This window comes from Perca flavescens, chromosome 19 (assembly GCF_004354835.1).
Source record: "Perca flavescens isolate YP-PL-M2 chromosome 19, PFLA_1.0, whole genome shotgun sequence".
Classification (NCBI taxonomy): Eukaryota; Metazoa; Chordata; class Actinopteri; order Perciformes; family Percidae; genus Perca; species Perca flavescens.
In genome coordinates, this window is record NC_041349.1 from 7543982 (window position 1) to 7615291 (window position 71310).

General features: G+C 39.5%; 6 protein-coding genes and 1 long non-coding RNA gene across 7 annotated transcripts in view; 3 read left to right on the top strand and 4 right to left on the bottom strand.

Annotated features, from left to right (window-relative positions):
- Positions 1–5450: 5450 nt before the first annotated feature.
- LOC114546093 (lectin-like) lies at positions 5451–8167 on the bottom strand (the record flags this gene model as incomplete). The annotated part of the gene is made up of 4 exons (XM_028564757.1): positions 5451–5926; positions 6738–6852; positions 7908–8042; positions 8135–8167. Coding segments are annotated over 4 exons (351 nt in total), but the record flags the coding sequence as incomplete, so codon positions are not given.
- An 11088-nt stretch (positions 8168–19255) lies between these two features.
- Positions 19256–26811, bottom strand: LOC114546179 (neurocan core protein). Its single transcript, XM_028564867.1, has 7 exons — positions 26807–26811; positions 25667–26007; positions 24952–25143; positions 23284–23372; positions 23057–23191; positions 20191–20305; positions 19256–19323 (listed from the first exon to the last, which is right to left on the bottom strand). Exons 1-7 carry the CDS (start codon positions 26809–26811, stop codon positions 19256–19258), a joined length of 945 nt encoding a protein of 314 aa, XP_028420668.1.
- A 2656-nt stretch (positions 26812–29467) lies between these two features.
- LOC114545526 (toll-like receptor 2 type-2) lies at positions 29468–41271 on the top strand. The gene is made up of 12 exons (XM_028563857.1): positions 29468–29553; positions 32462–32724; positions 33767–33923; positions 34012–34161; positions 34918–35124; positions 35527–35649; positions 36031–36181; positions 36346–36510; positions 36851–37030; positions 38787–38927; positions 39011–39519; positions 40279–41271. The coding sequence occupies exons 2-12, from the start codon at positions 32463–32465 to the stop codon at positions 40691–40693; spliced, it is 2460 nt and encodes an 819-aa protein (XP_028419658.1). The 5' UTR covers positions 29468–29553; position 32462; the 3' UTR covers positions 40694–41271.
- A 2575-nt stretch (positions 41272–43846) lies between these two features.
- On the bottom strand, positions 43847–49360 carry LOC114545565 (protein FAM111A-like). The gene is made up of 5 exons (XM_028563930.1): positions 49335–49360; positions 47444–47529; positions 47097–47258; positions 46626–46667; positions 43847–46528 (listed from the first exon to the last, which is right to left on the bottom strand). Exons 2-5 carry the CDS (start codon positions 47513–47515, stop codon positions 44807–44809), a joined length of 1998 nt encoding a protein of 665 aa, XP_028419731.1. The 5' UTR covers positions 47516–47529; positions 49335–49360; the 3' UTR covers positions 43847–44806.
- A 2046-nt stretch (positions 49361–51406) lies between these two features.
- Positions 51407–52157, top strand: LOC114545566 (uncharacterized). Its single transcript, XR_003690905.1, has 3 exons — positions 51407–51500; positions 51800–51921; positions 52002–52157. It is a non-coding gene; the product is annotated as an uncharacterized LOC114545566 (long non-coding RNA).
- A 17-nt stretch (positions 52158–52174) lies between these two features.
- On the top strand, positions 52175–54991 carry LOC114546180 (G2/M phase-specific E3 ubiquitin-protein ligase-like). Its single transcript, XM_028564868.1, has 10 exons — positions 52175–52311; positions 52414–52499; positions 52685–52756; positions 53043–53110; positions 53194–53289; positions 53401–53711; positions 53820–53998; positions 54148–54320; positions 54440–54654; positions 54756–54991. Exons 3-10 carry the CDS (start codon positions 52754–52756, stop codon positions 54989–54991), a joined length of 1281 nt encoding a protein of 426 aa, XP_028420669.1. The 5' UTR covers positions 52175–52311; positions 52414–52499; positions 52685–52753.
- A 12325-nt stretch (positions 54992–67316) lies between these two features.
- Positions 67317–71310, bottom strand: part of LOC114545564 (protein FAM111A) — a 5405-nt gene continuing 1411 nt past the window's right edge. The window contains exons 2-5 of the mRNA XM_028563929.1: positions 71171–71256; positions 70237–70386; positions 69642–69689; positions 67317–69547 (exon numbers count right to left, since the gene is read on the bottom strand). Coding sequence (XP_028419730.1) covers positions 67721–69547; positions 69642–69689; positions 70237–70386; positions 71171–71242 — 2097 coding nt within the window. The 5' untranslated portion in view covers positions 71243–71256 and the 3' untranslated portion in view covers positions 67317–67720. The remainder of the gene's footprint in view (positions 69548–69641; positions 69690–70236; positions 70387–71170; positions 71257–71310) is intronic.

Here is a 71310-nt window from a genome sequence, read left to right on the forward strand (position 1 = left end):
CTCAGTCCAGCAATAATGTGACCCCTATGCACAAGTCATCACTCACCACACTGAACAGGTGTGACACCCGGCGGTGTCTTAGTGTTCGGAATCTCTTTTCCCGTTATGACGTTGACGCACCAGCAGTATCCAGTGGACCCAGAGCACTGCTGCGGGAGGAAGTTCCCGTTACCATCACACTGTGGGACAAACTCTCCAATGCTGACAGCAGTTTGGCGTCTGGAGAAAGTGGCGTTATCGGTAACTGTGTCTGTTTGGCTTTGATTCCTCATTTGTTCGCAGAGGCCCCCAAGCTTAAAATTTGGGCTGTTGGGGTCGAACCAATAGGCATCGCTTAGGATCAGAAAGGTGCAGAGTGTCAGAGACACGCTGAACGCCTTCATGCTGATGATGAACTGAGACTGGAGCCTGTTGAAATAGGAGCAAAAAAATCTAAAACTGTCAACAACAGATTTCCAAAAAGCGAAATCCATCTGCATGTTTTTACATGAAAAATAAATCTGTGTTCAACATGTTTGATTAAGATAATCCAAAGTAGACTCACCTGGTTCAGGATCAGCTGGTGTGTTGAGCCGCCTCTGTTGCTTCTGTCTTTATATCCTGCGGATTGCTGACACCTCTGCTGTGTCATTGTTTTAATTTCCCACAAATTCACTGGAGCTTTGAGGTCAAATGTAACACAGCCGAGCTGCAGAGATGGATACTGTTTTGTCTTTTATCTCATCAGTGTTTTTTACTCAGACTATTGTAATCATTGTGAGTTTAAGGTAATCATTGGATATCATTTTTATATCGGCCTTTCATTGTTCATAGCCCTGGCTTCCCTGACTGTCTCGTCTGGTCTTAAGGTTACTTGTTCTTATCTTATCTATATCTGCTCTTATTTTCCTCATCTTGTATTGTGCAAATCTGGGTTACAGACCATTTTTGCAAGCAAACACTGACACGACTTGGCTGGATCATATGAAAATATTTTCTCCAACACTAAGATGAGACATAAAATCCAAAGAATCTAATATTTTGTTTCGTTGTCCAAGAATCACAAAGGTCAGCCTATTTTCCCACACTTTTACACATTACATATCATTACCAGTGAACAACTGATGCGACCTAATGTCAGAAAATGTGATCATGTGTATAGGTGGACAAAACATGACACATCCCTACTTCCTGTGCAGACAGAAATTTAAATACAAAACAACATAGTCTAATGCTGTGTTACAAACTGCATACTTTTTCTTTTTAATTTTAGTACTTTAGTACTGCAGCAGCCCTTTCTTTATGCAAACAATTGGGACAAACAACTTTGTTGTGACACTGCATCTTGAACTTGGACCCTCTTGCTCATATATCTGTCGGCAGGGGCGAAGTGGGCCATGTTTTCTGAAACTCCACTCACATTGTTTCCTCAAAAGCAAAGAATCTTTGAGGATTTTCATTTCCCCTCCGTCTCTCTGATGCTGTTTAGTCTATATTCCTACCCTACCTTCTGTACATTATTACATGTAACACGTTTGTCTCTTTTTAGGCGGCAGGAGTAAAAATCCTCAACATTTGTTGTGTTCAGTTGGAGAACAGTTAGATATGTACCGGCCCGTTTCAGCCCGACTCAAACCAGCTGCGACTCTGCAATTTATCTCGTTGCAAATCGTTGGTCTGAACTTGGCTTAAAACACCATGTTGGCTAACTATCATGTTTTTTTTTCCAAATGTGTCATTTTTTTAATTTTCCACGAATTCCCTGGAGCTTTGAGGTCAGATGTAACACAGCTGAGCTGCAGAGATGGATACTGCTTTGTCTTTATCTCATCAGTTTTTATTTCTCAGATTATTGTAATCATTGTGAGTTTAAGGTAATCACTGGGTATCATTTTTATATTGTTCAGAGCCCTGGCTTCCCAGACTGTCCAATTTTTTTTAGACATTTAATTCTGAAATTGCTAGAGAAATAGTGCACATAACTGCCATAAATAGGAAAAAATCTCCCCGGACCCTCCCAGCTGAGCCCCGAATGTTTACAATGTCCAGCTCCGCCCTGGCTGTCTGTGCTCTTTTGGCGGCTCACTTGATGTGACGTGTTATACGCTGCACAGAGGATTGTGGGTCAGATATAGAAAGCATGCTGGCTTGTATACTGTTAATGTGACCAGATGCAGTTGGACATCATGGTATAGACATACTGTAAATTTGACATGCTTTGTATTTGGACATACCACATAGTTTGAGCATTGGAAAGCAGCCAGAATCCTTGAAGCTGAAACACATCCATCACTCATTTGTCTGTTATTGAGATCAACTTTTTGTATTTTAGACACAGGCCGCATCAGTTACACACTGGAAACTGTAGAAATATTTTATCAACAAAATGTGTGTATGTGCTCGTTGCAAAAGAGCTATGTTAGTCATTGAGAAAGTGGTTAAAAGCAATCCGGGGGACCCCTGATGCACAGAAAGTTTAAGTCATATTAATAGTTTAGGCTTTTATGGAATAAAGTGCATTGTTTGAAGATTGCGAGAATGGAAGAGGAAGTTGCACCACACGGAGGCCCCGACCTTGGTGTGTGTGTGATGTGTGTGAAAGATAACAGTTTTTGCCTAGCAACAAGAAGAGAGTGGGATAAAAGCTGAAGAGAGAGAACAGATCCAAGTTCATAATTCAGAGGAGATATTGGTGGACCAGCTCTGACATGATGTCTGTTGCAACGGAAACTTAGATGCTGTTTGTGAACCCACAATTGTGTTATAACTCTTATGCTAGACTCAGTAAACTTTGCTTAAAGGTCTTATGGCATGCTGCTTATTGGATGCTTTTATATAGGCCTATGTAGCTGAACTTTTCATCTCAGATTGATCCTTTTCTTCTGGTTTTTTAGGTAATGTTTTTATAGTATTAACAGCAGGTTTTTACAGTTTCTTTCTCTGTACTTTTTTATATACTGTATATACACAGGTACTTTGCTGAACAATAATCGCTTATCTAATAATCTCTTATTATGCTCAATAATTATTTGCTTAGATTTTAATTTCAACTACAGTTGAGCAAATTTTAAATGGAGCTTGGTGACATCTGGTGGCAGATTTGAGGGTGGTGTAGAGTCTAGTGCACAGCATATTTCCATAATTACTGCAGAAAGTACAGAGGTAGTTCTCTTAATTATATACAGTCTATGCATATTTCATAGGGACTGTTTCAATTTTATTTTAAGAATAATTTGAAAGATGTCGAGAAAAAAAAAGTGTGAATATGAATTAAATGTTAACATAAAAGTGATATAAAAAACAATCCAATCTAAAATGTAATATTTACTAATACAAACATAAACAGGTTCTTGTATTTTTATACAGAACACAACAGAGCCAGAACAGCAGAGGCTGATATTGCCATCATGGTCCAGTGCATACAGCGGTTACAGTACATTATATAACAGAAACCACGTAGAAGATTATACAACATGTGGCTGCTTTACCTCAGCTTGTTTCTGGAGTCGTAAACAAAAGCGGAGTTGATCAAATTCAGCAAGACAGTTTTTCCAAATAGACATCGCATGTTAGCAAAACTCTAAACCTAGTTTGACTATATCTAAAAACCTTATGTGTCTAACAGGTCTAAAAAATTTCAAAAGACAAATTTACTGTGCCTCTTTAAACGTCGTCATGCACTGATACATTTTTACTGGCACAAACACAAGTTTCGTCCTGTAATTTTATATCCATGCTCACAACCTGAAGTGAACGTGAACACAGATTATGATTCGTTTGTCCCATAGTCACCAAAGTAAATATTGGATTCATTTTTTAGACGGACACATCAGGAAGAAATAAACTTTTTTTGAGACCAGTTTCTGTCTCATGAACAAACTCTCTCCAGATCCGACAACACAGATAAGCTAATGTTAGCGAATGCCATAGCAAAATAAATGTTTGTAATGCTATGTCTTTTAGCTGTGTAAATATAAACTTAGCACAAAAAGTTAGGAAATTTGTGTTTGGTAGATTATTTCTCTGTGGTAACAATGCTTTTTGGCAATAAATCTTATACCGTTGGAAAGACTGTTTAGTTCTCTTACAAATGGTGCCCAATTTCTAAGGAAAATGCATTTGTGGGATGAGCAGCAGCGCTGAGTATATGGGTTGCGGCCATGAAAAATCTTCTCTGCCAATGCCAAACAGCTTATTCTGCCATTGACTCGTTTGGTGTTTGGTGGATTGGATGATTGAAGTTTGAAGAAACAAGACATATTGGCAATTTAACAATTTATTAAATTTACAAACAGGAGCCTCAGTAGCGTGTGGAAGAACCATACACAGCCACAACAGCCTGGCACCTCCTCCTCATGCTGGTCACACACTGCTGTGGGATGGCATTCCATTCTTCAACCAGCATTTGTTGCAAGCCAGCAACGTGGTTGTGTTGGTCAGAGTTTAGTCCTGAGACAGAAACAGGTCTCAAACAAAGTAAATGTACTCCTGATGTGTCCGTTTGAAAAATGCCATTTTATTGTCAAAATGTTCTGGAGATATGTGGCTTGTGAGAAATGGGTCCAATATTTACTTTGATGACTACGAGGCAAAAGAATTGATCATCATCTGTGTTCACGTTCACTTCTCCCGTTGGAATCAATACACCCTGGAGACTGCCGCTAGTCTCCTAAAGAGGCTGGATAAAGCCACGTGACACAGAGACAGGAAACTACTCTGAGTTGGGGCGTCTCGGTTCTAAACCGTCTCTACTGACTCTGGTTCCAAAATTACAAGATGGCGGCGCCCGTGTCTGCAGTATATTGGCTTTATTTTTGTACAGTGGGAGGAAGTGGAGACGTGTCATCCCTCTTATTGACAGTCTATGGTTAAAACGCAAAAGGTCTGTTTATGAAACTGGAAGTCATTTACTTGCTGACTGCGTGAGACTCCAGAGCGGCCTCAGTACAGAAATGATCAGACGAGGTCTCCACAAAGACAACAGAGATCACAGAAGTGCACTTAAGGCAGATTTATTTGAAACAATTACATGTTTAAAAGTAAACCGAGCTGTCCCGGACAAATTCATTTTTTATACAGCATTTTGGCCGGTGTCAGTTGGACACATTTACACACACTCATATCATGTTTCCTACATCTAAAATTGGCTTTGAACCATTTCAATCCTTAATCCCCATCTTCACTCCCTTTCCTTAATTGTGCCTAGGTCTTTTTGACGATGATCTTTTATTGTTAGTTTCTTATATTCATGTCAAAGAAACAGGTGTTCAAAAGTCTTTGGTTTCCCAATGTGAACAGATTTCTTTTGGATTATATTACTTATTAATTATGTTGGCTTAATTGTTGCTTTGAAAAGTGGAAGACACTTTACATGTTACATTACTGTGTCATTGACCATATTATTTCAGAACGGAGCCAGGCCCAAGTGAGTTTTTTTAATGCATATCATTATCATTGATTAACATCCCTATCTCAGCTTTTTTCTTCAAGATGGACTCCTTTACTCACTGACAGGATACATTAGCTATTCTAGCTTCCCTGATTTGATCACTCATATCTCACTTCATCTTCGTTCAAACACAGAACAGATTTCCAAAACTGCACTTCCTGTCGTCTCCCTCACACCTCCGCCTCCTCTCCAAGTTAGCTGGGACTAATTTGTGCTCTAAACAAGATACATTAATCATCTTGAACACAATGTGTATTAAACAACCATCATGTTACAGGATTGATAGTGGATCGTGCTAAACTTGTCTAACTAGAAAGAAATCAGAGAGTTTGTGGGACCTGTAAATGGATCTGGATCCCACAGTGTGATTACATAGTGAGGTTACATTACTCTGAATGTTAGATCTGGCTTGTCGGCCTCCTCAGATATGTCAGATCTCCTTGGCACAAACAAAAGGGAGAGTGTCATTGCAGGAGGCGGCGTTCCACTTCTTGCGATCTGTAATGCGGAAGATAGACAGAAACATTTAACTTCAAGGATTTGTATTTCAAGCTGAACATATGAAGAAAATGCTGGCTGTCAGCAAAAACTGGATTTCTGGGAGTTGAAAGTCAATTTTGTGGAAGTTGTAGTGTGGTATGTAGCACATGTTAGTGATGTAGCAGGTATGGAAGGCCATTGGCAAAAATATCACTTCAGAGATTTTGTGTTCAGACGAATAAAATTTCTGTAAACGTGTAGAGTTTAGTCATGTTAACACGCTTTTTTATGAATTAACACAAACATTTACCAGTAAGTGTTGCATTTCCTAAGTATATATGTATTTATATATTTTTATCCATATTATCCAAGTTACGTTCCTTGTGTTGTGTGTTTGTGTCTTGTTTGTATTTTAGAGCCGGAGAGATAAATTGATAACATTTCAACTATTATATTGGCCAATTATTTTTATAATCGATTAATCGGTTTGAGTCATTTATTTCTAGTTTCTTCACTAGCTTCTCTTCTCCTGTCACAGGTTCTATTTTCTAAAGCCTGAAAATAGAGCCAAGATGAGGTGCAGAAATCTAGTTTCTCTCAGAACACTTAAATTGCAATATGCTGAAAGGTTATTAAGGGATTTCTTCCCAATGACACACACAAAAAACTGCCTACCTCATCTTTAACTAATTCTGGTCTCATTCTGATTGCTAACTGTTTGCTTTTTGCTGAGTCATTTTTGAATGTTCTCTCTTTCAGGTATTTTTAACAGGAAATAAACAGGTGAACAGAGCAGGGTTTAAATATGTGTGTTTGTGTAGTTTATTACATCCATAATTCATCTCCAGACAGTGCATTGTTCTTCCTTTGTCTCGCAAATTGCAGTCTTTGGACCAGTTTTCGTAGTTAAACATGGTGCCGTCACTCCACATCCAAAAACCGGACTATGGATAGAAAGACACAAACATTCCAACATGAATATATTGTAGGACTGACAATTAATTAGAAAACATAAGCTAATTAGAATGATTTAGCTAAGTTATTAAAGTTAATTACCTTCATACTTTACAGGTGCACTACACTTTATTGCACCCAACAATTAACGTTTCTGTTTTGTAGTTCATAACAATTTAAATTCCAGTGAAATTGATGGTTTTCTATGATCTTATATTTTCTATTACTGTCATCCCTGGTGGAAAAGTTTATTGGTCAGCTGTGAAATACCCTCCCTCAATAGGGACGTAATCCTACACTCAACTCATGATTGGAAACGATATAAGTTCACACTATGATTTTCTCCAGACTTTTTTAATAGAATGAGCAGCAGACAAATCACTGAAAAATATTCCTTTATGTATATAAACTGTGCAACTGTGTCCTCTTATCAAAAGGGACACTAAAACAGTATTTGTATCCTAAATAACAAACATTTACTAAGGAATTATTCATTATACGTTTAAAAACATAAAAAAACTCAAAATAACTAAACAGAAAAAGATTTCTTCAAATAAATGAACTAAGAAGGCGTAGTGACGTCTGAAGTCAAACAAGTGAAATCTGAAGTAGATAATGCCCTAGACCGTTAAAACATTGTATTGAGATTCATTTTTTTTTATCTCAACCGGTTGTCTGTTGTGTTTTAATCTTTACACATTTATATTCATTTTAACTGAGTTACCTCCCTATTCCTCAATGACTTTTCCAAAAAGTATGTAATATGTTTCATGTCAGTCAGGCTTTAGTTGACATTCAAATTTGGAGGAAAATTAAGTTTATTAAAAACTACAGTAACAGGGGGCGGCCTCTAGCTCCCCCAGTAAGAGTGTTCGCCCCATGCTGGCTGAGTCCTGCAGGTGCCCAGGTTCGAATTCGGCCTGTGGCCCTTTGCTGCAAGTCATCCCCCATCTCTCTCCCCCTTTCATGTCCATCCACTGTCACTATAATAAAGGGAAAAGCCCCAAAAAATAATCTTAAAAAAAAAGTGCGTAGGGTTACACACCTGAATGCAATCGTTGCCACCGATCCAGGTTAGGGGGAAATTGTGGGTGTCTCTTTTGGTCAAAATCTGGATGAAGTTATTCTCCTCATTACTGTGGACCGACGCCAGGTTGGCTCCTTCAAACAGGCAATAATCCTGGAGGCGACAAGAGAGGAAAGAGTATTCTCATGTTTGGTTCATTGCAACATGACTGGATGCATGAGCAGGTCCACTCCACCACTCCTCACCTCAGCTTCAGTCCAAGTCTTTGGGCTGTCGATGAAGATAAAACATTGTTTTCCAACGCGGGACCAATCCTTCGGGCAGGAGTTCTTGCCTACAAAAAATATATTTTAAATATTTTACTGACCTAAAATTTGGGCTGCAGACATGTTGTGTTGAAGAAAAGCTTGTCTAACTGTATTGCTTATGGTGATTTAAAGGTTTTTACATTTGAAGCAACTTGTATTTGTAGCCAGATTTGTACATTTGCAGTACCTTACAGTACATTACTTTTAGGAGGAAAACAATGAAACAATCTCTGTGACGTTGCTATTGTGCTTTGTATTGTTGTTTAAAATGTAATTCCAACGCCTTCTCATGAACGAGTTTGTACGATACGGTACAAAAATGTTTGCATAATAATCCGTAGCATGTGTTCAAGGAAGATACTATACGGCAGCAGCGGTAAGAATGTGGTTGCTCGTCATTAGATGCTAGTCGAAAAACTTCGGTTTTTCGAGTACGTTAACAAGTACGTTACCGCTGCCACTGCGCATTCACTGATTGACCGTGTTGGTGAGGAAAAAAATACGTGTGTGTACGTTCATAGTGGAACACAATTTGTCATTCACGATGGCCCTGGCACTGTGTAAAAAGCTATCATAAGACAAAATTGCATTGACAAATCTTTCTGTTTTCACAATAATTCATTGTAGGATCATATTATTGCAATATGTAAAGCTACATTGACTCTTAACTAAAATATTGTTGAAAGAAGTAAAAATTAATTCCAAACAAAACTTTTTTTTTTACTTTTGAAAAGTTATGACTTTTATATTGTGTAATGTAAGAAGAACTTTGTTGAACTTGATTGTTTTGCCAGTCAAATTCACTTTAATAAGTTCATATTGAAACATACTGTGACATTCTTCGACACTCCCAAGTTTCAGGCTCAGGATTTTTTTTCACTTTAAAGGGTAACTACAGTTTCTTTCGACCTGGAAACTATTTGCCTATGTTTTTGTGTCTATTTGACAGATGGGAACAACAATCGTTGACATTGGTAAAGTGTTAGAGCCAACACATGTTCACATGTAAATAGGTAAACTATGTGTTTATTTTAACCAAAACTAGAGTTGTAATGGTTGAAAAAGTGGAAAGACGACCCAAAACGGCTTTTCATAGTTTTATTTAGTTTCTGTCGACTTTGATTAATTGTATTTTACGATGCTAAAATTACTGTTTATTTACATGGAGTCTAGTGGGTACAGTGAACGCAATTTAAAAAAAGAATCTTACTCTTTCACAGAAAGGCTGACCTCCTTAGAAATCCTTTCCATGATGTTGTCAGACACTTAGAATATTAATCTGAGCCTTTCAGCGGCAAAACGAGCACTTTAGTGGATGCGAATACAAGCTGGACAATTGCCCTATTAACTTACATTGTAGCTTGTTTCGCCGCTGCCAACTGCAGCGATCTTGCTTAATACTGGACCAATGTCAAAGATTGTTTTTCCCATCAGTCACTTAGACACAAAAACATAGGAAAATAGGGTCCACATTGAAAAAAAATGGTACATACTCTTTAAGACCTGTACTTAGTAATACAGTAATTGAGGATAAGTACTTTCCAACACTTTCCAAGAACTTAGAACTTAGCCACACGTCATCACTCACTACACTGGTTGATGCCCGGCCGTGTCCTCGTGTTCGGTAAGTAAAAGTTCTTAGCTAGTTTCCAGAACTGCACAAGAACTCGGTCCAGCAAAAACAATAATGTGACACCCAAGCACATGTTATCACTCACCACACTGAACAGGTGTGACGCCCGGTGGTGTATTTGTGTTCGGTATCTCTTCCCCAGTGATAACATCGACGCACCAGCAGTATCCGGTGGACGCCCAGCACTGCTGGGGGAGGAAGTTCCCGTTTGCATCACACTGTGGGACAATTCTTCCAGGCACTCTGGGGCTATTCTTTCTCTCGTCCTTGCAGAGGCCTGAGTAAAGTAGTAGTGGATTATAAAGTAGCAGAACATGTAAACACTAGTACAAGTACCTCAACACTGTAGAGCTGCAAATATGAATTGATTAGCTGTCAACTATTAAATAAATCGGTAACTTTTTTGATAACCAATTAATCCGTTTGTTTTTTTTAAGTAAAAATTTAAGATTCCAGCTTGTTAAATGTGAATATTTTCTAGTTTCTTCTCTCCTCTGCAGGCCCGGCGATTGCTATAGGCGACCTAGGCGATGGCCTAGGGCGTCAAAAGTGTTGGGGGCGCCGTGTCGCCCTTAGGTCTACTTCCCATTAATAATAGAATTAGAACGACAAGCAAAATAAAACGTGTTTATTAAACATGATCATCCTAGGGCGCCCCCTCAGCCACACGTTTACTTGTCAACCTTTCATTATGCGACGTTTCCAGTCTACGGGTCAGACTCAAACACACGGAGCTCTGAGGCAGACACTCTCACTGTAGAAATAGAGACGAGCAGCGGCACAGACACGGAGCTGCTGCAAGCGCACCTTCCTTGGTCTGTGCAGCTTCAGGTTTATAATGGACGCGCTCTGCTGTGGGCACGCTGCGGCAGATGTGTCCCTATTTCTGTGTAGTTTTGTGTTTCCACCTCCGATGTAGAGCAGCGTTCAGCCACTTCCCTAAACTGTCTCATTCAGAGACCAGCGTCCCAAACGGGGCTCTGAGTCTGTCAGGAGGTCTGACATCTACCGTCTCAGCAGAGCAATCATGTAATGCACAGCAGACTATGGTGCAGGTGGATTATTTTCTGAAATATAGTGACTTTATTCTTGTAATAGTCTATTGTATTATCACTTTATTATTCTCACAATATCACAACTCCTCCAAACCTCAGAGAACACAGATGAGATATACTGTATTTTGAATGTGGATAAAGTTTTGAACATGAGCAGAAATCTTGCTCAAACACATCTGAAATATTACAGTCCAGGGGTTTATTAATTCATTAAAATGAATTCATGTATCATTCAGGTGAAAAATTTTAATATGCACATTTAAGGTGGTTACTTCCTCAACAAAAGAAGCAAAAGCGGGAAGAGTAAATGATGCCTAGGCTACATGTGTGCTGACTCAGATATAATTAGAAAAGTCGATCCAAAGGAGAATTAATAGATGAAAGCAATACAGAACGCCTGTGAGCCTTACTGCTAAATATTCCATTATGTTTTTATATTTAGATTGTAATCTCTGTTTCCCTTTAGATAAAGATATTTCCAGCATAAATTGATTCAGAAAAAGGTAAAAAAAAAAAAAAATAGTGCATAAAAATTCATCAGAATGCAGGAAATGAAGTATTTAATGCTCAAAATTTCCAGGGGGTGGACCCCCAGACCCCCGCATCATAAGTCACCATGCACACAAATCTGGAAACAAAAAACTGGCCTTTGGGTTGCCAGACCAGTTATGATTAGACCAAATGTTGGTGCCATCTAACTTACATGGAAGCTAGAAACTAAAATGAACATACATTACTACTCTATTGCTGACACAGCGCTGTGGAGATCTGGCAATGTGAGAATGGGGGGGACACAAAACTCAATCTCGCCTAGGGCAACCAAAGGGCTAGAACCGGCCCTGCTCCTCTGTGACAGTAAACTGAATAACTTTGAGTTGTGGACAAAACAAGACATTTGAGGACGTCATCTTGGGTTTTTGGGAAACATTGATCCACATTTTTCACCATCTTCTGACAAACAATTAATCCCTTAATCCGGGAAATATTCATCAGATCAATCGACTATGAAACTAATCGTTAGTTGCAGCCCTACAACATTGTACATAGTTACAGTACTTGAGTAAAAGTTCTTAGCTAGTTTCCAGAACTGCACAAGAACTCGGTCCAGCAAAAACAATAATGTGACACCCAAGCACATGTTATCACTCACCACACTGAACAGGTGTGACGCCCGGTTGTGTCTTCGTGTTCGGTATCTCTTCCCCAGTGATGACATTGACGCACCAGCAGTAACCGGTGGACGCCCAGCACTGCTGGGGGAGGAAGTTCCCGTTAGCATCACACTGTGGGACAAACTCTCCAATCAAGCCCTGGTTGTTATTCCTCTCTTGGTCACAGAGGCCCCCAAGCTTAAAAATAGGGCTTGTGTCGTCGATGGACCAGGCATCGCTTAGGATCAGAAAGGTGCAGAGTGTCAGAGACACGCTGAACGCCTTCATGCTGATGCTCATGCTGATGATGATGATGATGATGATGATGAACCGGGACTGTAGCCTGTTGAAATAGGAGCAACAAAATCTAAAACTGTCAACAACATAGAGTTCTAAAAAGCGAAATCCATCTGCATGTCTTTCCTTGCAAAATAAATCTGCGTTCAAAATGTTTGATTAAGATAATCCAAAGGAGACTCACCTGGTTCAGGATCAGCAGGTGTGTTGAGCCGCCTCTGTTGCTTCTGTCTTTATATCCTGCGGATTGCTGGCACTTCTGCTGTGTCATTGTTTTAATTTTCCACAAATTCACTGGAGCTCTGATGTCAAATGTAACACAGCCGAGCTGCAGAGATGGATACTGTTTTGTCTTTTGTCTCATCAGTTTTTTTTTACTCAGACTATTGTAATCATTGTGAGTTCAAGGTAATCATTGGATATCATTTTTATATCGGCCTTTCATTGTTCATAGCCCTGGCTTCCCTGACTGTCTCGTCTGGTCTTAGGGTTACTTGTTCTTATCTTATCTATATCTGCTCTTATTTTCCTCATCTTGTATTGTGCAAATCTGGGTTACAGCCCATTTTTGCAAGTAAACACTGACACCACTTGGCTGGGTCATATCGAATTATATTCTCCAACATTAAGATGAGACATAAAATCCAAAGAATCTAATATTTTATTGTTTCGTTGTTCAAGAATCACATTTAAAATCTAACAAGTAGCCTGTTTTCCCACACTTTTACACATTACATATAATTACCAGTGAACAACTGATGCGACCTAATGTCAGAAAATGTGATCATGTGTATAGGTGGACAAAACATGACACATCCCTACTTCCTGTGCAGACAGAAATTTAAAGACAAAACAACATAGTCTAATGCTGTGTTACAAACCACATACTTTTTCTTTTTTACTTTTAGTACTTTAGTACTGCAGCAGCCCTTTCTTTATGCAAACAATTGGGACAAACAACTTTGTCGTGACACCGCGTCTTGAACTTGGACCCTCTTGCTCATATATCTGTCGGCAGGGGCGAAGTGGGCCATGTCTTCTGAAACTCCACTCACATTGTTTCCTCAAAAGCAAAGAATCTTTGAGGATTTTACTATATGTTTAACTTTGTGTCAAATCCCCTCAGTCTCTCTGATGCTGTTTAGGCTAAATTTCTACCCTACCTTCTGTACATTATTAAATGTAGCATTTTCGTCTCTTTTTAGGCGCCAGGAGTAAAAATCCTCAACATTTGTTGTGTTTAGGTTTCAGAATGATGACGACAGTTGGAGAACAGTAACATATGAACCAACTCAAGCCAGCTGATGGTTTCGCTGCGACTCTGCAATTTATCTCGTCGCAAATCTTTGTTCTAAACTTGGCTTAAAACACCATGTTGGCTAACTATCATGTTTTTTTTTCCAAATGTGTCATTTTTTTAATTTCCTACGAATTCACTGGAGCTTTGAGGTCAAATGTAACCCAGCCGAGCTGGAGAGATGGATACTGCTTTGTCTTTATCTCATCAGTTTCTCTTTCTCAGACTATTGTAATCATTGTGAGCTTAAGGTAATCACTGGGTATCATTTTTATATCGGCATTCTATTGTTCAGAGCCCTGGCTTCCCAGACTATCTCATTCTTTTTAGACATTTCATTCTGAAATTGCTTGAGAAATAGTGCACATAACTGCCATAAATAGAAAAAAAATCTCCCCGGACCCCCCCTAACTGAGCCCCGAATGTTTACGTCTAGCTACGCCCTGGCTGTCTGTGCTCTTTTGGGGTCGCCCTTGATGTGACGTGTTATACGCTGCACAGAGGATTGTGGGTCAGATATAGAAAGCATGCTGGCTTGTATACTACAAAATGTGACCGGATGCAGTCAGACGTCATGGTATAGACATACTGTAATTTTGACATACTTTGTATTTGGCCATGACCAACGGCCACTTTGCATGTTTGCAAGCCATGATGTCTCTCTCTTTCTCATGGATGGGCCAAATTCTTTGGGCGGGCAAAGCAGAGAAAGGGGAAGTATTCTTGCTCCTTATGACCTCATAAGGAGAAGATTCCAGATCGGCCCATCTGAGCTTTCATTTTCTCAAAGGCAGAGCAGGATACCCAGGGCTCGGTTTACACCTATCACCATTTCTAGCAACTCGGGGACCATAGGCAGGCTCATATTATTAAAGTTAAAAAACTCATATTAAAGTTAAAAAAACCTCATAAAGTGAAATGTTCATGCCATGGGACTCTTAACTGAACTCTTCGTCACAGGCCTTAGGACCTCATTTGGAAAGAATTCCGCTACAAAATTAATAACCGATGGGCAGGGTGGGAGAGAGGCCACATGTAATAAAAGGCTGCTTTTCTTGGATGACACTTATTTGTAATGTAAAACCTTTTGTCATGTCATGTTTTTATTGTTTTAGCAGGTTTTTACAGTTTCTTTCTATGTATTTTTTTATATACTGTATATACACAGGTACTTTTCTGCACAATAATCGCTTATCTAATAATATCTTATTATGCTCAACAATTATTTGCTAAGATTTTAATTTCAACTACACTTGAGCAAATTTTAAATGGAGCTTGGTGACATACGGTGGCAGAGTTGAGTTCTAGTGCACAGCATATTTCCAATAATTACTGCAGAAAGTACAGAGGGAGTTCTCTTATTTTTATACAGTCTATGCATATTTCATAGGGACTGTTTCAATTTTATTTTAAGAATAATTTGAAAGATGATGATGATATAAATTAAATGTTAACATAAAAGTGATTAGAAAAGCAATCCAATATAAAATGTAATACATTAACGAATACAAACATAAACAGGTTCTTGTACTTTTATACAGAACACAACACAGCCAGAATAACAGAGACCGTCATTGTCCAGTGCATACAGCGGTTACAGTACATTATGTAACAGAAACCATGTACAAGATTATACAACATGTGGCTGCTTTACCTCAGCTTTTTTCTGGAGTCATAATCAAAAAAGGAGTTGATCAAATTCAGCAAGACAGTTTTTCCAAATAGACATCGCATTTTAGCAAAACCCTAAACCTAGTTTGACTATATCTAAAAACCTCATGTGTTTAACAGGTCTAAAAAATTTCAAAAGACAAATTCACTGTGCCTCTTTAAACGTCGTCATGCACTGATACATTTTTACTGGCACAAACACAAGTTTCATCCCATAATTTTATTTCCATGCTCACAACCTGAAGTGAACGTGAACACAGATTATGATTCGTTTGTCCCATAGTCACCAAAGTAAATATTGGATTCATTTTTTAGACGGACACATCAGGAAGAAGACCAGACCAGTTCCTGTCTCATGAACAAACTCTCTCCAGATCGGACAACACAGATGAGCTAATGTTAGCGAACGCCATAGCAAAATAAATGTTTGTAATGCTATGTCTTTTAGCTGTGTAAATATAAATTTAGCACAAAAGGTAAGGAAATTTGTGTTTGGTAGATTATTTCTCTGTGGTAACAATACTGTTTGGCAATAGATCTTATACCGTTGGAAAGCCTGTTTAGTTCTCTTTCAAATGTTGCCCAATTTCTAAGGAAAATGCATTGTGGGATGAGCAGCAGCGCTGAGTATGTGGGTTTTTGCCATGAAAAATCTTCTCTGCCAATGCCAAACAGCTTATTCTGCCATTGACTCCTTTGGTGTTTGGAGAATTGGATGATTGAAGTTTGAAGAAACAAGACATATTGGCAATTTAACAATTTATTCATTTCACAAACCGGAGCCTTGGTAGCATGTGGAAGAACCATGCACAGCCACAACAGCCTGGCACCTCCTCCTCATGCTGGTCACCAGCCTGGTCACACACTGCTGTGGGATGGCATCCCATTCTTCAACCAGCATTTGTTGCAAGTCAGCAACGTGGTTGTGTTGGTCACTCTGGCATGAACAGTAAGCCCAAACTGATCCCACAAGTGTTCAATGGGGTTGAGGTCAGGACTGCTGGCAGGCCATTCCATCCTCTCCACTCCCACATTCTGGAGGTGGTCTCTGATAAACCCCGCCCTGTGGGGGCGAGCGTTGTCATCTTGGAGGATAGAGTTTGGTCCCAGACTGTGGAGATATGGGATGGCCACTGGTTGCAGAATCTCATCTGTATATCTCTCTGCATTGAGATTGCCTCCAATGATGACATGCCTCAAAACAAGTGTCAATAGCAACAGCAAAATAACCTGTTTGGCAACGGCAGAGAAGATTTGGCAAATTATTTATGGGCGCAACCAACATATTCAGCGCTGCTGCTCATCCCACAAATGCATGTTCCTTACAAATGGGGCACCATTTGAAAGTGAACTAAACAGGCTTTCCAACGGCATATGCCAAAAATGCATTGTTACCACAGAGAAATAATCTACCAACCACAAATTTCCTTTCTTTTTGTGCTAAGTTTATAATGCAAAAGAAAATATCGTTAAATTATGCAAATATAACTTCTCATCCATCCACACAACGTTCACTACACGTTCAAATGAGGCGACGCCCCTTTAGGAGACAGGAAGTGTGTACCACTTCAAACCATTTGTTCAGCGTGTAATGCGTTATCTTTAGTATAGAGAAAATGTTTGCTACTGCACACAGAGATCCTCTTTACTAAAGTCTGTGCATTTCAAGTAGCGCCAATGATATGAGGCGTGGCCTCATTTGAACATGTAGTGAACGTCGTGTGGATGGATGAAAAGTTATATCTGAATAATTTATTATGTTCTTTGCTAACATTAGATATTTACACAGCTAAAAGACGTATTTAGCATCCTGGAGATTAGTTTTATAAGCGCATTCAAAAACGTTAGCTTACGTTATCTTCTCTTCGTTGCCAGATCTCGCGAGAGTTTGGTCCTGAGACAGAAACAGATCTCAAACAATAATTTACTCCTGATGTGTCCGTTTAAAAAATGCCATTTTATTGACAGAATGTTCTGGAGATATGGGTCCAATATTTACTTAGGTGACTACGAGGCGAAAGAATCGATAATAATCTGTGTTCCCGTTCACTTCTCCCGTTGGAATCAATGAAATCTGGAGAATGCCGCTAGTCTCCTAAAGAGGATGGAAAAACCCACATGACACAGAGACAGGAAACTACTCTGAGTTGGGGCGTCTCGGTTCTAAACCATCTCTGCTGCACAGACTCTGGTTCCAAAATTACAAGAAGGCAGCGCCTGTGTCCGCGGTATATTGGCTTCATTTTTGTACAGTGGGAGGAAGTGGAGACGTGTCATCCCTCTTTTTGACAGTCTATGGTTAAAGCGCAAAAGGCCTGTTTATGAAACTGGAAGTCATTTAGTTGCTGACTGCGTGAGACTCCAGTACAGAAATGATCAGACGAGGTCTCCACAAAGACACCACAGATTGCAGAAGTTCACTTAAGGCAGATTTATTTGAAACAATTGCATGTTTACAAGTAAACCGAGCTGTCCAAGACACATCAACAGACTACAGGCATAGACAGCTGAATGTCATTTGTTATACAGCATTTTGGCTGGTGTCAGTTGGACACATTTACACACACTTATATCATGTTTCCTACATCTAAAATTGGCTTTGAACCATTTCAATCCTTAATCCTCATCTTCACTCCCCTTCCTTAATTGTGCCTAGGTCTTTTTGACAATGATCTTTTATTGTTAGTGTTATGGAAGTTTCCTTTGCAGCAGGGGGGGAAATTTCCGAGTTTAGTAAATTGAAACAAATAAGACAGACTGAGACTAAAACCAAGTTGGGTTTTTGTATTTTATTAAAAAAGATATATTTGCAAATAGGATCAACATGATTTCACAAAAGGCCTCAGCCCAGTGTGGAGTCAGTTTCTCAAATGAGTGAACAGAAACACCAGGCTTTTATGCATCTTCAGAGTGACAGCACATACGCACTTGGCTTAGTATGACGCTACAATTTTGACAGGCAATCTGATACACATGAAGACAATCAGATGAATACAAGAGACATCTCGGAGTCATCTCACCTCCTCCTCCCTGTACGACTGTCACCCCCCCAGTTACAGCTAAACTGGCATGAGAAAACTAGAGATAGTTTTAGGGTGACCTTGTACCTTTATCGATTCAGGCTAACAGTGCTCACATAATGTTCCAGACTGCATGTCTCACAAAGTTAGAATCAAAATCTGCATGTGGGAATGAGATAGACTCTTTCAGCATTTGTGAGAGCAGTAAAGTAGAAATAAAACATAAAAATATAAGGAATTGTGCTTAAATGTAATTTTGCCATTACATTAGTTTCTTATATACATGTTAAAGAAACAGGTGTTCAAAAGTCTTTGGTTTCCCCATGTGAACAGATTTATTTCTGATTATATTACTTATTATTTATGTTGGCTTAGTACAGTACTTAATTGTTACTCTGACAAGTGGAAGATACTTTACATGTTACATTACTGTGTCATTGACCATATTATTTCAGAACGGAGCCAGGCCCAAGTGAGTTTTTTTAATGCATATCATTATCATTGATTAACATCCCTATCTCAGCTTTTTCTTAAAGAAAGGACTCCTCCACTCACTAACAGGATGCATTAGCTATTCTAACTTCCCTGATTTGCTCACTCACATCTCTCTTACTTCATCCTCGTTCAAACGCAGAACAGATTTCCAAAAGCACTTGCTGTCGTCTCCCTCACACAGACAGAAGAGCCTCCTCTCCAAGTTAGCTGGGACTAATTTGTGTGTTAAACAAGATACACTATCATCATGAACACAATGTGTATTAAACAACCATCATGGTACAGGATTGATAGTGGATCGTGCTAAACTTGTCTAACTAGAAAGAAATCAGAGAGTTTGTAAGACCTGTAAATGGAGCTGGATCCCACAGTGTGATTACATAGTGAGGTTACATTACTCCGAATGTTAGATCTGGCTCGTCGGACCTCCTCAGATGTGTCAGATCTCCTTGGCACAAACAAAAGGGAGAGTGTCATTGCAGGAGGCGGCGGTCCACTTCTTGCGATCTGTAATGCGGAAGATAGACAGAAACATTTAGCTTCAAGGATTTGTATTTCAAGCTGAACATACGAAGAAAATGCTGTCTGTCAGCAGAAACTGGATTTCTGGGAGTTGAAAGTCAATTTTGTGGAACTTGTAGTGTGGTATGTAGCACATGTTAGTGATGTAGCAGGTATGGAAAGCCATTGGCACAAATATCGCTTCAGAGATTTCGTGTTCAGACAAATAAAATGTGTGTAAACGCGTAGAGTTTAGTCATGTTAACACGCCTTTTTATGAATTAACACAAACATTTACCAGTAAGTGTTGCATTTCCTAAGTATGTATGTATTTATATCTTTTTATCTGTAATCTCCAACTTACAGATGTTGTGCCTTTGTGTTGTTTGTAGAGCCGCAGAGATAAATCGATAAGTTGTCAACTATTAAATTGGCCAACTATTTTGATAATCAGTTTGTGTCATTTTTATGAAAAGCCTCTGAATCCAGCTTTTTAAATGTGAATATTTTCAAGTTTCTTCACTAGCTTGTGTGTGAAATGATCTGTGATTGGCCAAAATCTCACGTCACAGTTTCCATTTTCTAAAGCCTGAAAACAGAGCCAAGAGGACATGCAGAAATCTATTTTCTCTCAGAACACTTAGATTGCAATATTATGAAAGGTTATTAAGGGATTTCTGCCCAATGACACACACAAAAAACTGCCTACCCCATCTTTAACTAATTCTGGTCCCATTATGATTGCTAACTGTTTGCTTTCCTACGTTTGCTGTTGAGTCATTTTTGAATGTTCTCTCTTTCAGGTATTTTTAACAGGAAATAAAGAGGTGAACAGAGCAGGGTTTAAATATGTGTGTTTGTGTAGTTTATTACATCCATAATTCATCTCCAGACAGTTCATTGCTCTCTCTTTGTCTCGCAAGTTGTAGTCCTTGGACCAGTTTTCGTAGTTAAACATGGTGCCGTCACTCCACATCCAAAAACCGGACTATGGATAGAAAGACACAAACATTCCAACATAAATACATTGTAGGACTGACAATTAATTTGAAAACATAAGCTAATTAGATTAAAGTTAAATACATTCATACTTTACAGGTGCATTACACTTTATTGCACCAAACTATTAACATTTCTGTTTAGTAGTCTTGAAGTTCATAACAATTTAAATTCCAGTGAAATTGACGGTTTTCTATGATCTTATATTTTCTATTACTGTCATCCCTGGTGGAAAAATGTATTGGTCAGCTGTGAAACAAAGATGGGGACTCAAGTCTGAGATTTGGACTTGGGTCGCACAAACAGCTGACTTCAGACTTGACTCAGACTCGACCTAAAAGACTTCAGACTTGCGACTCACCCCAAAAGACTTCAGACTCGAGCTTCAAGACTCGTCAACAACATTTTTTCATGGAATTATTGCTTTTAAAATCTCAATTTATTCATGTATTTCTATTTTCTTCTATTGGCTCATTTTGGGGAAATGTATGACGAGCTGTATGTCCCCTGCCCTTTGCCATAATGTGCAGCGTAACGCATGCGTTATGCCTTGTGTGTGCGCACTCACATATAAAAAAAATACATTGTCGATGGCGACACCAAGTCCTCCCGGAGTTGTGCCTTTTGTTATTAGTTTTGCTTTCAATAACTTTGTAAATAGTGGCAGTAAGCGAACAGCTACATGCAAGGTGTGTGGCACCGGATCAACAATGTCGAACTTCATCAGGCATCTTAAAACGCACCCAGATAGGTCAGTCACTCACACACTAATGTGAAAGAGACGTTACATTTAGCATATATCGTCACAGGAAACAAGCTAACCATTGCAAAGTGTTGTGCTAATGCTGGGAACAGGCACATTGTATCTTTATAGTTGTATCCATATGATGTGACAGACTTAGGTTAATATTTCACCAGGTCTGAGGGCTAGATGGATGTGTTAAGTAGACCCAATAAAGTTATCCTACAACTGATTTCGATACTGTACTGTATGGATGGTAGCTACAGGAAATGCTTTGAATTCATAAGATTTAACAATACAGTGTTAGGGACAGATCAGATGGCCAAAGACTTGAGACTTGACTTGGACTCATGGCAAAAGACTTGAGACTTGACTTGGACTTGAGCTCAAAGACTTGAGACTCGACTTGGACTTGCAAAAAATGACTTGTGAACATCTCTGCTGTGAAATACCCTTCCTCAGTAGCACTGATGGGAATAATGGCGTTATGAATAATGGCGTTATGAATAATGGCGTTATGAATAATGGCGTTATGAATAATGGCGTTATGAATAATGGCGTTATAAATAATGGCATTATAAATAACAGCGTTACTAATGGCGTTCCTTTTTTTCAGTAACGAGTAATCTAATTGATTACTCTTCCCATCTTAATAACGCTGTTACCGTTACTGCCAAAAAATGTGGTGCGTTACTATAATTGAAGCTGTTTTTTTTTATCAGACCAACTAGATCTCTGAGCCGAGAGGCAAAGACTTTTTTTTACTGTTCTTCCTTGGTTAGTGGGCAGCACACGACACAAGCGCATAAATGCTGACGATTGGCTGAGGTTGAGTGAAATGTCATGGTAAGCCAATCAGAGGTAGAGTTGGGCGGGTGTTCTAAAGCACGGATAGTCAGACACACAACGAACAACACAAGCAAGTCAGTCAATGAGAGAGAGACAGGTATGGCGTTATGAAATCAAGGAGAGGGTTAACTTTCCTGCTACATATTTTCCACCTTGGTCAGAAAACACAGGGGAGACACTTGTTTCTCTCACTTGAAAGTAACGCAATAATTACTTTCTGAAGTAATTAGTTACTTTCATAATTTGTAACCGAGTAACTAATTTAATTTAAGAAGTAACTAGTAACTGTAACTAATTACTTTTTAAAAGTAACTTGCCCAACACTGCTCAGTAGATATGTAATCCTACACTCAACTAATGATTGGATACGATATAAGTTCAGGATATGATTTTCTCCGGATTTTTTTAATAGAATGAGCTTCAGACAAATCACTGAAAAATATTCCTTTATTTATATAAACTGTGCAACTGTGTCCTCTTATCAAAAGCGACACTAAAACTGTATTTTTATCCTAAATAACACTGACCATTACGCAAGCAATAATTTAGGTAAGGTCTAATTTATCTTAGACCTTACCTGATGAAGGTCTAAGAACAAAACATATTTTTCTAAATAAATTATTGCTTGCGTAATAGTCAGTGTGCCAGACTTTCTCTAAGCTTCGGATCTGCTACTTTTGATCATATCCTACGCACCTGCCCAACAAAAGGGGTGTGCAAAAAATATTTCCTACGTTACCGTCAATAACAAATATTTAAGGAATTATTTATTATATGTTTAAAAACAAAAATAATTCAAAATAACTAACTAAATAGAAAAAAATCTGTTCAAAAAAATTAACTAAGAAGACGTAGTGACGTCTGAAGTCAAACAAGTGAAATCTGAAGTAGATAACGTCCTAGGCCATTTCAAAATTGTATTCCGATTAATTTTCTTTTATCTTCACTGGTTGTAATCGTTACAAATGTATATCCATTTTAACCGAGTTGCCATGCATCGTTATATCCGTATTCCTCACTGACTTTTCCAAAAAGCATGTAATATGTTTCAGGTCAGTCAGGCTTTAGTTGACATTCAAATGTGGAGGAAAATTAAGTTTATTAAAAACTACAGTAACAGAATCTAGAAGTGCGTATAGGGTTACACACCTTAATGCAATCGATGCCACCGATCCAGGTTAGGGGGAATTCGTTGGTGTCTCCTCTGGTCAAAATCTGGATGAAGATATTCTCCTCCTTACTGTGGACCGATGCCAGGTTGGCTCCTTCAATCAGGCAATAATCCTGGAGGCAACAAGAGAGGAAAGAGTATTCTCATGTTCAGTTCGTTGTAACATGACTAAATGCATGAGCAGCTCCACTCCACCATTCCTCACCTTGGCTTCAGTCCAAGTCTTCGGGCTGTCGATGAAGCTGAAACATCGTTTTCCAACGTGCGACCAATCCTTCGGGCAGGAGTTGTTGACTACAAAAATATATTTTAAATATTTTACTGACCTACAAGTCGGGTTGCACAATTAGTCATTTAATAACTGCATCACCCACTTGATTTCAATTCAATTATGTGCAGTCACGTTGTGTTTAAGAAAAGCCTAACTTTATTGGTTATGGTGATTTAAAGGTTTGTACGTTTGAAGCAACTTGTACTTGTAGCTGGATTTATGCGTTTTGCACTATCTGCTACATTATTTTTAGGAGGAAAACAATGAAACAATCTCTGTGACGTTGCTATTTTGCTTTGTATAGTTTTTGTAAATGTCATTCAAATGCATTCTCATGAACGAGTTCATACAATACCGTACAAAAACGTTTGCACAACAATCCGTAGCGTATGTTCGAGGAAGATACTGTGCGGCAGCAGTGGTAAGAAAGTGCTTATTCGTCGAGTACGTTACCGCTGCCACTGCGCATTCACTGACTGACCGTGTTCGTGAGGAAAAAAATACGTGTGCACGTTCATAGCGGAACACGATTTGTCATTCACGATGGCCCTGGCACTGTGTAAAAAGCTATGATAAGCCAAAATTGCCTTGACAAAGCTGTCTGTTTTGAATCTGTTTCTGTAGGATCTTATTATTGCAATATGTAAATCTACATAGACTCTTAACTAAAATATGGTTGAAAGAAGTAAAAATGAATTCCAAAACAAAACTTTTTCGTACTTTTGAAAAGTTATGACTTTTATATCGTGTAATGTAAGAAAAACTTTGATTGTTTTGCAAGTCAAATTCAATTTAATGAGTTCATATTGAAACATACTGTGACATTCTTCGACACTCCCCCAAGTTTCAGGCTCAGGATTTTTTTTCTTCACTTTAAAGGGTAACTACAGTTTCTTTCAACCTGGACCCTATTTTCCTATGTTTTTGTGTCTAATTGACAGATGGGAACAACATTGGTAGAGTGTTGGAGCCAACACATGTTCACATGTAAATCCGTAAACTATGTGTTTATTTCAGCCGAAACTAGAGTTGTGATGGTTGGAAAAGTGGAAAGACGGTCGTCTTAACACTAAAACGGCTTTCCATAGTTTTATTTTGTTTCTGTCGACTTTGTTTAAATTGTATTTTACAATGTTTATTTACATGGAGTCTAGTGCGTACAGAGAACGCGATTTAAAAAAAAGTATCTTACTCTTTAACAGAAAGGCCGACCTCCTTAGAAATCCTTTCCATAATGTTGTCAGATACTTGGAATGTTAATCTGAGCCTTTCAGCGGCAAAACAAGCACTTTAGTGGACGTAAATACAAGCTGGACAATTGCCCTATTAACTTACATTGTAGCTTGTTTAGCTGCTGAAGACTGCAGCGATCTCGCTTAATACTGGACCAATGTCAGGGATTGTCGTTCCCATCAGTCACTTAGACACAAAAACATAGGAAAATAGGTCCAGGTTGAAAAAACTGCTAGATACCCTTTAAGCCCTGTACGTAGGTACAGTAGTTGAGGAAAATTACTTTTTTACTTTCCAGCACTGTCCAAGAACTTAGTCCAGCAAAAATAAAGCTTCACAATAAAGCAAAAGCCACACAACATCACTCACCACACTGAAGAGGTTTGACGCCCGGCCGTGTCCTCGTGTTCGGTATCTCTGCCCCAGTGGAAACATTGACGCACCAGCAGTACCCGGTGGACCTAGAACACTGCTGGGGGAGGAAGTTCCCGTTTGCGTCACACTGCGGGATAAAATTTCCAGGCACTCTGGGGCTATTCTTTCTCTGGTCCTGGCAGAGGGCTGAGTAAAGTAGTAGTGGAGTATAAAGAAGCAGAACATGTAAACACTCAAATACAAGTACCTCAACATTGTAGAATTGCAAAGATCAATTGATTAGCTGTCAACTATTAAATTAATCACTAACTTTTTTGATAACCAATTAATCGGTTTGAGTCATTTTTATGTCAAAATGTAAGATTCCAGCTTGTTAAATGTGAATATATTCTAGTTTCTTCTCTCCTCTGTGACAGTAAACTGAATATCTTTGAGTTGTGGACAAAACAAGCCATTTGAGGATGTCATTTTGGGCTTTGGTAAACACTGATCCACATTTTTCACCATCTTCTGACAAACAACTAATCCCTTAATCCAGGAAATATTCATCAGCTCAATTGACTGTGACACTAATAGTTAATTGCAGCCCTACAACATTGTACATAGGTACAGTACTTGAGTAAAAGAACTTAGCTAGTTTCCAGAACTGTCCAAGAACTCAATCCAGCCAAAACAATAATGTGACACCCAAGCACATGTTATCACTCACCACACTGAACAGGTGTGACGCCCGGTGGTGTCTTCGTGTTTGGTATCTCTTCCCCAGTGATGACGTTGACGCACCAGCAGTAACCGGTGGACACCCAGCATTGCTGCGGGAGGAAGTTCCCGTTAGCATCACACTGTGGGACAAACTCTCCAATGACGCTATTCTTCAGTTGTTCACAGAGGCCCCCTTGCTGAAAAGTGGGGCTGGTGGGGTCGATGGACCAGGCATCGCTTAGGGTCAAAAAGGTGCAGACAGTCAGAGACACGCTGAACGCCTTCATGCTGATGCTCATGCTGATGATGATGATGATGATGATGATGATGATGAACCGGGAGTGTAGCCTGTGGAAATAGAAGCAACAAAATGTAAAACTATCAACAACATAGAGTTCTAAAAAGTGAAATCCATCTCCTTGTCTTTCCTTGCAAAATAAATCTGTGTTCAACATGTTTGATTAAGATAATCCAACATAGACTCACCTGGTTCAGGATCAGCTGGTGTATTGAGCCACCTCTGCTGCTTCTGTCTTTATATCCTGCGGATTGCTGGCACTTCTGCTGTGTCATTGTTTCAATTTCCCACAAATTCACTGGAGCTTTGAGGTCATATGTAACAGCTGAGCTGCAGAGATGGATACTGTTTTGTCTTTTATTTCATCAGTTTCTCTTTCTCAGACTATTGTAATCATTGTAAGTTTAAAGTAATCATTGGGTATCATTTTTATATCGGCCTTTCATTATTCATAGCCCCGGCTTGCCAGACTTGTCTGGTGTTAGGGTTACTTGTTGTTATCTATATCTGCTCTTATTTTCCCGATCTTGTATTGTGCAAATCTGGGTTACAGACCATTTTTGCAAGTAAACACCGATACCACTTGGCTGGGTCATATGAAATTATATTCTCCAGCACTAACATGAGACATAAAATCCAAAGAATCTAATATTTTATTGTTTCGTTGTCCAAGAATCACATTTAAAACCTAACTATGCAGCCTGTTTTCTCACACTTTTACACATTGCATATCATTACCAGTGAAAATCTGATCATGTCTATAGGTGGACAAAACATGACACATCCCTACTTCCTGTGCAGACAGAAATTTAAAGACAAAACAACATAGTCTAATGCTGTGTTACAAACCGCATACTTTTTCTTTTTACTTTTGATACTTTAGTACTTCAGCAGCCCTTCCTTTATGCAAACAACTGGGACAAACAACTTTGTGGTGAAACTGCGTCTTGAACTTGGACCCTCTTGCTCATATATCTGTCGGCAGGGGCGAAGCGGGCCATGTCTTCTGAAACTCCAGCCACATTGTTTCCTCAAAAGCCCAGATTTTAATATATGTTTAACGTTGTGTCATTTCCCCTCAGTCTCTCTGATGCTGTTTAGGCAAAATTCCTACCCGACCTTCTGTACATTATTAAATGTAACATTTTTGTCTCAACTTGTCTCGTCGCAAATCTTTGGTCAAAACTGGGCTTAAAACAGCATGTCGGCTGACTATCATTTTTTTCTTCTCCAAATGTGTCATTATTTGAATTTCCCATTAATTCACTGAAGCTTTGAGGTCAAATGTAACACAGCCGAGCTGCAGAGATGGATACTGCTCTATCTCATCAGTTTCTCTTTCTCAGACTATTGTAATCATTGTGAGTTTAAGGTAATCATCGGGTATCATTTTTATATCGGGCTTCCATTGTTCATAGCCCCGGCTTCCCAGAATGTCTCGTCTTTTATAGACATTTCATTCTGAAACTGCTTGAGAAATAGTGCACCTAGCTGCCATGAATAGGAAAAAAATCTCCCTGGATCCGCCTAGCTGGGCCCCGAATGTTTGCAACGTCTAGCTCCGCCTCGGCTGTCTGTGCTCTTTTGGCTGCTCACTTGATGTGACGTGTTATCCGCTGCACAGAGGATTGTAGGTCAGATATAGAATGCCTGCTAGCTTGTATACTGCAAAATGTGACCGGATTTAGTCGGACATCATGGTATAGACATAAATTTGACATGCTTTGTATTGGGACATACCAAATAGTTTCAGTATTGGAAAGCAGCCAGAATCCTCGTAGCTGAAACACATTCCTCACTCATTTGTCTGTTATTCAGATCTGAGTGTCTTTTTGAATGTTAGATAGAAGGCCGCATCAGTTACACACTGGAAACTATTAACCGATGGGCAGGGTGGGAGAGAGGCCACATGTAATAAAAGGCTGCTGTTCTTGGATGACTCTGCATATTTGTAATGTAAAATCTTTTGTCATGTCATGTTTTTATTGCATTAACAGCAGGTCTTTATAGTTTCTTTCTCTATTTTTTTATATATATATATATATATATATATATATATATACACACACACACACACACACTTTGCTGCACAATAATCACTTATCTAATAATCTCTCATTAAGCTCAACAATTATTTGCTAAGATTTTAATTTCAACTACACTTGAGCAAATTTCGGTGCCATCCGTCGAGTCGAGGGTGGTGTAGATTCTAGTCCACAGCATATTTCCAATTGTTACGTCCTGTAGTGCTAGGGGTATCAGGACATAAACGTAAACCAGATGTAATTGGTATTTGAAAGGATAGTTATTTAGAATAAGGCAAAAAGAACTTACAACCGGAAAAAAATTGGCAGATGGGTGCTGTGAAAATCAAAAACAGAACATAACAAAAAGAGATCCTCAAAAGGAAGACTACTACTACTACAACTATACGAAACAAAAGGATAAACAAAAATGCTCTAACTAAAATACTTAGTAAAAAAAAAAAAAAAAAAACACAATACTCACAGCACCCCTGCACCTAATGTCACTATACAAAACAAACCTGGTAGATGCAAGAAGGATATCAGTTTTTAAAGCTCAACCCTGGCCCACTTCCTCACACACTCGTACATCGAGATAAACAAATCTGGTCTGGCAGATGTCCTCAGCTGCCCTCAGCTGTCATCAATCAGGCTATTTAAGTCGTTGAAGCTTCTCAATTGGGGCGGAGGTAGCATGCCACACCAATCGGCGTCCCCGTCTCAGGGAACCCCAGGAACTGGGCGGGACTTCCCTTATCCACCTAATCTGCAGCACGAGGTGGCACAGCCTGCGTTGCACCTCAGATAAAGCACAATCCGTTAAATACCACACACAAGGGTGCCGGCGGCAGCCGTAACACAATAATTACGAATGTTTCAATTTTATTTTAAGAATAATTTGAAAGATGTTGAGAAAAATAACATTTGTTTTTGTGAATATGAATTAAATGTTAATATAAAAGTGATTACAAAAGCAATAAAATATAAAAAAAGAATATATATTATTAATGAATACAAACATAAATAGGTTATTGTGTTTTTATACAGAACACAACAGAGCCAGAACAGCAGAGACTGAGCGGAAGCCATTGCCGTCACGGTCCAGTGCATACAGCGGTTACAGTATATTATGTAACAGAAACCACAAACAAGATTATACATGCGGCGGCTGTATCTCAGCTTGTTTCCGGAGTCATAAACAAAAGAGGAGATGATCAAATTCTGCAAGACCGTTTTTCCAAATAGACATCAAATTTTTTCAAAACCCTAACCCTAGTTCAACTAACTTATGTGTCTAACAGGTCTAAAAAAGTGCAAAAAGACAAATTCCCTGTGCCTCTTTAAACATCGTCATGCACTGATACATTTTCACAGGCACACACTCACACAGGTTTCCTCCCGTCGGTTAATTTTCATGCTCACAACCTCTTTTCACACTTCAGTTCCAGTTTCCAGTTTTTACTTCCTCTTTACAGTTATACAAATCTGTATCTCATTTTCTTGTGTTTCCCAATGTCAACCATTGTAGAGTTTTATCCTCATTATTAGGAATCAACTCTGCAAGAAAATCAGGTAAGGCAACACATACTTACGATAGAATTCTACAACAAAACATGTTTTTATTTTTCTCTTCAAATTATGTATTGTTTAATAAGTGTAGGAATACCAATATGCCTTTTCTTGCCGTTTCCTTTGCATGTCCTTTTTTATTTAATCTCTCCTAAATGTATCATTGTTGTTGTTTTAAACATGTGCTAAATAAATTAAATATTGAATTTTTCTGTATTACAACATCAGTTATCCGGTTGTATCACAGATGAACAGATAAATTATAGAATAACGGAAGCACTTGAGAAAATGAGGGCTTTTGAACTGTATAAATGCAGTTTGGCTTCCCCAAATAAGAGTGAACGTGCCATGAGGGGGTTTCCAGTGAAAGTCAAATACTTAGAAGATTGACACAAAGCAGCGTTGGTTTTACTGTTGTCATCTGCTGATCAGAAATCTTATAAACACGCTTACAGATTTATAATGCTTTTGCTTTGCAGTTAATGATACTGGCAGGGTTTGTACTGCTGAGGTTGTGCATCTGAATTACATTTTTCAAGAGTCATAGCTCCTCAAAATGTCAGATCTTGAACATATAGATGGCAGAAATAATCATCACAACTCAGGCAGAAAACAGCTTGTTGTTTTTGTTTTTGTCTGTGTCACAAAGTAAAAATCTGTAAGCTGCCAAGGTGTTGACTGCATATACATTATGCCATATTTATGGACAAAAGTATGTAGAGAAGAGTTGGTCTGGGTTTTTCCTGGTTTGCACCCAATAGTACCATTGAAGGGATATCTTAATGCTAAGCATATCATTCTATTTGATTTGATTTAGCAGCTGTTCTTCCTGGAGTCTTTGATGTTTGAATTCTATGATGGACAACACTGTACCTCCAACTTTATGGAAAAAATTCCAACTTCAAGAATACATTGAGCGCCATTCATAGTGCTTTTAGGTTGACTCCGAAGTTCTCTGCTTTGGAAAAACAAAAACATAATTATAACAGATAAGTGCCTTCTTTAACATCTTCTATATTGCATATATTGATATCATAATAACTGCACAGAGCTTTCCAGCCAGAGAGCAGAGTTCGCATCCAGGGGAACTCAAAAGACTTCCAGGAAATGTGTGTTTGTGTCCTGGGAGTTCTACTTAAGGGGACCATTGTTTTAATCCAAAACACAATCATTTTTCTAATCTTAACTAGTTGTTTTGGTGCCTAAATTCTGTTGCCGCCACATGACGATCACCTTTTGTCAGCTAAATTTGACTGTGAATACCACTAAACATAAATGTAATGTGACTGATCGTCACAAATTGTTGCGCATGCGTTTTTTTTGTACGATATCATACTAACCTGTTCACGAGAATGCCTTGACCAATGTGAAAGAACTTGACTCTTCTGCACAGAGCCCACCTCATCCAACGTATTTGGGATGAACTGGAATGCCGACTGATATGGAGCTAGATTTGTGTCTTTATTACATGAGAGAAAGTAAATGATCTGAGAGAAAAAAAAAAACTACTGGAGCTCGATTTGTGTCTTTATTACATGAGAGAAAGTAAATGATCTGAGAGAAAAAAAAACTACTGATAGCAAAATAGCATTTTATGAGAGAAAAACAAAAAACACTGAGAGCCAGCCCTGATTAACCAACATCAGTGTTGGACCCAGAGATGGCAACAGTACTCACTTCCCGTACTCAAGTAGAAGTACAGATACTTGTGAAAAAATACTCTGGTAAAAATAGAAGTACTGATTTAACTTCTTTACTCAAGTAAAAGTAACAAAGTACAGGCTTGGAAATTTACTTAAAGTATAAAAGTAAAACTAGCCTTGCGAATGACATTTTTCATGCAAAGCTACCTGGACCACACAAATGTTACTAGAGTGCAAGCTGAGAAACTTCAGTGGACATGGAAAAAAGGCTCTTTATATGCCATTGCCTACATTTTAAATGGATGTCAGCCAATAGGCATAAAACATCACATATATGATTATTGTGACACAGACTGGGACTCCAGGTAAATAAGATTCTGACTGAGTAGCAAGATATGAATTCAGTTGTGATTATGTGAGAATTCACAGATCGAGTTTTGTCTTTTTTTAGTCTTCCCCTTAACATTTAAAGGAATCTACATGTATGTGTGTGTGCGCTCAAATATGGCTTCTGGAAAAAAAATAAAGGATAAAATATGAATGACTAAACAGACATTAATTAAGAAGTTCCCCATACTTTCAGAGTTACGCAGTACATTCGCCAGGAGTCATTCTTGACGCCTACTATCTCAAACATCTCTCTCAATGATTTTCCGCAAATGAATGCCGTTGAATCTGTCGAGTTGTCTTGTAGTGGTGCGTCAAGTGCAACGTACAGTATGTTCCCAATTAGTTCTAATTCGGTATTGATGACGCGAAAAATAATAACGGTAACTCCAGTGAAATTGTCTGAAACTAAAGTAACCAGCCAATTTTGTAAAACGTAAGGAGTAGAAAGTACCGATATTCGTGTTGAAATGTAAGGAGTAAAAGGAAAAAGTCGCCACAAAAATAAATAGTAAAGTAAAAATATCTGAAAAATCTACTTGAGTACAGTAACAGTACAGGACAGTACAGGACCACACTAAAGGAATTAAAAAAGTAATGACAGCATTTCTAATTGAAATCTGCGTTTAAATAAGTGCCACAAGCAGTAAAGTCACCTTTATAGACAAAGAAATTCCCATGATGTCTTTTAACTTTGGTGAATGTTGATATATGAATTTGTAATGTTGACTATGCTGATCTTTTGGGGGAACTGACAGCCGGAAAGGCCAACACAGAGGAAGATATCTTAGATTGTTGTCTCACTATCTGATTCATTCATCCACTCAATTACTCTTTTTTTCCTTTCTTCCTTCCTTCCTTCCTTCCTTCCTTCCGTACAGTATGGGACAGAAGACCATCCTTTACTTCACCCTCCTCTTCATCTACCTGTGCTGCGGTCAGAGATCAAACCCAGATGGCGAAAGGTCATCCTGCGATAAGTGTGACCAGCGGCTCACCTGTAACTGCTCCTACGGAGGATTTACCCATGTTCCCATGGTGACAGACCGCGCCCTGACTCTTGATCTCTCCTTCAACGACATCACCGGGGTGACCAGTGACGATCTGACAGGACACAGGAGACTGAGGGCTCTGAGTCTCCATGGTAACGTTGATCAGATTTTATTGGCTTTAGAGCAAGCGTTGTCTGTAAAACAAAAACAAAAAAGATATATTAATTAATGTGCACCATGCAGATTAAGTAAGAGTTGTTCACCATAAGTGATTCATTAAGGAGTCATGCCATGTGATTTCCTGTCCATATTGTGTTTAAGTGTATATACTTTATTAGACATCATTTCTTTCTAGAGCAAATAAGAAATCTCTCATAAAGTTTTGACAGTGTGCCAATTGCAAAGACTAATGTTGTAGTACTCGAGACCGGTCTTGGTCTTTAGACCACTTTTTGAAGGTCTCGGTCTAATCTCAGAATCAACCGCATTTTTAGTCATCGTGTCTTGGTCTCAGATAAAAAAGGGGCTCTGGATTTTATTTCAAGATGGTCAAGACCACAACTGCAGTGATATCACCTAATTGCCTGTGCATTGTCTGACTTAAGTGTTACCATCATTACTCCCATTGGATGTAGAACTTCCTGCTTCAAATGCAACAAATATCTTGATTTATTTGTAATTGTTTGCCAGATCATTTTCATGCAATAGATTAATTCATTAATTTGTAAATTAATGTTAAAATTAAAAGGGTAAAACTAAAATTCATAAAAGTATCTCACCTACAAGCTCCATTTAGTAGCTTTTCAGGAGATTTTCTTTTTTTCATTATCCGAGTTTGCCCAGTTTTAGTGGAAATGAAAATGTGCAAATATCCACATTTTCCAATGCCTAAGGTCCAGAACGGACTTTGAACCTATGCTTTAATCCAATGTGGATTAGATGCCGCAAATTGCTCAGAAAAAGGTTTTCTTATCAGGCAGTTTATTGTGGCAAACAGAGCCAAAGTTCTCCGTGTGTCTAACATGCTGAATGACAATACCATTTAATTTAATTTAAATGAACAATAAAGACAACCACAATATAGCAATACGTTATTATAATCCATGGTCCCAGGATTGATCCTTGTGGACCCCCTAATTACATTTTTGTTAGAATGTTGATTTTTTTTAATATGTAGATATTATCGTCTTGCAGGTAACAGAGTAGCTACGATCCATCCGTCAGCATTTGACTCTCTGTGGAGTCTGGAGGAGCTCGATCTGTCCGACAACCAGTTGACTGCTCTCAACCACAAATGGTTCAGAAATCTAGAAGCTCTGCAGAAGCTCAACCTGCTCAACAACCCATATAGGTAAACAGCTAAAGTTACAGTTGTAAAAACCTTTATCGTATATGATGTTCACTTGTCCCCATACTTTTGTATGTCTTGCGTCCTCCAGCTGCCTTGGTTCGCGTCCAGTGTTTCAGAGGTTGGTCAGGCTGCGGTGGCTGGGGTTTGGAGGTCCTGCTCTGGAGGAGTTAAAGAGAGGAGATCTATCTGGAGTCGCTGAATTGGAGGAGCTCACTGTGCACGGCAACAACCTGAAAAGGTGAGGGACTGACACTGTTTTAGTGTGTTTGTGTTGTTAGACGAGAGCTAGTCTGTATCAACGGTAGTACATTTCCAGGCTAAAGCCTAACATCCGGCACGCGAATATCAGGGTTTTCCCCTCTGCCTCCGTTCTCTGTGTGTTGCCATTCTTAAACTTCCCTCGCTACGGGAAACAACTAACTTCGAGCTAGCAAGCTACACGCTAAAATTGGCAAGTTTTGAAGACAATGTGGATCATGCAACAAAGCAGGCCTGCTTGGGGAATGACTGTAAAGATTGACAAAGAATACGTTTACGTCATTTACTATATGACTTGGACATTTTTGGGATTGATTGGAGGGATTGCTTTAGATGAAGTTGTACACATGGCGATACACTGGTAAGAGCAAATGACATTTAACCATGTATCCAGCTAATTTAAATAGCTTGTGTTACTGTATTGTGTGAACAGTTAACCGCTTTACTATTGTATGTGGTATTTTCTTTTGCGGGTGCAAATGTTTCAGCACAAGTTCCTGCCCGAGACTATTTTGCAGAGACCAAGGTGTGTGTTGGACTGAGTCAAAATTAATTACAGTGAATTTGTTATTGTCTTTTTGGGGTTTTGTGGATGATTGAAAAATATAGAATATTGGCATATTTATCGTTTAAGATGTTTGGAAGGAAAAAGGTAAACACCAAAGACACACTTACTTTTCCCATCTTTCACTATACCTCTCCTATGACTCTCTCCTGTCACTTTCTCTCTCTGCAGCTACGAGTCCGGTGCTCTAGGGGACGTTTGGCCGTTGGGTCGTGTCACTTTAAACCTCCATGGTCCATTTTTAACAAACACAGCCTTAGCCTCGGCTGTGCTCGCGGATGTTACATACCCTGAGACGCCTCTCATTCTAGAAGACCTCCATCTGATTGGGAATAAGTCTGTTCAGCCCTTCAGAGTGTCAGCCAAAAGGAGAGTCAGGTCTGTCAACAATCTAATTTTCTTCTGTTTTAGCAAAAGAGTGCAGTCACATCAACATTCAAGCTGCAATTTTAACTGTGGACTGTGGAACTCTTATTCATAAGAAAGTATGAAGTTAAAAATAAGAAATTACAATTAAAGAGAAATTAGAGACTGTGGATAAGTACCTCATACAACCACACTTCAAAAGATTCAAAGTATCCCTTTAAGTTCAAATGTCAAACTTTATCCTGTGAAGCTAGCCAAACATGGAATTGAGAATGGGAAACATTGCTACATGCAGTATTTAAATATTGTCTTTTTTTGTAAGTTTGTAAAAATATAAATTGCCACATGGCATCAGTTTGGCAGAACCAAACCAAGCAAACCAACCAGTTGCTCCTCTGTGATGTTACTCTTCAGGAAAATGGCTTTCAACAACCTTTTCGTGTCCGATGAGGCCATCGTTAATATACTTGTGGCGTTGGATGGAGTGCCACTCACGTCCCTCTCCATGGATGGCGTCACGCTGACAGGCGAGGGCAGGTAGGAAACCAGCACATCAACATGATCCATCAAATCCATTTAGTCAAAAGCGTGCCTAGTGACCTTTTTGTGCTGACCTTAACTCCTTTTCTCAGTAATTATGCCAAATTAGTTCATTGAGTGGGGGAGATTAGCAGCATGTTTAGTCGACCAATCAGCAACCAGATGGAAACATGAATCAGCTGTTAACGTGCGTACCTGACGACTATCCAAATCCCCACTGTTTGTCTGAGGAATTCCTTCTCCTTAACTAAAAAAATTACTACTAATAAGATCCACTTTAGATGGTCTGCAATGAAAAATACAGAAGTGATCAACTGTTGCTTGAATGAATGATTGCATGAATAGTAAAATGTTTTTTTTTTTCTTGGTTGGTTTTAGGTGGGAGGCAGCCAAACAGACCGATCAAAGAAGCATCGACGAATTCTTCGTACGAAATGTCGTGGTGCTGAATATCTTTAAATTTGTCTCCTTTCTGCAGCTGGGGTTTATGCTGGAATACCCCAGGAAGGTGTCCGTTATAAACTCTCGGGTAAGGAAAGTGGTTATCCGTCACAAGAATGTCACATGCAGTAGCTACCACATCAATCCATACGTAGCTAGAGGAAGAAGTCCCAACATTTAAAAAAAGAAACGAGAAATAACATCTGAACAGTGAGAATAAACGGTGTAATTCAGTCAAACTTTTCCCCTCAGGTGTATGTGATGCCCTGTAACACATCCCACCTGCTATTGAACCTGCAGTACCTGGACCTGTCAGACAACCTGCTGACTGACCTGACTCTGGCGGAGACAATGTGCAACGGAGACGGCACGATGAAGGACCTCCGAGTTTTAAACGTCAGCGGAAATGCTCTGAAGGTGCCTTCATGAAACTTTAAAGGGAAAAACGTCTTTTTGCGTATTTTTCCCGTTACTTCATGATTTTACTTCACTAAGAACAATTCCTTTTTACCAAACTTATTTGGAATTCATACATTCAGTTTTTTTACTTGTTTTAACTATTAATCTTTTATAGTCTAATCGTAATTATATATAGGCTGAGTATTACTCCTGTTGACAAGTAAACTGATCATCATGTTAAATCAGTGTAAAAGTATAATAAAAAAGTATAAATCCAAGAATACTTGACTCCCCAGGTTTAAAGAAGAAATCTCCTGTTGCATGAAGAATTAACTATCTCTGTTCCTCTGCTGTGCAGTCTTTTTCCACGGTGAGCCGGCAGGTAACAAAGCTCTCCAAACTGACCCACCTGGACATCAGCAGGACCGGATACAGTTCCATGCCCGAGAGTTGCTCCTGGCCCTCCACCCTGCGGTACCTCAACATCTCCAGGGCTAAACTTACAACCATCACCCCCTGTCTACCTGCAACTCTGGAGGTACTGAGAGACAGACCATGTAGCAGTAATCCTGAAAGACCTGTCACTATGAAGGCTGTTCACTATTCATGCATAAAGCTACGGGAAAAAAAGTAATTTGTAATTTGTATTTATAGCTGTAAGCATTGACAGCCACCTTATAAGACTATGACGATCCATGTAGGGAGGAGGTTGGGGCAGATGGTTTGGTCCTAAAATGGAAGGGATTGTGTCCCAGAAGAAATTAAGGGGAAAACACAAGACTTTCACTAAGTAAACAGGTGTTCTCGTCCCTTGTGTAGGTCACCGGTGTCTAATCCAAACCACAACATTTTTAGCCGGCTAAACATAACCGTAACGGCCACTAAAATACAGTTCCTCAAGGAAGCGATTGCAACAAGTCACGCAAATTCAACCAATCACCGTGAATTCAGCGTGACTCGCAATTTTGACCAATCACCGCAACTTTACAGCAAATTTGACCAATAACTGGAATTTCCCGCGACTTCAACCAATCACAGCAGTCCCATACGCCAGACTCTGCATCAGTATGTGATGCTGAGAGCAACTGACCAAGCGGGAGTGAGAACGGGTTGACGTAACACACATACGTCGCTGAATTCATTACCTTGTTTCTCTCACATTTGCCAACAAAACGTACAGCGAAAGACATTTCAGACCGTCCTTCCAACCTGTATACATTTTAACATCAAAGTCCGGCGTAACGATTTTTCACTCTAAAGTCGCCGCTGAAAGCTGGTGCCGTTTCAATCCTGTCGGCTCTCTGCGGTGGGCGGGGCTGCTGCTCAGTTCCCCCCGCGACTGACGTGCGCACACACAGAAACATACATGGTGGATGCAGGAAAAAACGGGAGATGAGACATACAGGATGACCTAAATTGAGGACAGCTACGCTAGTTATTGTAAGTGCAATGATAAGTTAAAGTCCAATAAGTGCTTTATCAAACCGTATGAACCATGTGTCCCAGCCCCAGCCCAGGCCAGGTTAGGAAATTAACTAACAATGAAAAAATCAACAAGCCACTGACAGAAATGTTCTAGTTTGATTAATTCAATGAATTATTATTTTTTGTCCACCAGCCTTTTTCATATCATACCAACATTTGCAGCATCCTTAGCCTTTTTGGTAAGGTTAATAGGAAAAAGTTTTACTCTTCCCAAAACAAGTTTCCTTTTATTTTTAAAGAAGTAAACCAAAAAAGATAATTGTCACGGTCTCTTGCAACTTATATATAACAAAAATATAAAAGGTAGCTTTGCTACCGCAAATTCATAGTCTGGCTATCACCAGACCAAGCTCAATCTTTTAAGATTGAACATTAGTCTGTTCAATCGTCATCGTGTTAAACCCGCCAAAAGCGTGCCAGGTGCATAAGCCAGTTTGTGATTGGTTCCTGCAAATTTGTAACGGAAGCAGGATAAATAAACGTACAGGTTTCCAGACTGAGCTGCAGGGCGAAATCAAATCGCCGGCAGATCGGGCTGGGTTTACCCAGTCTAGCGAATTCAGGCATTTTGGGCCGCAACAATCTCAAAAAAAGGCCGCGAAATCCTGGAGGGACTGAACATAACTTTACCCTCTGTGCCCTCTACCTGGCTCACAGTCACCTTTTCCCGACAAAATTAGACTGTAAAGGCCACTTAAAGGCAGTTGCTGTAACTTTGTACGATATCATGCAAATTGTTTTGCATAACTTTTTGTACAACATCATACAAACCCGCTTATGAGCATATGTTTACCTTGCATCATTTACAGGTGTTGGATCTGAGCAACAACGATCTCAAAGACTTCATTCTGATCCTGCCTGCCCTGAGAGAGCTCCACCTCTCTGGAAACAAGTTACTGAAGCTGCCCCCAGGATGGCTTTTCCCCAGTCTACAAACACTGACAATACAGGTAAGGACCAATCACATCTCATATTTTTTTTTTCTTCCAATCCTTTGTATTCCCCAATATTATCACTCCTTGGATTCCCACAGGCAAACACCCTGAACAGGTTCGACCGTGCGGACCTCCAGTCATACGGACGACTCCAGGACCTCTGGGCGGGTCAGAACAAATTTGCATGCTCCTGTGACTTCGTCCATTTCCTCCAATCAGGCATTAAAGGAAGCGAAGACGTGCATTTAGCAGACGGAGAGGAGAGCTATGTCTGCGACTCACCTCTCTACCTGCAGGGGCAACCGGTGGCTCAAGTCCAGCTCTCCATTGTTGTGTGCCAGCGGGTTTTGTTTGTGTCTGTAAGCTGTGGGGTGGCGCTTTTTGTAGGGATTCTGCTGTGTGTCCTGCTGTGGCGCCTCCATGCATTCTGGTACGTCAAAATGACGTGGGCGTGGCTGAGAGCCAAGCGTAGCTCCCTGCGACGGCGGCATCGCAGAGATAGATCGGACTCAGATGAGTTGCTGTCCTATGACGCCTTTGTGTCCTACAGTGAGAGAGACGCCAGCTGGGTGGAAAACTTCTTGGTACCCGAGCTGGAGGAGCCAAGGTAACGTCAAACTATTTTTTGTTGTACTTTCTGACAATATCGGGCCCTACATTTTACAGTGTTTTTTATCAGTTTGTAAGTTAGCAGTTACACAAAAGACTAAAAAACTACTTACCACATTTCAGTGAACTTTCACAGGTCAAGGAACAAGAGATGTGGGTTACTTAACTTTTTGGGTCATAAGTCATATAGCTTCTGAATGAGGTACCCAAGGGAACACCTTAAAAATTAATTAAAGTTTGATACAATATGATTTGAAGATGATCAGTATATTCCACAAAACCTTTTTTGAACCATTCCTCCAATAGATTTTATCCCAGTTTTACCAAACATGGCACAAATTAAAGGAGAAATGCGGCAGATTTTTACCTTAATCTTGATCGCTAGATGTCACTGAATACTGTCGAAAAAAGACGACCAAAGTCGGTGCAAACAAGCTAGAGTTACTGCAGCTAATGGCCAGAGTTCCCAGATAGCTAAAATGCCAGGCATGTTCTAAAGAGTGCCTTTGTGCCTCTTAACAGACACAAAATGCAATTAAAACTTCTGTGCAACATGAACAGGGCCCTTACGTGACAACAAGATGCATTTTCAACTCAGACATGGTGAAGAAACCGTTTAAATTCAAAGTTTGTACTGTCACCTACCTCTTTTTCCATTGGTCGCTTCACCTGAAAGCCCAGAAGAGTGGATCACGGAGGTCATGCCTTCGCGACGGAAACTTGAAGTTTATTTGCTCTCTGGTTTTTACTCCAACAGGGAGAACGATGAAGACTCTGTGGATCAGAGAACGCTCCAGCCTCTGACCCTGTGTCTCCACAAGCGGGACTTCCTTCCCGGACAATGGATTGTGGACAACATCATGAGTGCCATGGAGCGCAGCCGGCGGACCGTCTTCGTCCTCTCGGAGAATTTTGTCCAGTCCGACTGGTGCCGCTACGAGCTGGACTTCTCCCACTTCCAGCTTTTCGACGGGAAAGCCGGCGGAGACGCGGCCATCTTGATCCTGCTGGAACCGCTGTCCAAGGACGACATCCCAAAACGGTTCTGCAAACTGCGCAAACTCATGAGCTCCACCACTTACCTGGAGTGGCCTCAGGATGAGGAGAGGAGTGGGGAGTTCTGGAGGAGTCTACGCCACGCTTTGAGAGGAGAAGACGAGGATGATTACTGAGAGAGTTAGTATGTGTTACAAAGTATGTAAGAAGAGAATAAAGAACAAAGCAAGTGCGAAGAGAACAAAAGAGAAAAAACTGGACAAGAAGAAGGAGTACAAGGGAAGAGAGTGTCAAAGGGAAAAAAAGAGATGAGAAGAGCAGGAAGCCGATGAGTTGAAGGAGTAGGAGCGCTTTCACATAAAAGATGAGATGACGAGACAAAGTAAGATGGAGGAGATAAGGAGAAGACTGAACACAGGAGTAAACGATGTACAGTAGATAATGCGACTAGATTTAATGTCACAGATGAGCTAAATATTGTGACTTTACAACTGTCTATAAATGAGACCCCTGGTCATTTCTGCCAGTCAGTGGGCTGAAAAGATAAAAAAAAAGTGAAGGCCTCAGTGGAATCTGGGATGGCATGTCTGACAATTTCTGTAACTTTCTGAAACTCACAATCTTACTCACTTCATGCAGTGTTGCTTTTGAAATGACTATTTCCTTTGTTTTAATAACTGGATGATCTACATTATTCTGATAGTTCTGGTTTCTTCGAACCTTTGTAGATTCAAGGGTTTTATCAACTCAAATATTTAGCAAGTGTTTGTATAATAATAATGATGAATAAAAAGGGTGGTGATAATTCACAAAAAAAACTTTAATTAGTCAAAAATGTTTCAGCTCTTTAAAAAAACTAATGCATTTAATATTTGTTACCGTAAAGGGGGTGTTTCAAAGCAAACAGCAACACCATTGAGAGAAGAATAACCTCCACATCAAATTAACCAACAATCAATAGCATCCTTTTTTATAATCCTAATCCTATTTTCTGATTTTGGTAGTGAGGATTGCCAAAATTAGATTACACTTTCAGCTTGGATTACAAATGAAGATGTGCCGCAACGTCATTTGCTGGTAGTGTGGTAAAACGGCCACTTGGGGGTGCTGTTGATTTGTCATTCCTGCAACCTGAGGTCAGGTCAGCCAGACAACAGTGGATGTGAAACAAATCCAGGATACAGTAACCATCTGTAGGAATTATCAGACCACTGTGTTTTTCTGAAATAACTTCTTTCAAGTGTTTGTAATTCTCGTGAAAACTCGAAATCAAAATCAGTTCTTTAGTGAGGGGACACTCAAACACAAGAGTGCTCTCAGTGTCTATCTATCTATCTATCTATCTATCTATCTATCTATCTATCTATCTATCTATCTATCTATCTATATATCTATCTATCTATACTGTGGATATGGGCATACCTGGTAAACGTACCCATTCACAAATTGGACTGAAAGAAGAAACTCACAAAGTCTTAAAAGGTGTTTTATGCATCTTGCGGTCAGCGTGGTCTGGGCCGTTTGGACGGCGATATTACGGAGCTGCGGCCTGGGCCACTATGTGCGGCGGGTCTGCCAACGTGTGCACCTCCAAGATTTTGTAACGACGCGTTGCAATGATTGGCTACTGAAGAGGAGAAGTCCGTTCTAGGAGCCGCTGTGACCGATACTCTGATTGCTTTGACCGCAATCAGTATGAACAATCAGAAGGTTTGCAATGACCATGAACTTTGTCCGCAATACCTGCAAGAAGCATTAAACCCTTTTAAGGCTTCAGTATGCTTTGAATGAAATTTGTTGGATCATATAACTTTTTGTATACACCTTAACACTTCTTTACAATGCAATAAAACATTTTTTTTGCTGACTGTTTTAGAGGGTTACAGAAACTCCCTTTTGTATGGAGCCAGTATTTGCTAAAGTTCCATTATGAATCCGTATGATGGATGAATTCAAGCATGTGTCTTTAGGTTCAGTGTCTTCTCCTCTGGAAGATTTGTAAGATGTGCTCGATCGGCCAATATACACAGTGTTGCATAACAATAATTAGAAATCAATGACAGGAAACAGATTTTCAAGAGAACAAACAGTTGAGGTTTAATATCATACAAACAGGTAATATGGGTAATAAAGTCTAAAATATCAATTACAAAATTACAAAATCAACACAAAAAACTAAACAACACCAAGAAACGTTACTTAACTATGACGTTTAGGCTTTCACAGGCGAGTCAATGTTTCTGATTACATTACACCAAACATCAACAATGGTAAGTCTAGAATAGAGGTCAACCGATTAATCGGCCGATTTTTTTCTTACATAATCGGCATCGGCCAATATCAAGCCGATTAATAGGCAGGCGCATCTGCGGGCAGCCTGGTGGTGTTGTTGTGGAACACGTGTGCGACGCACGCTGCCCCTAGAGTCAATTACCAGCAGAGTGAGCAGACCTCACCCAGTGCCTAAGGAAGGAGCTGTTCCTCGGAGAAAACGGTAAGGATTAAATTCTTATAAATCCTATATATTTAATGAAAAACGTATGACATTCGAGAAAAAACTTTGAGAAAAAACATTAATAGGCGACATGACGTTCGGCTACTTTGGATATTGATAGCTGTCATGTCATGGTGTCACAATAATTAAGCTAGAATTTTGCAATCACAGACAGTGGATATGAGACTTTTAATATTTGTTCTGTTTGTGTGTCTATATATGAGAGGGTTGTCAACTCAATGCAGAGAAAGAAATTGTAGTTAAAAGAGACCACCGCACCATAGGCTAGTGAAGGACTGGCTTTGCTTTGCTAGCGTCGTTGCTAGGGTTGGTACAGAGTAGACCTGCTGCTAATATGGCACCTGTGCCTTAACTATCTACCGGTATCTACCAGACCAAATAGCAACGCGGATTTCTGTGCCTCATTTTGGCACCACTGATATGCCTGCGTTGCTCTCTGATCGAAAACGAATGTTAGAATAACAGAAACATCGCAGCATGTGACGCTAGTTAACATTACACTCGTCAGCAGCTAACGTTAGTCTACCGTTAGCTAGCAGATGGATTAAACACGATTAAAATGCTGACGGCAAAACGGTGTAAAGTGTGATTTATTTCACTGTATATGATCCAACAGCAGCATGTTAAGCAGTGTGCAGCTGCCGTTGTCTACTTGTCTGAAGAACAACACAGACGGTGCGTCGCGGTGCATTCAAAGTGTTGTAAAATACCCTTTTGCCATGGTGGTTGTTTTTGTCGTTCAACCAGCAGTTTACTAGTGAAATACGTTATTATTATTATTAAATCATTTAATTTTGACCATATGGCCTAAAGTTGTTTTCCCCCCTTTTGTGATAATTAGGTTTTGTCTGTCAACAAACAAAACAAACCAAAAATACATGTTTCAGGACAGTTTTTGGGAAGATGATAGAAACGTTTTTAGCCTTGTATCACTTACAATGCACTGAATTGTTAGCTGATTTATAAAAAAAATGTTAGATTTTCTATCTATACCTATCTATAAAATGACTTGAAGAAGATACTATACAGAAATACTAACTTAACCTTGTATTTTCCACCTTTTTTAGTCATGAGTAGATGGCTGAAAAGAAATGCTGCTGGTTGTGTGTCAGCACTACTATTGTTAAAATGGTTAAAATTGTTAATTTTATTGTTCTCAGATGTTTGATAAATGTGGCTAAGTGCACTAAACTATCTTTTCATTGAAAAGTTTATTTGACAAAGTAAAGTTTATTTTCTTTTTTTTCTTCTTACCTGTTTTGTTTATTTATACAATATATGTTTTTACATTATACATGTTTAATGTAAGTATACAAGTGCAAATTGGTGTTCAAGTGTTCAATAAATGTTTTTGTTGAGAATTTTGTGTATCTTAAGTACTTATTAGTGTTAAATTTTATCTTTCAAATAGAGGTTAAAACAAGCACATATCAGCCAAATAGCGGGCAAAAATAATCGGCAGCACGTATATCGGCCATCGGCCGACCCTGATTTCAAAAGATCGGCATCGGCCTGAGAAAACCCATATCGGTCGACCTCTAGTCTAGAATACAGTATTAAAATAAGTGTTGGTTATAGGAGGGTTATAAGTTGAGTAAAAACCTGTTGGCATCCAGTTCACAGCCCCAAAAATACACTTGGTAAACAAAAATAGCAGGGCAGCATTACAATTTCTCGTGATGACAACGAGTCAGTTAATCATTTGGTCAAAATAAAGATTTTATGAACTCTAAAATAACCTTTGCAGCCAGATGCGTTTTGAAGGTCTGAATAATTAATTAATATCCATTGTCTCAATGTACTCCAGGAGCTCCTCAGGGTCTGCTGGCTCATCCTCGTGTATCTGTCTGCTTTCCTGCAGCTCAACCTCAGGCTTAAAGAGCTTTTCTAGGTCTGAGTTTCCCTTCACCTCTTTCTCAACTCTCTCCAACACCTCACCCTCTCCTCTTTCCTTCAGCGTACTCACAAAGTGTTCAAATATAGTAAGCAGAGGTTGGGCGAACTCTATCACACTCTCTTCAGATTTTGGAAACCCACAGAAAAATCCACCAGTGTGCAAACCAAAAACTCTGCCCTGAGCATCAAACACTGGGGAGCCAGAAGAGCCGTGATACATGAAAGTGTTGTAGAACACAAGAAGATCTGCATGGGGGTCATTTTTGATCGCATGATTGATAGCGCAGAGAGTAAATGGATAATCCTTGTACTCTTTCTCAATGACACAGGTAGGATCCATTTTTTTCACTCCTCCTGCTGGGTGACCAATTAAACAGGCTTCACCATTCTGAGGCATTGGACCAAAAATCTTCAGGAGTCCTGGTGGCACCTTCATTTTAGTGATTTTCTTTGTTTTAAGGTTGTAGTTTTCGCCCACAGGCATTATCTCAAGTACGGCATAATCGAGATCACCAAAACTGTAGCAGATTTTACGGCTAGCCAGCTCGAAGTGGTAGTATTTTGGCTCAGGATCTTCAAACAAAACCAACACATCTATATCCTGCTTCAACTTTTGTCCTTCGACACAATCTTCGAATAGGTGTGCGTTTGTCAAGATGAAGTTGTCAAACAGCACGAAGCCTGTTCCCTCACAAAAGTCCTCAACAACCACTTTGCAAACTGACATGCCCCATTTTAGCAGCTTACTGACTCTGTGAACTTCACTGAATGACTGTTGGATCTTCCCAAAGTTTCCCTTCCTCAGGTTCACTTCTTTCTGAAAAGAATCACCAGGGAATCTACTCTCCATACATTGTTTGAGATCTGGAAACTGGCGACACAGTATTTCATAAATCTCCTTGTTGTCGACACTGTTGCCACTCTTCTCCATCGCTGCTCTGACACTGATTCCTCTCTTTTCCACCGCGGCTCTGATTTTTCTCTGCTGTGCTTCATCTACAGCTGGCTTTGTGTCAGACCTCTGTTGTGGCTGTTGAAGCCACAACTGTAAACTTCTTCCATTTAGGCTGTCAACCTTGGTAGTGCAATCAATGCTGGAATCTGGATCCGCATTGTCAGACAGAGTGAAGTTGTCCAGTTCATCAATGAAGCGACCGTCTCTTTTCAGAGCCTCTTTGACAGTCATCCCCTTCTCCCCATAGACACACAGATACTTAAACTCTTTGACAGCACTGTTTCTAAAAAGCTTCTTTTGTTTGGTGTTCTTTCCTCCCTCTTTGTCAATGTAAAAGACAGAATACTTGTCCCTTGACTGTATTGTTTTAAAATGTTGGTCTTGGGCCACTTCAACTTTTCCCTGTTTATGTGATATAGTCAGAGACTCACCATTCCTGATACAAGTACAGGGAAAATGTGTTGCAATGATTAAAGCCCTTGCTATACCCAGCTGAATTAAAATGTTTTCATCCGAAAACGTCAGCTCATTATATATTTTATTTGATTTTAGTGCATCCAGCACGGTGCAAGGTTGATCCCATTCAACCATGAATTTCTTACTGCCAGTAGTTCTGGTTCTGAATTGTACATTGAAATGTTGGACCTGCAGGAAACCAGAGTGAGGGAAAAAAAGTTACATGTCCTTGTTGATGTAATAAAAATGCAGACTTTTTGTGCATGCAGTGTATTGGTCTACTCACCGGGAAATCAACACCGTTTTCGTTCTTCACTTTGCTGCGTGTCTGCGAAAAAGAAAAGGCTTTAGATGTGCTGTTGTAAAAACCTCATTAATGAAATTAGTCTGTACACAAACAAATGGCACCCTGAAGCGTTATGTACCACCTTGTTCTGTTTGTATCTTGAGTTCATGCACAAGAACACACACACACACACGGGAAGATGGGTGACTTGATACACATTCACACAATCTCTGCTTGCATGGTCGTCCATCCTTCCCAAACAACCAACTATCTTCTAGTGCTACTTCTATGTAGCCAATTGTTTCATGACACAGCTTAAAGAAAATAATAAGCTGCTAAAATACCAAATGTACCAATTAATATGAGCCCTCAAACATTATTTTCTCTTTGAACCATACCAAAAACTTCAAATGTATTTATTTGTCAAACAAATCATGTGCTGCAGGCTGCCATTTCACAATAAGAGCTCACCTGAGAGCCTGTAGCTCCACCTAGATTGGACCCTTCACCTCCGCTTTGCTGAGAGAATTTGGCTCCTCCACCTGGATCAGACCCTTCAGCTCTGCTCTTAGCTCCGCCTGTAGCTCCGCCTGGCTGTGTAGTCGCTGTCAACCGACTGCTGTCAGTTTTGTCCTGATGAAATAATGATGTCATTCACAAACAATCAAATCAGTGGGACAATCTTTCGCTAATTCTGCATGGTAAATATATCCATGTTGGAGGTTTTAGTTTACTAAAGATTGAGGCTAAACAAGTTACAGATTCAGTCAAAGATAAGTGTTTTTCAAATATTAATTTAAGACAGTTGTTGAACTTACAGGTGTGCAGAAAAATGACGCGATGTCCCTCGTCTTTTGCTTTTTTGGAGGATTGTTCTTTTTGGGAGGCATTTTCAAAATTACTCCTAAAATGACAAAAAAATTAAGTTAGTTGGTGTTAACATGACAATCTTTTATCAACTAAATGTATGTTACTAACATCTTAGACCTGAGATATAAATCTAAAAAGAGACATGTCTCTTCTGCCCGTACCCACATCTATGCCAATCAGTTGAAATCTGCATCTAAGTGATGCATTGATAAACTTAAAATAAAAAAGAAATTATTGCATTTGCCATATATGTCTGTATCTATATGTCAACTGACAGTTGGCTGCCTTCAGTATCCTGTACACTCGCTGGTTAGTTAATGGTGTACAATCATTTTTAATCAAACATCAAGTTTTATGGTGAGTTTTCATTCAAAGTGATTTACATTAACAAGACGTAAATGCCTCACCCACATTCATTTTTTAAATGTAATATTAGGGATGCCACTGATTGAAAGCCAGCCTAGTTTTTCATATGTGCTGCCCACAGACAGTATTAAAGTTGCTACCTGAGCAAACACAGCCCGCTAACACAGACCGGTAAACCTGATTGAGTCGTGATTCACTCGGATCTTTCACCCGACTCTTTAAATTAACTCATGAGTCACGAGTCTCTAGTATCATTAACTCGGATCAGTTGAGTCCTACTACAGTCTAAAATGATAACAATGCCACACACAAACCTCTTGCAACATTAGCTCTACAAGTTCTAGCCATATTAGCTGCCAAAAGCTTTATAACTTACACTTTCATAGGCACCCACAACTCCACAAGTCAACTCAATACTGAGTGAGCAGAGAGACAGTCCGATACAGGTTATAGGAACTTCCCAACCCACAGACTCAGAGCCGGAAACATTGCAAGCTTGCAGACCATGGGACTCACTCGAGAACTCCTCGATGACTCATGAGTTGTTGAAAACTCATGAGTTGTGGAAAACTCATGAGTTGTTGATGACTGCGTGAGTCAGTCAATCGCGCGAATCAGCCGGCTACGTTGTCATGTCTTGTTTGAATTTGGTCAACCAATCACAACAGAGTGGGCCAGTTGACCAATCAGAGCACACTAGGCTTTTCAGGAAGGCGCCAAAAGCTCAGAGTTTTAAGCAGAGGAGCGGCAGTAATGGGCAGTATGAGAAACATAATATGTTTTTTGAACATCAAAGCATGTAAGCCTATTCTAGTAGATCCCAAAAGTACACATATGATGACGAAAAGGAGTATAATAGGGGCTCTATAATAAAACTAATAATAAAAGAAACACAATGCAATGTAAAGATGGATTAATAAAACATACACAAACCCTTTTTTTAAGTAAAATGGAAGATTTAAATAATATTAAATGTAATAAAATTGATTAAACTTTAGAAAACAAATACAGTGCAGTTGCAATGCAGCGCAACATGCATGTATGTCCCAAATTTATTAAATAATATGCAGGGGTAGATACATTTGTAAAGACAGCAGATTGTTCTTTATTAACGCTTAATAACTGCAGTTTTGCAGTGACTATTTGCAGGACTTCTGATGTCCCTGATGACAAAAGTTTTCGACACTGCCCAAAGAGATAAGTTCAAATGAGTGTCATAATCAGTTAATTTCAATATCAGTTTTTTTATAGTTAATCATGAAGATGTTAAATCTGTGTGATAAACCTCAACACTCACTTAGCAATCAGGAACTGAAAGTAAAAGTAATTACTTTGTTTTCTAATAAAAAAAAGTGTGTTGGATCCTTTCCCCCATTTTTTCATTATATAATCAATGTATTCATAACAATAAGACTATAATACTACTACTATACTACATACTGTATATGTAACGAAAGAATCTGGTGGTCTTACCTTGACTTAACGCGACCGTCTCTGAAAAATGCCGCGCAGTTTTGAAACAAAAATAGGAAGTGGCGGCTCTGCGCTAAACGATCCCCTTCTCATATTTCATTAACCCTTCTGACTCCCACATTCTGACAGGATGGCCCAGTATTCACAAACAAGTCAATATTCCCTTAACATTTTAATAGTTTACTCTTAGGATGCACAATATGTAAGTGGCCAATAAACGCTAAAATGTAATTATTGTCAGTTCTGATGACAGAGTTTCAGCTCTCTGTGTCTGAGTTTTTTTTTTTTACTTTGCATTAGGGCAGGCCTTATCTCCACACACACACACACACACACACACACAAGTAATTTTAGTACAGGGGGAGTGTTTAAATTGACATCCACCGAATTCAATTTATTTTAATTTATAGTATCAAATTATAACGAGAGTTATAAGCCCCAACAATTCCAGTAATTCCCTCAAGAGCAAGCATTAGCAGTGGCTGTTGCGACAGTGGCGAGGAAAAACTCCCTTTTAGGAAGAAACCGCGGCAGACCCAGGCTCTTGTTAGGCGGTGTCTGACAGGGCCGGTTGGGGGTGTGATGAACAGTGGCAATAATAGTCATAATAAAGATAATGGAACAGTGACTACAATGGTAGTCGTTGTAGTTCACGTCATAGCCGGGCACAGCAGGGCGTCACGGGATGTAGCTTGAACAGCAGAGCATGAAGAAACATAAGGACTCCAGGGAGTGAACTCCCCAGAGCTAGGTTAGTAACAATCATTTCTGGGACAAGGATGCACACAAAAGGAAACAAATGAAAGGAGAGAGGAGTGCTTATGTTACTATTACTTAACTCGTTCTGGTTTGCTAACGGCGTCGTGAGTTATAGGAGCTAGGCTGGGAGCTTCCTGGAGACAGCTACAGTTAATGTTAGCTCCCCTACAGCTATCAGAGTTAGCTTTCACTTCATATATTACCTTCTAACAGCTGGATTCTCACTAATGTGACAAACTGCAAGAAACATGTTGCTTATAAATCACTAAAATAGTAGTGGCAGCACTGTTTGGCTTAGTTATCAGTGCCGTTACCATCGTGGCTAACACTGTTGTTACTTAGTTTATGACAAATCGTTTCAGCTGTGCTTTCTTAAGCCCGGGCTACGGTGGCCGAGAAGGGTCAGAACACATACAAAAGCTACAACACAAATACAAAAGCTACAACACAAATACAAAAGCTACAACACAAATACAAAAGCTACAACACAAATACAAAAGCCACAACACAAATACAAAAGCCACAACACAAACGCAAAAGCGACAACACAAACGCAAAAGCCACAACACAAATACATAAGCCACAACACAAATACATAAGCGACAACGGAAGTAGCTAGCTATGTGACAACGGAAGTAGCTAAGTGACAACGGAAGTGAACGTGTTGTTGATAAACGGAGCCGGAGGATGAGCAGAAGGAGAAGTTCTTGTATGAGAAGTAAGTGAAACTTACTTCCCTTGCTAATTATGATTACTGTTGCTATGTGATTGTCACAAATAAGCAATGTTGTTCGATATATTTGTATTTTCACATGTATGTACTCTGCCATTTAGGCTACGAAGCTTCGTAGTGTCTTTTAACGCGCAAATGCTATGTTTAAAGTCTATAGTTTGTCACGTTTAGTGAAGCTGTTAAGCTAAATCACACAAATACTATATTATTGTAACTTGTTAAGCGTATCTCGCCATTTAGGCTACGAAGCTACAGCTAGCATTTAACTAACGTTAACTAAATGGCGCCCCGCGTCTTTTAACGCGCGAGTCCTACGTTTAACTATCAACTAGCATTACTTGTTAATATATCCATCCTGCGTGTGTGTGCGCACACTCACTTCACTTGGAAGGTTAACATTGTTCAATGTTCTGCACTTGCTTATGGTTATGTGGTACATGAAGCATAGCACTTAAACAAATACAATATAACGTTAATGTTTAGTAAATTGTTTATTTATTTAATGTTTACATTCCTAATGCTCACCTAATGACACTATTTGTTTTATTACAGATAACTACAGTATGTATTGTCCTTTTGTGGGTTCAACCTACATGTAGAAACAGCATTCTGCAGTTCATGTGGCAAGAACATCACATTTCTGCATGATGCTGCTAAGCCTGGCACAAGTGAAGGTAACTATTCAAAGATTCCATCATTTTTATTAATCTTCTATACTCAATGAGTGAAAGGCTGCCACTAACAGTTTTTTCATTATTGATTAATGTGTGAGTTATTGTCTGGATTAATGGATTAGTAGTTTGGTTTGTAAAATGTGGATCAGTGTTTCCCAAAGCCAAAGAGAATGTTCTCAAATGTCTTTTGTCCCCAACTCAAAGCTATTCAGTTTACTGTCACATAGGAGAGAAGAAACTAGAACTTTTTATAAAAAATAAAAAAATGACTCCAACTGATTGGATTCTGTTTGAAGCAGGAACTGGAAGCACAGGAAATAGTGCACTGGCTACATTCCTGAATTTTCGAAGTTTGAAAGAGAAAGAGAGACAATCATGTTTCAAAAAGAAAAAAGAACCACTGAAAGACAGCAGTGTGAAGGTAACTTCAGTTCAGCTGGTAGTCCATTATGTCATATATTTGCTATGTGTCAATAAACCTACTTCTATGTTTCTCTGTAGATTTCAGTTGGTATTATGCGCATAAAGGATGGAGTGCTGAAACCTGTCAGAGGAATGGTACTACCCCTTGTAGTGCAACCAGGGTCGGATGCAGAGCAATTGCGCAAAGCAGCCGTACAGAAAATGAAAGATTTTAACAAAAATTTAGAGGCTGGTCCCTACCTCCTGCTCTACCCTGATGGTACAAAGGTAATAAATATTCCCGGGACAGAAACAGCCTTCTCTCTGAAACTCTACAAGGATGCTGTTGGGAAGGCTTGGCAACGCCTCACATTGTACATTTGTACGGTGGAAGATTTCCTTACTAATTGTAAGTAATTCTGATATCAATAACCAAAGAAAAAAGCTCTCTTAAATTGATTAGTATAAGTAAATTGTCCCATTGTTCATTGTCTAATCTTGTATTTCACAGCTGAGCAATTCAACTCAGACTCGTCTGATTCAGAGGTGATCATTACAAGCAGAAGTGCTGCTGAATTCAATTCAGCTGATACAGTAGTAAGTGTAACATTTGCCATGTTGTACCTGCTTTCATGACTCACGTGCAGGTCAAAGATGGTATGCCCTTTAACAATGTGGTGTGGGTCAGGATGTTCATCAAATGAGAGATACTCTTATTGCTTATATTTCAGGCTATTTCCGTCAAATCTGAAGTGCAGCTGTGATTTGTTTTTTACTTTCAGCTATTTAAACCAATCTTGACCAGTACCAGTATTGGTGTTGAAGAAACTCCACACCGTGATCCAGAAACTATGGTAATATGTGGCTCCTATATGTGTAGAGATATTAAAAACTAGAAACTACTATTTAGTTCCCTTAGTGTTTTTTTATTAAAGTGGCAGAGATGTATGTGTTTGTAGCTTTGTCTTTTAAATATTCTGTAGCTAACTAAATTACATAAAGTAATATGTGACACTGACTTAGAGACCCAAAGTGATAATTGAAAGAGTAGTGCCTTTTTATAAATAGGACATCTGATACCCCTATCTTTTATATTCAAGCCCTTCTACTCACAAGTCCAATAACTTGTTTGTCATGCAGATCTTACTTTCCGAAGCAGAAGACTGCCCAGGAACATCAGGAAGTGCATTGGAAACTACATGTTATAGGTATGATGCTTTCCTCTCTAAATTTGGAGATTGATTGATTCATTTGGAGACAAGAACAATGTAAATGTTTCTTAATTTTTCAGAAAATACACAGAACTGTATGCACCCATTATAGTAGAGGATTCAGAGACCTCCGGAGACAGTGATGCTGTCACTCATGATATTTCAGAGGATCCAGAGTAAGAAATCAAGTCACCCTTACTACAACTGTTGTTTTTCTGGTTAAATGTGTCTTCCACCAAGTATCATCATCATCATCATTACATTCATCATCATCTATTTGTTGGTAGGATAGAACAGAGACCCATTTCAGAAGTGATTGCAAACCTGGCACTCCAGATTGATCGCCACGCAGTCAGCAGATTTCACATTGGCCGCTCTGACATCTGGGATGGTGCCGTCAGAGGATTCAAAAGAGGAACATTCTCTGAAAAGAAGGACCTCCTAGTAAAGTTTTCTGATGATGCAGGCATGTTTGAGGAAGGTATTGATACAGGTGGCCCAAAAAGAGAATTCCTCTCACTCCTGATGAAAAGCCTGAACAAACGACCCATATTTGATGGACCTGCAGAGAGCCGCTACCTTGTCTACAACTCAACAGGTACTGTTTTTGTGTGGAGTGTTTTAAAGGAACTACATCATTAACCATGCAATTCTTGTTTAACATAAAAACTGATTTAATATGATTACTATGTATTTTCATAAGCAGCAATCAGAGAGGATGAATATAGTTTGGCAGGAAAGATGATTGCTGTATCCATAGTACATGGAGGACCTGGTCCAAATTTCCTCTCAAAGGATCTGGTCCGCTACATCTCAGGGCAGTCCAGTTTCAACTCATCTATAGGAGACATTACAGATGAGGAAATAGGGAAAGTGTTACGAAAGGTATGAGGGTGTAAAATTCTAGCAAAGGTTGTTGGTTAGTGAAGGGTGCAGTTTTGTCAACTTATTAAAGGTTAAAGGTAGTTTTCTGATATGACTATTATATTGTTTATATATATCAAATGAGTTAAGTTCATCATATATTTTTTTAGATACACAATGCATCCTCATTGGAGACCCTGCGAGACCTAATGGTACAGAACAGCACTATGTTGCAGACAGCAGGGTGCTTCAAACATGTAAGGTCAGTTGAGGAAAGGAAGTCGATTGTAAAGGAGTACCTCAGGTGGTACATCATTGACAGAAACCACAGTGCAATTGAAAGGTATGTTTTTTTTGTTACTGTTTTAAAAAATATATTGTTTGCGTTAAAACCTGGTGTTGCTGTCTTGCTGCTATGTAGTGCACATTCCAATTTTCTGGTAACCTGTTGTTGTATTTCAGATTCAAGGATGGGCTTTCCAGCTTGCAGGTGTTAACAGTGCTGCAGCAGCATCCTGAAGTCCTGACACCTGTTCTCTGCCTGTCAGATAAAAAGTTATCTGCTACGGACATTGAGAATATCTTCCGACCAGAGCTAAGTCTGCGTGGAAGCAACAAGAGGCTACAGGAGGAAAAAACACTATCTTTCTGGGCAGACTACCTTCTTGATTGTGAAGGTTGGTGAATTTTCTTTTAATTGTGTTATTTTATCCACAGAAATTATAATAAACAGTTCCAGAGTTGTTGTGGATGTTGTTTAATTGCTTTCTACTTTTAGAAAGTCAAAGTGAAGTAACCCTGGAGGAGGTCTTCATGTTTGCCACAGGTGTGCCATGCATACCTCCTGCTGGTATGGAACCTCAGCCACGCCTTCACTTCTTGGCCAGTTCAACGCTCCCTATGGCAAATACATGTGCCAATACTTTAATGTTGCCACTCCTGGAAAACTACAACACCTTTAAGGCAAAAATGAGCTTTGGGATTAAGAATTCCCCTGGCTTTGGATGCATTTAGACAGTTATCAACTGTCAGCCCCTTGAACCATTGTCATTGAATTACCTATGTGGTAAAAGTTGCAGATAAATTAAAAGCTTTTTGTTTGCATTAATAGTAGTGGCCAAATGTTTGTGCCAGTTTTTCAAATTGTTATGTTTGTTGTGTAGTTTGGTTAAATAACACATCACCACTTAAATGTCAAAAGTAGTGTCATTTATGAAACATGGCTGTTAGGGCTGGAAAATATATCAATATTATATTGACATACTTTAGATATACAAGACTAGATATTGTCTTAAATTTTGGGTGTTTATCGCGATATGACACAAGTTTAGTCTTTTCCTTGTTTTTAAAGGCTGCATTATTTGCATTTGCCCACATTACTGTTGATTATTTATCAAAACTGTCATGGTCTTATTTGTGAAAGCACCAATTGTCAACCCTAGAATATTGCTGAAAAATAGACATCGATGTATTAGGTCACAAACATTGTGATAATTGATTTTTTCTCTGTGTAACTAAGCTGTATTTCTTGCATGTTATGTACATTTAGCCGCTTTGATGATAAACATTGTTTCTATTAAAAATAAAATAAGTAAATAAATAGAAATTAGATTGTGGACTCTTGTTTACACTGTATTTAAAGCCATTTAAAAAGGGTTTGTTTATAGACTGTATATTACCATTTGTATATTACCATTTGTACAAATAAAAAAAAATAATTTTGTGAATCAACTAATGCCATTTATTCCCAGATACTTCATGAACGCATCATTTCCCAGATCCACTTTAGCCAATCTGACAGACTGCAGGCCAGATAGCATATGTTGGAGAGAAGCATGAAGAACGGATTGCAATATGTAAAACTTAATTTTAAAATTACAGAAGTAGAGGCAATTTAATTTAGTCTTTTTTTTTTGAAAATCTGTACAGTGTTAAGGTTAGTAGCACGAGGTAAAACTTTTTAAAAGACATTCATGATTTGTGCAAATTCAATTTATTATGTATTGATATGTTTTCTACATTTGAAGATTTCAATATTAATGACTCAAAATACAAAAGTATGATTTTGGATTTGCCTGTCTGGACAAGGGACTTAACGGCAAAGACTTAAGACTTACTTGCATTTTACAAAACTGACTTGGTCCCACCTTTGGAAATAAGCTACAGTTGTGCTTACACATTTATGAAACCATGCTGAAGTTGAATATATATATATGAATAAATACGAATAAAAAATCTTGTAAATTTCTTTATTTCTTAATTTAAAAAACAAAAATGGGAAAAATCCAACCTTTAAGGACACCAATTTTCTTTCTGCATGAATAATGTATTACAAATAAATTAAAGTTCTTCCTTAAAATACAGTAGTATACACACCCTGTACTTTTACCCCAGTGTACTTATGACCCCTGCATTTTAAGGAAGAACATTTCTTTACAATACATATCCATTCACAAAGAAAATTGGTGTCCTTAAAGTTGGATTTTTCCCCCAATTAAGATAAATTTCAAAAGATTATTTTTATTCCTCTTTTTTAGTCAACTTTAGCATGGGTTCATAAACGTTTACCGCAACTGTACATTAAAGATCAGCCATGTTCTTCAGGGTGATGTAGTTCTCTACAGCAGATTCCCATTGTAGAGGAGATGTCAAACCACTTTGTCTCTGCAGTTCTTCAAAGCGAGTTTGCTGTTCATCCTCTCCACCAGGAGTTGCTGGCGCTGGCATGAGGCTGTCAAACTGGCTCAGGGTTTGTGTAGATGCTGGGAATCCACAATTCCTTCCGTTAAATCTAGGAGCATGTACAAAAAAAAAAATCCAGAATCACTCACTAACAGTTTTCTTTCAAATTTATTTGAGTTATGTTCATTATTTTAGTCACGTACTTCTCATAGGACAATGATGCAGAGACACAAAAAAAGATACTAAGTCAACATGATCATGAGTTAAAATAAGTCACAACTACATATTTGACCAAAATGCTTGAAGCATGTGTGTATTTTTGTGACAGCTAGATGTTTGATGTGCAATGTTATTGTACTATCTATCCATGAATCCACCATGAACTATAGTTCAAATAAAGTGTTACCTGATTAGGTTTATTTTTTAACATGGTGATGCAATACTCACCTGTGAGGCACATTGTACATAGCCTCTGGTTTACCAGATGGGCATTGGGATTGGCGAACTGGACGAATAGTGTGAGTGTTCCACAATTGCTTGTATTCATCCAGTTCATTCTGCAGGACACCCAAGAAGCAGTATCGCACCAAACTTATGTGTTGATAGCTGCCATTGAAGAGATGCCTCCCTCAAGTCACTGAACAGATCCATCCAAAATTGACTCCTAGTTAAGAATACACACATTAACACACTATAATGTCGTAGATATTAGAAAAATGTAGAAAGAAAATAGTCTCAAGCTGACACTAAGGAAATACAACAGCCAACATGAGGCACCCACCAAGCAGGAGTGAGTATTGCCTAGATCAGTAAAACATACAGTAAATACACAAATGTAGTAGAGCATAAATCAATGAAGAATTTAATGTATGAGACAAAACCTTTGTTTCCGAAAGTAGGACCACCAGCTTTCAATGCGCTGGTTGGATGTTGAAGTGCCGTACATGTGGCTTTTGGCTCCTGCAAACTCATCTGCATGCTCTGATCTCAGGGAACAGTGAAGTGATGCCATCAGTCCATTTTCTGTGCCGCAGTCTGTGCGGAGACGCATTGGAATAATTCCAAACTCAGCTACACACTGCATGTAATTTTGAGCAATTATGCCAGGGTCATTGTTAGACTTTCCACATTTCAGCCACATGATTTTTCTAGAAAATCCATCGATACAGCCACTAATTGCAATCCCAAAAGGTTTCATTTTATCATAGCCATCAACATGCCAGACGTCATTGGGTCCCATTGAGTGGTATGCTCTCCGGACGAATCTGCGTCTAGAGCGATTTTCTTTTCCGGACGGATCCAGTTCTCCCATTAGGCGCATCACATCATCTCTTCTGACTATAAGAGAGTACTTCTGTCTCAGAGTCTGACACATTGCTCGGTATCCTAAGAGCTGGCCTGATCCCTTAAGTTCCTCAGATATAGCTGCCTGCACAGTTGCAAACGGAGTGTAGTTTGTCCTCCGGGTCAGGCGTGCATCCTGTAGTCTTCTTTTTAAAGTGCTAAGACTCAATGAAATGTTGTGTTTGGTTGCCAGTAAGTCCATTATTACTTCATAACTATGGCCTTCTGTGAAATACTTCTGAATAAGTTCATCTGCCATTGTAGCTTCAGGACCTGATGGGTAGGAATGAGGACATTATATTTAAGATTATTAGATGCACTGCATTAATGTACCGTGTTTTAACTTTTACTTAGCATTGAAGAAACAGTACAGAGTAAAAGATACTCAAAGTCAATTACATTAATTACAATTTGAATTACATTTAATTACAAAAGTGGTTAACTTCATGTTCATTTGTCAAATAACAAAGCAATCCAGTATCTAATTACACTACATGTCAGAACTAAACATAGCATACCTTCATCTTGAAGACTCCATAAAAACTGAACGTTTCTGCCACATTTCCCACAATATGACAGAACATGTTGAAGGTTCACTCCACAAAATGGACAAAACATAACCTGTTAAAAGACCAAGGAAAGCAAAGTTTTAGACTACAACCAAGGCACATGTTCTCAAACTTGTGGGATGGTAATCTAAATACTCTTCTACACAAAGTTGATCCCTTAATACATTTGTACTGGTGCATACGGACTCATATAGTTAGTGATTCATTATCTCCCTCCAGGAGTAAACACGAAAGCAAGGTCATGGTGAAAATTCTGGGTTTATTTCATTCACACCAACCGTGTATGTATGACAGATTACGCTACTAATACTGTAATAGGCAGCATATTAAAAGGTAACACAATTAGCATTCACTTTAAACATCTGTTTACCGCAACCATTACCACATATGTTATGTATATGTGTTTAAACAGCTTCACTAAACGTGACAAACTATAGCTAGACTTTAAACATAGCGTTAAAAGACGTTACGAAGTTATAGCTATCTAGCTAAATGTTAGCTAGCTAACGTTAGATAGCTGTAGCTTCGTAGCCTAAATGGCAGAGTACATACATGTGAAAATACAAATATATCGAACAACATTGCTTATTTGTGACAATCACATAGCAACAGTAATCATAATTAGCAAGGGAAGTAAGTTTCACTTACTTCTCAAACATACAAGAACTTCTCCTTCTGCTCATCCTCCGGCTCCGTTTATCAACAACACGTTCACTTCCGTTGTCACTTAGCTACTTACGTTGTCACATAGCTAGCTACTTCCGTTGTCGCTTATGTATTTGTGTTGTGGCTTATGTATTTGTGTTGTGGCTTATGTATTTGTGTTGTGGCTTTTGCGTTTGTGTTGTCGCTTTTGTATTTGTGTTGTCGCTTTTGTATTTGTGTTGTAGCTTTTGTATTTGTGTTGTAGCTTTTGTATTTGTGTTGTAGCTTTTGTATTTGTTCTGACCCTTCTCGGCCACCGTACCGGGCACACAGGGCCTTGGACAGTCTGGCGAGGTCAGTGACTCGAATCTGTTCGGTCTGGGGTGCTGTCCCACAGGGGGGCTGCCGTTCATTTTGGCCGACCTGACATGTTCAGTCGGCGGCAGGGCAGTCGGGACTCACCCGGAAATGGTGAGCAGAATGAGCGTGACTAGAGTCTCTCAAAATCTGACAAAAATCTTTTAAACTGACCTCTGTTGAGCTGAAATGAAGACAGATTCAGCTACTGCACGGCCTATTTCTCGCTTAAAATGTTTTAAAAAACATGTTTCAGTGAACTATTCATATTAGTCTGGCTTTGAATTTCCGAAGAAAACAGACCCATGTGACGCGCTCGTCCAATAAGCTGCCGGTTTTCATTTCTTGGGCAACAATACAGATTAGCGCCGCCTGCTGCTATGGAGACGTATTACGTTTCTCAAGTCGGTGTTGCCTCAGTGTATCCCGAGGCAGTTTTTTGGACCTCGGGGACCCGACTGATCATCTCGACTGGCTTTTCTGTCAACGGTCGGCCGTCTGGTTGGTGTGTAAGCAGCTTAACATGATGTCATTGTGTTAAAAGTCCCTCTAGTGGACAGAACGTGTAACAACAACCACATGATTATAGTGGCATTGACAATGCATAAGCCTGAGTAGTTTAGTACATACACTACCGGTCAAAAGTTTTAGAACACCCCAACACAGTTTTAGTTTTTTATTGAAATTTTAGCAGTTCAAGTCCAATAAATAGCTTGAAATGGTACAAAGGTAAGTGGTGAACTGCCTGAGGATAAAAAAAAGTAAGGTTACCCAAAACTGAAAAATAATGTACATTTCAGTATTTTACAAAAAGGCAACAAGAAATGGATAAACAATGTAAAGCTGTTCTGCAGCAATGGAGGTTGATCAAGCTTTGAAAGTTGGTGCTACCAATTCCCACAGGTGTTCCAACTTGTCTGGATTACTTACAACCCCCTCTGTTTGTATAAAAGTATTGTTGGAACACACTGTGGTATAGTACCCTCGTGAGCATTATTTGAACAGTATTGTACTGCAGAAAGTAGTGTGTTGCTATAAAAATGGCGGGAAAAAGGCAATTAACAATTGAAAAGAGACAGACCATCATAACACTTAAGAATGTTGGTCTTTCCTACAGAGAAATTGCGAAGAAAGTCAAGGTGTCAGTGAGTACAGTATTCTTCACCATCAAGGGGCACTTAGAAACTGGGGGAAACTGACAGGAAGAGGTCTGGCAGACCCAAAGCCACAACAGAATCAGAAGACACGTTTCTGAGAGTCAACAGCTTGGTGATAGGCGGCTCACAGGACAACAGCTTCAAGCACAGCTTAATAGTGGTCGTAATAAGCAAGTCTCAATTTCAACTGTAAAGAGAAGACTTGGAGCTGCAGGTTTGATAGGTCGAGTTACAGCAAGAAAGCCATTGCTAAGACATCAGAATAAGAAAAAGAGGCTTGGACCAAGAAACACTGCCAATGTACTACTGAAGACTGGAAGAAGGTGCTATGGACTGATCAATCAAAATTTGAAATCTTCGGTTCATCACGCAGGATTTTTGTACGCCGTCGAATCGGCGAAAGGATGGTTCCTCAGTGTGTGACATCAACTGTCAAATATGGAGGAGGAAGCGTGATGGTCTGGGGCTGTTTTGCTGGATCCAGGGTTGGTGATTTGTACAGAGTGAAAGGCACCCTGAACCAAAACAGCTACCACAGCATTTTGCAGCGCCATGCAGTACCCTCTGGTAAGCGCCTAGTTGGTCAGGGGTTCATCCTACAGCAAGATAATGACCCAAAACATAAGTCCAAGCTATGCCAGAACTACCTTAGCAAAAAAGAACAAGATGGTAAGCTTAAAAACATGGGGTGGCCAGCACAGTCACCAGACTTAAACCCCATTGAGCTGGTTTGGGATGAACTGGACAGAAAAGTGAAAGCAAAGCAACCTACAATTGCCACACATTTATGAACTTTCTGAAGAATATTTGATTTCCATTGTAGAAAGAATGCCACGAGTGTGGTCAGCTGTTATATCTGCCAAAGGGGGCTACTTTGATGAGTCAAAAATTTAGAATACATTTTGGTTTATAAATTGATTCCATGATTTCTTTTTTAACTTAAATTGTCCATTTGTTCCATTCTTTCATTTCAGAGTACAATAAGACATTGAACTGCATGAATTTCAATAAAAACCTGGAAAACTTGGGGTGTTCTAAAACCTTTGACCGTTAGTGTATTTATAACAGGCTGCATTTGAGCATTACATTTTCGAATATTATTTGAATATAAAAAAACAAAAACAAATGAAATTCGTATTATAGAGGAAGATTTATTTTTTATTTTTTTATTTAACCTTTATTTAACCAGGTAGGCCGTTGAGAACAGGTTCTCATTTGCAATGGCGACCTGGCCAAGAAAAGCATAAGCGTGCAAGACAACATACAGTTTCACATTCAATACAATACAAGAATACAGAATACATTAGGCTACATTAAGTGCAGATTAGATAGATAGACAGATAGATAGATAGATAGATAGATAGATAGATAGATAGATAGATAATGTATTCATCCCGAAGGAAATTGTAGGCATCCAGTAGCTTAGACAACCATAACACAACAAACACATATACACGCATATATCACACATACTATACATAAGAATAAAAATAAAGATCACTCACAGAAATGCAATGAGCATGATAAGGTGCTATGGTAGACTGTGTGCAATGGTGATAGTGCAAAAGTGAACAGGGCAGGGATTGAACAGTGCAGTAGATTATTATTGAATATTAACTATGACTATGAAATATTAACATATTAACTGACTGATTGAATAAGAATAAGAACAATACATAACAAGGAATAAGTTATAAGATATGTTATGACCACAGTCCAGATGGTGTAGGAGGGCTAATATAGCCTATAAGACAGTTGTACAGCAGAAAAAGTGATAGTTGCAGTTGCTGTGAGCGACTCCAGCTCAATGCCGATAACAGAGCCAGCTTTCTTTACCAGCCTGTTAAGTTGCCCAGCGTCTCTCTTCTTAATGCTGCCTCCCCAGCACACCACAGCATAAAACAGGATGCTGGCAATGACTAACTGGTAAAACATCCAGAGGAGCTTACTGCAGACATTGAATGACTCAGCCTCCTCAGGAAGTAGAGCCGACTCTGCCCTTTCCGATACAGTGCATCCGTGTTGGCTGACCAGTCCAGTTTATTGTCCATGTGTACCCCCAGGTACTTATATGTGCTGACCACCTACACAATGACCCCTTCGATGGAGACTGGTAGCATTTGTGGCTTAGATTAAGTAGGCATTACAAAGCTGGTGCAAAGTGAGGTGTAAGTAAGTCGATGGATATGCGAAAGTGATATGGTAATAACACAATATACATGAATAGACAGACTATATCACTGCTGAAATGTAATGAAGAGTCAATATACAGTTAGTGCAAGTTGTGGTCTAGTTAGTGGTGTAGATCAGGAGATGTACAAAAATTGTATGAAAACAAAGGTGGGAAGAATAACAGTTGAGCATGCCAGGGCAGATGAATAGTATAAAAGAGCGTACACAGATATGATAGTAGTGCAGGTAAAGAGTTGCCTGACAAGCCAGACCCACATGAAGATGTTGGGTCTGGGAACTCACCATTGGCAGGGCTCAATCTGAAGGGCGGGATAAACGGTTTTCTTTCAAATTCCCTCTGCACGCAATAGGATAGCGCTACAACCAGGCAGAGCAACGAAGAAGGTAGCGAAGCTAGTTGATAGATTAAACTGTTGCCGTATCCGGTCGGGAAAACTCCAAACACATCTTCCTTTTTTAAGTATGATCTCTGTGCCGTTCTTTGTTCTTTTCTCAAAGAAAAGCTGAACTCCAAGTCTTCCAGAAGACTGCTGTTCCCAGCAGCAGCAGCCATAAGCCCCGCCCACCGACTCTATACACGATGTGATTGGCCTGACCAGAATTAGTTTTTTCCAGCTCGCAAGCCAACGGAGAGTGCCTAGACTGACCCTGGCTGCAAAATAAATTTGCTGCCACTAGGGTGCGTCTAGATTTCTAGGCTAGGAAAGAGGTGCATCTGTGCAACTATGCAATGGGGCATGCCAGAGATAATGGAATGAGGGTGTGCAAAACAGTGCATAAATGATGTAGAACAGTTAGCACGTAAAGTGATCGGACAGGAGCTCAGACAGACATACTTTAAAATAAAGCTTACATCGGGCCAAAAAGATCAAGCCCGACCCTACCCGAGCCCATGCACGTTGTGTCTGAGCCGGGCCCGGCCCGACACATTAACTGTAATTATGAGCCCAAGCTTGATTTAAACCCAACATTTTTTTTAATACATGGGCCATTATAACTGATGTTCTCAACTACAATTCTGAGTTGTTTGAACTGCAGAAATCTGTTTAGAAGGGGTATGCTTGGAGAAGTAACAAAAGAGTGCACTTAATGTTCTCAACAAAGCCAAAACGTTGTCACTGCCCATGACTTGCCCATGACTTGTTTAAAATGGTTCCATACCTCCGACTTTCCTCCAAACTTGCTCAAAGGTAGGCTAATTCTCCTGTATTTTTCTTTTACATCTTCAAGCTCCATGTTGCACTTAAGCTACACGATACAGCCCAGCAGGCCTGGTGTGATGTGTGCAAGTGGAGGAGACACTGCGCATGATTATGGCAAAGCTTTCTCCCCACCCAATTAGGCTAATAAAGTAATGATTAAAAAAACACAAATGCTTGATCAGGGGCACGGGGATAGTGGCGGGAAATATTGTCCCGTGGGTCGGGTCCAGTTCGGGCTCGGGCATAGAATTTTAACTCTACTTTAAAGGCAGTTAGTGGGATAGGGGGTTTGAGTTTCAGGTTTTTTTGTAGTTCATTCCAGTCATTTCCAGCTGAGAACTGGAAGGAGTGGCGGCCAAAGGAGGTGTGGGCTTTTGGGGTGACCAAGGAGATGTAACTGCTTGAGCAAAGGCTGCGGGGTGGGTAAAGCTATTGTGACCAGTGAGTTTAGGTACAGCGAGGCTTTGCCTAGCAAGAGTTAAGCTTCAAATGTGTAGCAAGGGTAAATGACATCACCGAAATTGAGAATTGGTAAAATTGTCATTTTCACCAAAGCGAGTTTGGCAGCATGAGTGACGAAGTCCTTGTTGCGAAATAGGAAACCGATCCCAGACTTAACTTTAGATTGAAGGTGGTTTATGTGTTGCTGGAAGGAGAAGGAGAGGGAACTGTTCTAAAACATGCTTAGTTTATATTGTAGAGCTAAAAAGTACAAATATGGAAATAAAAATCTCAAACCACAAACATTACTCTCTCAGTTAAAGTGAAATCGTACTTCTATAAAAATTTACCCGTTTCTTTATGGAGTTATATTACTATCTTTATTCAAGAGCGCATTGTTTCAATTTGAGAGCATTTCTCACTGATACTACGTTCAGATTTCTTGTTCTCACACTCAAATAGTCACTGCTCGCGCTCAAAACCTTGCTCTCACACTCAAATAGCAACTGCTCACACTTGGATTTGCTCAGCTTGTGCTCAAACTTCCTGCTTGGACTCAGATATGTTGTTGCTTGGACAGATTTCCTGCTCTCAGCTTTGGCCTTTTTCCGAAAGACCAAAAGGCCTTAAGGCTTCAGTGGAATGTGGGATGGGATGTCTGACAATTTCTGTAATTTTCTGAAACTCACATCATGCAGTGTTGCTTTTGAAATGACTATTTCCTTTGTTTTAATCACTTAAATGATCTACATTATTCTGATAGTTCTGGTTTCTTCAATTTTTTGTAGATTCAAGGGTTTGATCAACTCAAATATTTAGCAAGTGTTTGTATAATAATAAACTAAGTGGGGGGGGAGAGAATAACCTCCACTTCAAATGCACAACAATGAATAGCATCCTTATTTATAATCCTAATCCTATTTTCTGATTTTGGTAGTGAGGATTGCCAAAGTTATATTACACTTTCAACTTGAATTACAAATGAAGATGTGCTGCAACATCATTTGCTGGTAGTGCGGTAAGACTGCCATTTGGGGGAGCTGTTGAATTATCATTCCTGCAACCTGAGGTCAGGTCAGCCAGACAACAGTGGATGTGAAACAAATCCAGGATACAGTAGTATCTGTAGAAATTATAGGATGTCAGGAGAAGTTAACAGCAGTGAGGACCAACACGTTTTTCTGAAATATCTTCTGTCAAGTGTTTGTAATTCACGTGAAGCCTCGAAACCAAAATCACTTTTTTAGCGAGGGGACACTCAAACACAAGAGGTTCAGTATATGCTCAGGCAGTGTGAACAATCAAGGTAATGACAATTTAAGTTAAATTCTAGCTGTGCTGCTGAAATTTGGGTTGTAACTTATTTTGTTCCATAAGATTGAAATGCTTCCATGAAAACAAGGAGACATATACTGTACTGTGCATATGGCCAGACCTGGTAAATGTACCCATTCACAAATTGTACTGAAAGATAGCCTGGTTGACACCAGACCCTTCTCAGTTGTAACTGAGAAGCTGGGCAAGCTTCATTCACAGCTCATTTCCAAAAGGGCATCCCAAATGGATGCTGCTCAAATGCCTGTGGGCACAATTAGATAGTCCTTCAACCAATCAAACCAACGATCCGGGTGACGAAGCAGCGACAGCGGCATCCATGGGTTGCGGCCGAAGTGGTGGCCATCATGTTGAATGTAAACAAAAAGCTGCTTGCCGTCGCTGTGCTATCATCATCGTGTAAAGCCCGCCTCAACGGTTGTGATTGGTGCCTCGATTTGGAAAAATTGGAAATGGGCTTGAATGGGCTCTTCGCTAGACTGACTCAAATTTGCGGGAAATTCGTCAGGGTTTTCCCAGGCTACCTGAAAGAAGAAACTCACAACATCTTAAAAAGGTGTATTATGCTTCTTTGGGGTCAGCGTGGTCTGGGCAGTGTTAGTCTATATCCTTGAAGTTCCCCTTCCCGGGATGGCTGAGGTGCTGCAGGACATTCCACCATGTGTTGGAATTCCAAACTAAACGGTGGATTTGTGAGGACTATGGTTAACTGCTCCTCAGATCTCTGCAGGGTAAATTGAGACAGCTAGCTCGACTATCTGTCCAATCTGAGTTTTCTCTCGGACAACTATTTACAGCGGCTCCGTGCGGGGCTTAGCGCCACCCATGACGATTGTGATTGGTTTAAAGAAATGCCAATAAACCAGAGCACGATTTTATCCCATCCCTGAATGCTATGTGGACTAGCCAGACCCTCCTCCGCTCCGCAGCGTGTGGATGGTATAGCAAAGCGAGACTATGGCAGTGTGGATGGCGATATTACGCAACTGCGGCCTGCGTGACTATGTGCTGCGGGTCTGCCAACGTGTGCACCTCCTAGATTTTGTAACAACGGATTGCAATGATTGGCTACAGAAGAGTAGTATGCTTTGAACGGAATTTGTTGGATCATCAAACTTTTTAATACATCTTAACACTTCTTAATAATGCAATTAAGTTTAAGTAGGTTTTTTGTTCTTTAGCTGACTGTTTTAAAGGGTTACAGCAACTCCTTTTTGTATGGAGCCAGTATTTGCTAAAGTTCCATTATGAATCTGTATGATGGATGAATTCAAGCATGTGTCTTTAGTTTCAGTGTCTTCTCCTCTGGATGATTTGTAAGATGTGCTCGATCGGCCAATATACACAGTGTTGCATAACAATAATTAGAAATCAATGACAGGAAACAGATTTTGAATAGAACAAACTGGTGAGTTTTAATATCATACAAACAGGTAATATGGGTAATAAAGTCTAAAATATCAATTTCAAAATTACAAAATCAACACAAAAAACTAAACAACACCAAGAAACGTTACTTAACTATGACATTTAGGCTTTCACAGGCGAGTCAATGTTTCTGATTACATTACACCAAACATCAACAATGGTAAGTCTAGAATACAATATTAAAATAAGTGTTGGTTATAAGAGGGTTATACGTTGAGTAAAAAAACTGTTGGCATCCAGTTCACAGCCCGAAAAATACACTTGGTAAACAAAAATAGCAGGGCAGCATTACAATTTGTCAACGAGTCGGTTAATCATTCGGTCAAAATAAAGATTGTACGAACTCTGAAATAAGGTATGCAGCCAGATGCGTTTTGAAGGTCTGAATACTTAATCAATATCCATTGGCTCAATGTCCAAAAGCTCCTCAGGGTCTGCTGGCTCATCCTCAAGTATCTGTCTGCTTTCCTTCAGCTCAACCATAGACTTGAAGACCTTTTCTAGGTCTGAGTTTCCCTTCACCTCTTTGTTAACTCTCTCCAACAGCTCATCCTTTCCACTTCCTTTTAGCGTACTCACAAAGTGTTTAAATATAGTAAGCAAAGGTTGGGCGAACTCTATGACACTTTTGTTAGGGTTTGGAAACCCATATGCATATCCTGCGGTGTGTAAACCAAAGACTCGACCATGAGCATCAAACACTGGGGAGCCAGAAGAGCCGTGATACATGAAAGTGTCGTAGGTCACTACTTTGTCTGCTGTTTTTCCACCCATCATTATGTTTTCAATCCCTTGCTCTTTAATAAGGTGACTGATTGAGAGAAGAGTTACAATACTGTCTTTGTATGGATGTAAATGATCATGGACAGCCTGAACCCTCTTCTCTTTCTCAATGATAAATGTAGGATCCATTTTTTTCAGTCCTCCTGCTGGGTGACCAATAATACAGGCTTCACCATCCCGAGGCATTGGACCAAAAACCTTCAGGAGTCCTGGTGGCACCTTCATTTTCTTTGTTTGTGTTGAGTGGTTTGATTTCTGGCTCTCAGGATTGAGCTCAAGTACGGCATAATCGAGACCAATATCAGTGCCGTAGATGTTACGGTGAGCCAGCTCAAAGTAGTAGTAATTTATGTGCGGCTCAGGATCTTCATAGTTAAAGAGAAAGTACACATCTATACCCTCCTTCAACTTTTGTCCTTCGACACAACCTTTGAATAGGTGTGCGTTGGTCAAGATGAAGTTGTCAAACAGCACAAAGCCTGTTCCCTCACAAACATTCTTAACAACCACTTTGCAAACTGACTCGCCCAGTTTCAGCAGCTTCCTGACTCTGTGAACTTCACTGAATGACTGTTGGATCTTCCCAAAGTTTTCCTTCCTTAGGTTCAGTGCTTTCTGATAAGAATCATCAGGGAATCTACTCTCCATACATTGTTTGAGATCTGGAAACTGGCGACGCAGTATTTCATAAATCTCCTTGTTGTCGACATTGTTGCCACCTTTTTCAACTGCTGCTCTGACACTAATTCCTCTCTGCTGTACTACATCTACAACTGGTGTCGTGTCACACTTTTGAAGTGATATATTTGATGCACCAGAGTTATCCTGCCGTCTTTCAGAACTTGCCCTCTTATTCCGTGGAAGACATATCTTGAATTGTTTTTTATGTAGGTTGTCAACCTTTTGTGTGCATTCAGTGATGGAATCTGGATCCGCATTGTCAGTCAGAGTGAAGTTGTCGAGTTCATCAATGAAGCGACCGTCTCTTTTCAGAGCCTCTTTGACAGTCAGCCCCTTCTCCCCATAGACACACAGATATTTGAACTCTTTGACAGCATTGTTTCTAAAAAGCTTCTTTTGTTTGGTGTATTTTCCTCCCACTGTATCAATGTAAAAGACAGAATACTTGTCCCTTATCTGTATTGGTTTGTAAAATTGGTCTTGGGTCACTTCAACCTTTTCTGGTTCACCTGATATGATCAGAGACTCACCACTCTTGATACAAGTACAAGGGAAATGTGTTGCAACAATTGATTCCCTTGCTTTACCCAGGTGTATCACAATATTTTCATCTGAATACTTCTTCATCTTCTTCTCATAGTTTTCAGTTGATTTTATCACCTCCAGCACTGTGCGAGGATGATCGCAGTCAATAGTGTATTTTGTACTGCCAGTAGTATTGAATTTCACCGTGATACGATGTAAATGTTCGCCCTGCAGAAAACCAGAGGGAGAATAAAAGTGCATGTCCTTGTTGATGTAATAAAAATGCTGACTTTTTGTACATGCAGCGCATCACTCTACTCACCATGAGATCAACACCATTCTCCTCTTTCACTCTCGCTTGGCTGCGTGTCTGTAAAACAAGAAAATGTTTTAGATTTACTGTTGTAGAAACAATGGAACACAAAGACAAGTGGGTACCATGAAGAGTTATGTACCACCCTGTTTGTTGTAACTTGAGGTCATGCACAAGAACACACAATGTATCAATGACTTGATACACAGGCCAATGTGCCACCACTATAAATGTAAAAATTAGTCATAATTGCTGCTTGAACAAGGGACCTATGGGAGTGTTTATCGGGGAGGACAGTCTCGTGTAAAGACAAACTGACACTAATTTTTTGCAGAGGATGCTGTTGGACCTAATTAAATAGTTTTTGTTGAGTCCAGCATGAATAAATTTACATTTTTCTGAAAAATCATTGCCTGCATGCTCGTCCATCCCTCCACTCACACTATTAACCATTCTAAAGTGAAAAATCTAAGCATTTGTTTTGTGACACAGCAGTAACAAATTGATAAGCTGCTAGAATATCAAATGAATCAAATAATAAGAGCCTAATCCTTATTTTCTCTTTAAACCATATCAAAAACTTAATTTATTCCAATCAAGTCACCTGAGAGCCTGTAGCTCCACCTAGATTGGATCCTGCATCTTTGCTTGGCTGAGAGAATTTGGCTCCGTGACCTGGATCAGACCCTGCAGATCTGCTCTTAGCTCCACCTGTAGCTCCATCTGGCTGTGTACTCTGTCTGTGTACTCTGTCCTGATGAAATAATGATGGCATTCACAAACAATGAAATCAGTGGGACAATCTGTAGCTAATTCTGCATGGTAAATATACAACCCAGTCTCACGGCAGTTCGTGAAATGGTCACGTAATTTAATCTATTTGTATGTATTATGTCAATGGGAAGCATCTTTTGTGATGACAGCACTATTCTCAATGAGAAGATGACATAACATTAAGAGCAACTACAGTAGAAAGTAGTATGAAAGCCCAAAAATCTGTGTAGGGAGGTTGGTTGGGGTGGTGGGTTACATGCAGCCAGTCCGACATGCCGCCACTCCAACATGCTTCTATTCAGACATTCTGCTATTCCAACATGCCGTTATTCCGACATGTTGCTATTCTCTAACCCCTAACCCTAACCCTAATGGAACCAAAATTGTCGGAGTGGTGGCACGTTTGAAAACAATGGAAGTGCAGCCACTCTCCGACAATTAGACGTTAATGTCGGAGTGGGGGTATGTCGGAATGGATGGCGGAACCTGGGGTGGTGGATGGGTCAAACAACACAGGAGACCGGGGATTGTGTCCCGCGTGTCACGTTTCCTAAACCCAACCGTCCGTTCTTCTTTTACTAAACCCAACCGTGCCGTTGTTGTCCCGCATCCCGTTATTGTTTTCTTAAACCCAACCCGTCCCGCTGTCTACAACGTGCTCACCATGACGAAAAAAATGAGATAAACGTGTTTCTGTACACAAATTAAATTACCTGACCATTTCCCGAACTGCCGTTAAAGAGAGTTGTTGGGCTGTTACTTACAGGTATGCTGAAAAATGACGCGATGTCCCGCGTCTTTTGCTTCTTTGGAGGATTGTTCTTTTTGGAAGGCATTTTCAAAATTACTCCTAAAATGACAAAAAATAAAATAAGTTGATGTTAATATGATGTCTTTGAACCAT

Excerpts from the sequence above, each read along its gene's own strand:
- LOC114546179 (XM_028564867.1), bottom strand. Across the intron at positions 20,306-23,056 it reads GTGGCATCGATTGCATTAAG|TCCGGTTTTTGGATGTGGAG; the intron begins GTGTGTAACCCT and ends TTCTATCCATAG. Across the intron at positions 19,324-20,190 it reads TCTGGAGATGAATTATGGAT|ATCGCAAGAAGTGGACCGCC; the intron begins GTAATAAACTAC and ends TCCGCATTACAG.
- LOC114545526 (XM_028563857.1), top strand. The coding sequence starts at position 32,463 with ATGGGACAGAAGACCATCCTTTACTTCACCCTCCTCTTCATCTACCTG. Across the intron at positions 34,162-34,917 it reads CACGGCAACAACCTGAAAAG|CTACGAGTCCGGTGCTCTAG; the intron begins GTGAGGGACTGA and ends CTCTCTCTGCAG. Across the intron at positions 36,182-36,345 it reads TGTCCGTTATAAACTCTCGG|GTGTATGTGATGCCCTGTAA; the intron begins GTAAGGAAAGTG and ends TTTTCCCCTCAG.
- LOC114545565 (XM_028563930.1), bottom strand. The coding sequence starts at position 47,515 with ATGCCTCCCAAAAAGAACAATCCTCCAAAAAAGCAAAAGACGAGGGAC. Across the intron at positions 46,668-47,096 it reads GTGGAGCTACAGGCTCTCAG|ACACGCAGCAAAGTGAAGAA; the intron begins GTGAGCTCTTAT and ends TCTTTTTCGCAG. Across the intron at positions 46,529-46,625 it reads AAAACGGTGTTGATTTCCCG|GTCCAACATTTCAATGTACA; the intron begins GTGAGTAGACCA and ends GGTTTCCTGCAG.
- LOC114546180 (XM_028564868.1), top strand. Across the intron at positions 53,111-53,193 it reads TTGGAAACTACATGTTATAG|AAAATACACAGAACTGTATG; the intron begins GTATGATGCTTT and ends TTAATTTTTCAG. Across the intron at positions 53,290-53,400 it reads GATATTTCAGAGGATCCAGA|GATAGAACAGAGACCCATTT; the intron begins GTAAGAAATCAA and ends ATTTGTTGGTAG.